Below are 72,089 nucleotides of genomic sequence, written 5' to 3' on the forward strand. Positions count from 1 at the left end.
TTTAACTGAACAGGGATGAACAACTGCTCTCCAATTTGCTGAATATCAGCCAGGCTCTGAGCTGATTTCACATCTTTCTGGACTATTGGAGTGGGAATGTCTGATTGTGGATTAGTAAAGAATTTCAGAGTGTTTCCTTCCAGTGTGGAATACCACCTTAAACTGGAAGGAAGGTTGATTTTCAGAAATAGAGAGGACCCCCATCACCAGTGTGTTGTCCTACTGCTATTACTGTCACATCTGGAATTTAGTTGTTCTGGAAGTGAATTTCTACTTGGTCAAATTTTTGTTCAACCCTGTGGCACGTGCCTTTTAAACTAACATGGTTGACACTCTGTTTTAGTTTTATTGGTCGGCTAGTCTGGGTCCAGAGGACCCTGTTTACGCAATCTATTAGGGGTGACAACCTTCTCAGGAGGTCATTCCCTAGTAAACAAGGGGTGCCCTCTGGAGTCACTACTATGACCGGGTGTTTCACCTTGTGTCACCCAATTTTAATGTCCAAATCTGCCGTCCCCTCGACGGGAATTTCCTTCCCGTCAAAGTTCTGAAGCTGTCTAGGAAGAGAGGTGAGAGGAATATGGTAATTCTCCCCCTTCCTGCATTTAGTTCGTCAAAGGCCCTTCTGGACAGAAGGGTAGCTTGGGATCCAGTGTCCACCAGTGCCAACATTGTACCCTGCCCCTGTACTTGTACCGGGCATAATATCTTCCCTCCTTCTCCTCAAGGGGGAACAGATAATGCAATTTTTGGACAACTGGTGGGCTAACTTTCTGGTTTTGGACATTGAGAGAGAAGAAATTTGGGCAGAATTCTGTGGAGAGTCATGGGAATCTGCAAGAAAAAGTTGGCAACTTGAAATGGTTTTGGGTTCCCCTGGTTCCGGTTCTGGCCCACCCCCACCCCTTTTTGGAGGCAGTCATCAGGATGGGTTTGGTTCTGGGATAGAATGATGGGCGGCGACAGCTCAATCCCCACATCTACCCAGTCTGGGTTGGAATCCCTTGGGACCCATTTTTCCTTGGGAGGAGTTCCCCCATCTCTGAAGGAGAAGATCCTTTCCCCAGGATCCTCTGAGGATCCCTCTCCCACAAATTGGAAGACCTGTACCTCCTCCACAAAATGGGTCTGTTTGGGTCCTTTGTTTCTCGTACCTCCTCTTTGCTCCTTGGGTGGCAGACTTTCAGGGGTAGGAGATTTTGTTTCCGGTTCCTGGGTTTGCAGGGGCTTTTTAGAAGTGGGGAAGGAAGCTTCCTCCAAGGCTTTACACCCCCCTTCCCCTTGTGCCTCCTCCCTGGGAACCAGTGGGTTATCGGGGTGCTGCCCCCGTCATTGTTCTGGAGCACTAGGTCCAGAGTTTGGGGCATTCTGTGCCGGCCTGCCCATCTGAAGGTTCTGTTGAGCCCTCAGCATGCGGCCCAAATCCTGTGCCATGTTCTGAACCTGGCGCTCTAACTGGGAAACCCGCTCAGGCTGATACGGGGTCCTGTTTTCTCCCCTGGGCTGATCCCGGGAAGGGTAGCTATCCCTTCTCTTGTAGTACCCCTGGTTGGGAAGATTGAGGTGCCCCTCCACCCTTGGCCTCCCCTCTCCCGGATTAGGTTGTCTGGGCTCAGGAAAGTGGGGAAAGAAGGATGGATGATTTTGGGGCTGGAAGGTGGGTGGATACCTGGGGAACAAGTTCTGCCCAGAATTTGGTGAATTTCTGCCCTCCTGGGGGAAGTGCGGAGGGAAGTTCCCTGGGTTGGGCGCTTGGTTGGATCCCCCCCTTGGGCCGGAGGAGTCCACACATAACCCAGGATTGGTCTGTTTCCCTTGTAGCGGGGACTTACATAGTCAGGGGAGCGAGGGACCCCATTTGTGGGATTACCTCCTTGACTCCCGGTCTGTGACTGGCCCGAGGGACTTCTGGGCTGTGAATTGTTTGGTCCAGGCAGGTTTTTAGGCCCCCCCATCTCCAAATCTAAAACGGGGGCAACCTTTACCTCTGCCACCTTGGCAGCAGCAGGGGTGCTGTTGGTTTTTGGGTTTTTGGGCTGATTCTTATTTTCCACCGGTTTCTGCACCTCATAGATGCCAGTGGCCTGCTCAATGACCCAGTCTAAATATCTTTTCTCGTGAAAAATCTCTCCCGAGCTGGGTCATTATGTATTTGGGTAAGGCATGGAAAAACGTATTAACAAATTCCTTACTGTCGGTGCGCACCCTTATGGTAGTTTACGCAAAAGCACGCTTTAACTCCTGCACAAATTCTTGTTGGGCCTGATCCTCCCCACATTGCAAATTGTAGGCTGCCTTGCGAGCCTCTTGAGGATTTCTATGAACAGAAAAATGTTTCAAGATGGCAGCCCTATAGGTGGACCATCTTGAATGATTTTGGTCCTCCAGCCCCGCAAAGAAACTGGAGTATTCTGGGGAGAATGTCCATTTGACGTACTGGATGCAGCTACTGCTATCCTTCAAATGGAAAGTCTCCATCATTTGCTCAAAGAGCTCCAAGTGTTCCCAAACAGAATACTTGGCGTTCTTGTGATAAGGGGTGATGACACTCCTTATTGCCTTGATCTGCTTAAAGGGGTCCTTAAGCAAGGCCCTTTTTGCCTTATTGGCCTTTTTGGTTCGGGTAACCCTGGTCCACTCATCCTCTAACTCAGAGGCACTGCTCCCAGAGGTGCCCGTCTGATCTTCCAGGTTTTCCCGGATTCTGCGAGCCTGGGAATGGCTGGCAGAATGTGGGGACCTGGTCTCCTGTGTCCTGGGCCGCTCAGAGGAGTCTTCAGATCCCTCCTTGCTGCCAGGATTTGATGGGTACCCCCCCCCGAGACCTAACTGGGCGGAGGTTTTCAGGCTGCCCTTAGTGGGCCTACTCTCCTGGGGTTCCCCACTAAATTGCACTGTGCTTAGGTGCCCATACCCGGATGCCCGCCAATCCATTCCTGGGAGGTACTGGCCCATGAACCCCATACTTTTGGCTGGATAGTAATCTGCCCTCCCTGTGGCCCTGTGCTCATGTGCGCCAGGGGACATGGGAGTGTCAGAGTCCAAGGACTGGGAGAGATGAAGGCCTCTGGTACTAGGGCTCCTGAGGTTATGCTCAGGTGTTTCCCTTTCCCAGCGAACTTCATCTCTGTCAGCCCCTCCTCCCTGTTGCAATGCAAGAGCCTGCGCTTTCAGTTCCTCATTGTAGGCCTTACTAGACTCTATCAGTCTCTCCTGCATGGCTACCTGTTGCTGGAGCCTATCATTGTGCTGACAGAGAGCCTCATTCTCTCTCTGTTCCTCCTGATTGGTCCTGGAATACTGGGCCAGTCTTTGCTGCAGGACGGTTATCTCCTGAGTCCCACCCCTACTGGCCTGTTCCTTTCTTGCCAGTGCATCTTCCACCCTCCTGATGTGCTTTAACAAGTTCTGATGCTCTTTTTGGAGGTCACCCAGTCCCTGGAGGGCCAAGTGATTTTCTTCCATTTTTTCTTTTAATTGGCAGACTTCCTGGCCTAAGGTGTCCCTTTCCTGACTAAGAGCCTGCATCTGTGCCGCCAGGTCGTCCCTCTGCCCTTGAAAGGCACCAGCTTTCTGGCGTTCTTGATCAAACTCTGCCTGGGTATCCAGGTCTTTCAAAATCAATTTATTGCTTTCCTCTTTCTCTCTGTCTAGTCGGATTTGCAGGGTGGCTACCTGCTCTGTGCATGCCCTGTTAAAGTCTAGTTGTTGCTCCAGCTTTTTCTGGCTCTGCAGTAGGGAGTCCAAACCTTCTTGGTACTCCTTCTGCAAGGCCAGAAATCTGGTATCCTGGTCAGCCTTTTCCTGTTGCAGGATATCCATATCCTCCTTTATTTTTAATAATATACTGCCTACTATCATTTTCTGACTCCTGGCTCCTCTGCAGCCTCTGCTCAGAAGAGACCAGGTCAGATTGGGCCTTCTCTAATGCCAGCAGTTGCCTACTCGCCAGATCTTGGCCTTCAGCACATTTGTCCTGCATGGCTCCCATATATAGATATAAATATGCCGCTACCCTGGCAATCTTGTTGTTCACTCAGGGCCACATGTAAGGGACCCTGATCTATCCATATATCTGACCCTGTTTCAGTGATCTGGGGTGTGATTGCCTGCAACCAGACCGCCTGGTCCTGATGAGCCCACAATCTGTTAATGACTCCAATCAAGCATTCCCACTAAGTCAGTGCCTTGTCTGGGATTTCTCAAGGGAAGCCCTTATTTATAGATTTTTATGACAAGTTATAATCTGGATGATTAACCCTTGTATAATGCCCCTCTCCTAGAATCCCCCTGACCCCACTGAGCCAAGAAGTAGGTTTGTTTTGCAAATTAAAAGATTTATTGAAAATGTAACAATATATATATCACACTTTTATAATAAATTAATATTTGATATCACACTTAAGAATATGATGTTGTTCAACAATGGATAATCTTACACTAGCACACTTATTTATTACTTTGGAGTTGGTATGGACAGAACAAGGTAGCTGGGAATGCTTTATGGTTTCCAGGAGATGCAAAGATGAATAAAAGGCAGTACAGAAATAAACTTGATATGATTTCAGCAAAAGATAATATGATTACTTTTTCTCTGACAATTCACTCCCCCCCTATGCAATGTAAGGAGATCGAAGTAACACACACAGTCTTCAGGAATACAATCACAGTACAGTACAATTCAGTTCCCGTTCCCCCCAGCAAGTTTAGAGAAACAGGGATGATTTTAAACACAGGCAAATGGCCTCATTACACGGATGGCGGAGAACCATGGCGCTATTAGCGGCATGGTTCATGCCGGTAAAATTACCGCCCCATTCCAAGGTTGGCGGGGCGGTAATTCCCCCTTCCACCATTGCCCTTCCCCATTCCCATTTTTGCCCCATAGGGCATAATGGGAATGGGGAAGGCGCTAAATACGGTACCGCAAATTGCGGTACCGTAATTAGCTCCCTGGGTCCCTTTGCGGGTTGGTTTTTAACGCCTGCAAAAAGCAGGCGTTAAATCCCCCAACCCGTAAATCCTTACCTCCATCCGTGTAATGAGGCCCAAAGTACTTTAAATGTGCTATGCAAAGAAGGGAAAAATATGCTAAAAATGATTTTAATTCCCTATAAGAGATTCAGGGTGGGTGATAGCTGCTTTAAATTAGTTCAGGATCACTTTAGCAATGCTCTATGAATGATTATCAGGTTGCAAACGAATTTCAGCAAAGGAAAGCAAGAAGCTGCTATTTTGACAAGTGAAGAAATTTGAGCCAAATCGCAAAACATTGCACTTTTTCTGAGTGCGTCGAGCAAGATTACGGAAAAAGTATAATGAATAGAAAGTTTCTTCTGGGTTCGTTGGAAAGCGTAGAATCTTAGCATTAAAATGAAAGTTAAATCTCGCTTCTAGCACAAACGGTCCAAGAGATACAGACGATTTCATGAAAGTAGATTTTCAGAAATTAAATAATGATTCAAAATGGCAAAATGACACTTTTACAGGTTGAAAATCGGAGAAGGGACACATGATTCCTATGATGCAGTTCTGGACAGGTTCAAATGTTTTGAATTAGATTATTTTAAGCTAAGAGATGGGTTCTGCACAGTTCTCGCTGGGTACTCACACTATGAATTTGAAATAGGCCGTCAGGGTCTGGTCAGGTTGGGACTGGACTCCAGGCGGTTGGTTCTGAAGTCACAGCTATCTGGGTCAGCTCTACTCTGCTGGTCTGGTCTGGATCTCTGGTTCTGGTCTCTCTGGTTCTGATCTGGTCTGTGGTTCTGCTGTCGGCACTTCTTTCTGGGTCTGCTATCGGTTCTGGCAAAAGTTCTTGGCAAAGAATTCAACAGCTCACCTGGCTGCAGAATAGTTTGGTTGGATTGCTGGATTCTGAAGGCCTGCTGAAAAAGGATTTAGCTTGTGGTCCAGGCCTCTCTGCTTTAAGTTCTGGAGTGAGGTTCTGGATTCTGGAGTTCTCCGTCAGAGTGCTGCGCAGGAATTCAGTTGAAGGTTGGAAAATGAATGTCCCTGTCTGGCTTCCAGTGGCTCTTTTTATGTCTTTTGGAAATGGGTGTGGATGATAACTTTCTGTGCCCACCCCACTCATGATTTGATAGGTCAAGGATTTGTCTTTGACCTGATTTGAGAAGGGAGCAGTGAGTCATCAGGTGTCATCTTGATGGCATACAGAAAGAACACTCCCCTTTGCTTTTACCTTAGAAAATCATTTTCATAACTAAACACATTTCCCAGATACGCAAGTGGTTGACATTACATATACACATCATATATCACATAAGGTAGTTTCAATTCCAACGCTGATGTTTCTAAGAGCTTTGATTAAGAAATGACAAAATTTTGCGCTTTTTGGTTGGTTTACCAATCTTGGATTTTTACCAAAAATAACACAGATGTACACCGCCTCTCTACACATATTCCAGTAAATGTTCATTTTTCTAGCGTGAACCCCGTGTCTGCAATCTCCATAGTTCATGGGGTTTTGCCTCAGAACATGGTACAGAGTTCTAACACCTTTTAAAATGTGCACAGAAAAATCACAAGAATAATGATATTAATTATATAATTTTGACAAGTCCGTACTATGAATTATCCATCTTTTTTAAAATTATGCTCTGGCCCAGAGGGTGTGGTTTCCCAAAGCACATGGTGGAATTTCTGGTTTGTCCACTTCCTCCAACTCAAGTTGCTCACAGAGGCACTGCCCCTCCCCGTTTCTCTCAAGAGGAAGCCATTTACGACGCCCCCTCATTTAACATTTGCCTGAGCCAAGGAAGGCTCATTGTTCAGTTTCCTGCAGTCCCCAGCTGCTCCTCCCCTAATCCAATCAGAGAGGTGTTATCTCCCTTTGGTGGGGGCAGCAGAATGCAGCCAGGCCTGGAAAGAGTGGCTGAGCAAGTTTCAACTCCTGTCGGGGGTAGTTGCCAGGCAGAATTCAATCTCTTTAAGCCAGGCTTCAGCTAAATGTCACTTTTGTTCCCAGTTTTTCTTCATCCAAATCAAACTTACAATTTTTACACATGCAGCTAGAATGCTGATTCTAAGTTCAAAACTATGGGCCTCATTAGGACCCTGGCGGAGAGGGTATTACGCCAGCGTAGTGCATGGCGTACCTCTCCGCCATACTACGAGTTCCCGTAGCGCCATGGAGGTTTTCTCCGCCTGGTTTTACCAGCCGGAGAAAACCATGGCGCTACGGGACCTCGTTGTTAATTACGCCACCGTATTTTACGGTGGCGTAATTAACTCCTTCCCCACTCCCATTATACCCTATGGGGCAAAAATGGGAATGGGGAAGGGCAGAATGGGGATTGGGGATTTACCGCTCCGCCGAGGTCGGAATGGGGCGGTAAATCCGCCAACCCCCATGGCGCTATCGGCGGCTTTCCGCCATGCTTCGCGGTGCATTTAGCACCGCGAAATCCGCCTGGGTCGTAATGAGGCCCTATGACATTTAACAGTTGCAAACTATGTGACACTCAACAGTTGGTCACTCATTTATTTTAAACATTTAGATTTTAGTGTCTTTCAGTCCAATTTCACTTCAGCTGCTGACATCCACGGCTCAGCCAGTTTCATTATGAACATTATATTGGGCTCTTTCTCTTTCCAGATTTTGTATGCACACAAGAATACATTCTGCCAAATGTCTGCTGGTGTTCAGTGAGATTTTTGAATATCTTGCAATGTTTAAAATAGGCATTTTTAGCTTGCATTTCAGAGAAACAAAGGTGATTTCAAAGCGCTTTTTGAGCCAACTGGCACTGCTGTTTTTCCTTTTGCACACATTTCACCCATGGCACTCCTGGCCCATCACGCTCGCACTGGTGGGTGGTAGGTCAGGCGACCATTTTGGTGTGCGCAAAAACTGCGCAGTTTTCCTGGATCCTGGTGCAAATGTGGGCTTTTCCGCCATCTTGGATTTCCTAAACCCACAGCACCAAATGTTGCAGCATAATAACTCGAACATGGGTCAAAACCCCTGACAACCCTTTCCTAATCCTATATCAGTTAAATCCTCACATGCCCATTATACGCTTAATATGCTATTAAGAGACCCGCGGTGCAGTTCCTGCTGTAATATTTCAAATGTAGCCTCATATACCCAAATACCGCTATTGTATGTCAGGTTAAGCCTCAAATGCTATGCCAAGTTATCATTTGCAAGGTCCAGCTTCCTAAACCTCACTGCTGGGACCCTGTTCAAATGCATCAGCGTGTTGGCTAAGGAAGGTTAGGCCCTATGAGGTCAAGCGATTTGCCCAGCATCACACAATGTGGCCAAGTGAAGAATCTATTCAGGCATCCTGGCTTCACACAGTGTCCAATTTACTCAGTAAGCCATATCTCTTCTCATTCTATCTTTACTTTTACACCAGCCTGCTAGGGTGACTCCATTGTTAACACATTCCAAATCTCCTTAAAAACATAAAATGAATTGTTATTGAAATGAATTAGGTAAAATGAGTATGATGTATTCTTTTCTTTTCTGTATATTGGACATGGTTCTGCTTTTGTTACATGTGCAGCCGTGATATGTGCAGGCAAACATAGGAACCCCATCATAGGCCCGTACCAGTGTCTCCTTATGCCAGTACAGTCTCGTGCGGCCCGTTCCTGCAATCCTACATCAGTAAACCCTCACCTGCCCATTATATTCATAATAGTACGATGTATTCTCTTCTTTTCTGTATAGTGCTTGCTAACTTAATGTTTGTATTTTGTAGTGCTGTGAATAATAGATCTCAGTATTGACCAACATAAAGCTTGAGCTTTCCATACTGGGATTCAAACCTTTCAGTAGCTGCGAGATTAGCAAAGTTACTTGGGCAAGCACTTCACTGGCTGGGCTATCTTCAAGTCTGTCTACATTTTGCATCAAAAGAGGGACATTTTGAAATGTACTAAAGTTGAAGAAGACACGTTATTTTCAAGGGTGGCAATAAAATGACACAAATAAGGTACACAGACACACACACTAGATAGGTAAATACAGCTCCCTAAAAATAATATTTCTGAATATGCCATGACAAGTGTTACTCTGGAAAGTGTTTATTGACCTTATGCCAATGGACAAAGCTTGCTGTCCTTTAAAGGTAAATTATATTGCACAAGCGCCAAATTGGTTTACTTCAGTACAGCTGTGTTATTATCACTGAATAAGAAAGCACACTTTGACATCAACGTATGTGAGCCAGAAGGCCAGAGGTTGCAAAGGAAGGGTCATGGACGCTAAGTGGACTCCAAGGGCTAGCGGCTGTTACGACCTGCTACCACTAATCGATGACCATGAAATCAGCACAGGCAGGTTGGCTCCTTTTTTTCATATCCTCAGCCTGCATTCATGTTCTAGGTGTAATGCCACTGAAGTTAGCCCCTGTCCTGTGTTCTTTCTTTGCACTCTGAGACTTGAAATTCTGCTTTATCGATTGAAAAACAGGAATGCAAAGGAAAAAGAACTGGGTAAGCACCTTCAGATTGGACTGGATCATGCTAGCAAGTATGTCTACTGTAAAAACACTTAACATATAAAGAATACACACATCCCTGGCAAAGCCCTCCGGTTAGTGTGACTGCATTAAAGTGTAACACACATGGAAGTTCACTATTTCCAACCAAGAGCTTAGTAGATGGCTCAGTTTGGCATTTTAATCCTGCAATCAGAAAACAGCAGAGATGATAGCTGGGCCACGGTGCACTCATCATCTTCCTTCATCAGGGAGTCAATGATCTCACACACTAACGACAAAATCAACATAACAATGCTTGTGTTCCGAAGAATGGAAACATATTTCTGTGATTTTCAGAAGGAAACAGGGAGAACCAAATATGCCCAATGACTTTCATTCATTAGTGATATTTTCCGAGATAAAAAGGAGATAGATAGTAAAAATCATTGTAAAACAGCAATGGGCACAGCTAACCTAATGAAATTGACCTCATGCTTATTTTCCTTGTTTTGGGTGTGCTTTTTCCATGGGTGTGGGAATAGCATGAGGGCAATCCAAATACTGTTGAGCCATTGCAGGATTTTTGTCATGGATCATTCAGCAACAACAAGCTCCCTCCATGTGCCGCTCATCTCTGGGATGATGAATTTATGATACAAGAAAGGTGGTGAGTACAGCAGGTACAGCGGGTGAATTATCTCAGGAGTTCCACTGCACTATGAATAACTGTATGGTGTCTTAAAAATGGGATTACTTAAATGAATTAGAATGTGAAGTGGAGGGGTGCAGAAGGTTTGCAAAAGTCTGGAGTTTATTTGTTTCATACTGTACTGTCATAGGTATCTACATCAACCTTTGGCACTGTAGTCAGGACCCATTGACATTTTTCATCAAGGTGAACCGAAATTGCCAGGGACGCTGCAGTTGGTTAACATCATCACATTAGTTCGATGCCTCTGCCCCACAGTATCCCAAGCCAAAATTCTTAAATTAAATAAATCAAAAATCTGCCCACGTACCATGCATTTCAATAAAGATACACTAAAGATTAAATAGTCAAAGATAAACTATTAGAATATTCAGATGTGCAACACATGGGGAGATGAAGAGAGGTACCTTAGATGTCAATGCATGCAAAAATATGCAGAGCTCTTCACACAAAGGAAGCCTTAGCAAACTAAGTCACATCACATAGCATTGTGTAAAGCAAGAGAGCTGTCATGACCCCAAAGCAATCACACATTCTAACAAAAGAAATGTTAAAAAGGCAGGCAAATAGCAGTACACATATCAATGAAGAAGTGTGCATGTTTATCCTGAAGTAATTAAAATGCATGACTATTTATAGAGACAACATTTAAAAATGGGGTCGAATGTCAAGTTGCTCAGGACTTGGACACTTTGCTCTGTGCGTGCACTACCTGAAATTAACACACTTATTTGCACAGGTTATGGCAGATATCTTCGGCAGCCAAGACACGAGGATACCACCATGTTGTCTAGGTACGTGTGTTCAATAGGCAAACAAAAGCAACAGAATAAAATAAAAAAGGTCAATTCAAAAGGGCAAAGGAACTCCCATGACTGTTCCCTTTTCAGGGGCAGGGTGCGTGCCACTTCCCAACCAGTGCCATAACTGTGAAGCCTGTGCAAACAAACATAGGCTTTAACGCTTCCAGGAACACCATCTCACCAGCTCAGCCAAAACCTTGTTCATGAACAGTGTCATATCTTCTCAGCACCACATCTCTTTAGGTTTATCACTATAGAATAAAAAGCAAGGATTCACTCACTCAGGTAAAGGCTCTTGCAGTGAGGCAAAGGCTACACCATGTGTCAGACATTATTTCAAATATCAGTGATAAATGTTGTAATATACACAAAAGCCATAAGCCAAAATTACAATGATTGACTTTGCCAGTACATGTTTTCTCAAGGGTATCTGCCCTCGAACTTTAAAGTACCTGTTTTAGTAGGTTTCTGTCGAGGAGAGAGGATGGCAGTATAAAAAAGGTCAAATTAGATAAAACAGGTAGAAAAAAGTGACTATAAAATATATGCAATGACCATTGAACATATGTACAATTATGCTTTTATGATTGACTTTGCATGTTTTGGGTGTGTTCCTCATGACCTCACCATTATTTGAGGCATCTCTTACACATATTACAATTTTAACCACTCTTGCTCGGAAAATGCATCCTTTTGCACCCTTTAAAAAATATATCTTGGAGCAAGCAACGTGTCAGGCACTTTTTGCTCTCCTGATTTTGCATTCAGTCACTCTAGGCTGGAGGGCAGGTAAGAGTCAGATTGCATTTTTCAAGTGTTCTTTCTTGTCCTGGCCAGCCATTCCTTAAAGATCATCAGATGAGAAATATATGTTTTTGTGCAACAGAGAAGCTATGAATATTTACTACAATTAAAACATATTTATTGGGTAAAGAAAGCACTTTCAAATAATAGAACACACAGCTAGTGTGATATTAGTACACATTTTGAAAACGACAAGCTTTATAACTGTCATGAAATTCATAACACTCTTTTTCGTTGAAAAAAATGTGTCCGTGAACAGGCTTAGTACTTTGCCTTGATCTAAAAATGAAAACATATGATAGCACTTGTACCACTCACTGCACCTGGAACAGGTTCATTTTTAATCCCGAGAACTTTTCACATGTGTTCATGGCTTCAAGAAATATAGAGGTACTCGTAAAAATGTAAAGGCACTGTGCTTAGTAGGTATCGGACAGGTGTATTTGCTGATCGGTGTCTGGATATGTCAATAAAGGTCAAAGTGCATTTGTAATTCCTGCAGAAATAATGGGTAAATAGGAGTGTTGTGGCATCTTGCCATGTGACTGTCAGGAGCTCTCAGGTTTCCCAGTTCCATGCGTGAGAGAGCCAGACAGTCCAACTTCTGTCTTGGAATTCTGGGATTTGTAGTACTAAATTTAAAAGGGCAAATGCAAAACTACAAGTGCCCCATTTTCAATAATAAATAAAAGGAATATATGGCTTTCTCACGCATGGAATTGGGAAACTTGAGAGCTCTGTGACTGTGTCCGACAAACAATGTCTATCAAGTACTAGAACGTGTTGCTGTGCACCTGTGCCAGTCTCCTGGCTGGTGAAGAAGCAATGCACATGGGGAATGATTCACTGAAGTGTTTATCATGCTGTAATCCAATTGAAAAACATATTATAACATGAATAGTTAGGCATTGTCCACTTATTCCTGGAATGTTAATAACCAATAGTCAAAGGGTATCATTATACCTAATGGGCCCGATTCATGGAATATTTGCCCGTTTCAAAGTGAATTTGCACCGCTGAAAAGTGACTTTGCACTGCCGACACAAACCTTGATTCATGGAACTGTGCAAAGTGTATTTTTGCAGTGCAAAGTCCGGGCAGAGTCAGTGCATAGTCATTTTTGCAGTTCAAAATGACTTTGCACGGACTTTGCATGGCAAAAATACACTTTGCACAGTTCCATGAATTAGGGTTTGTGGCGGCAGTGCAAAGTCACTTTTCAGCAGCGCAAATTCACTTTGAACTGGGCAGATATTCCATGAATCGGGCCCTGTGTGTTTATTCACCAAATACACCTGTTTGTTTATTCACAGAGTTCCTATTTATTTTATTGTTAATTTATAACATGCTTAATACCAGCAAATGGTTTCTAAGTACGGGATCAGGATTCGAACCTGCATTGCCCTGAGCTATCCTTCCTCCCTATGTCATAATATGTCATTCACAAAGGGATTTTTACAAGTTACCAAAAGTGCCAACAACATACTTATTGGGGCACGTGCATATGTTTCACCCTGTTTGTGGGCTTCCTGAAGGCCTAAAACCTTATTTTTAATCTTCAAAGTTGTGCACAGATTTGATTAATGAGCCATACAATGATTTCACATGCATAATCTATATGTCCCTCTGTAATTTCACATAAATATATTTATCAATAAAATCATCATCATAGAAATTCACACGTGGATCATCATCTGATTTTTATTGCACTGAATGTAGGTGTTATATTCGCATATTTGTTCACATTGAATCGCTGCCCTTTTGTATCTATGGACCTATCATACTCCTCATGTTAGGATAGCAAGTAGAGACATGTGTTGATACTGTATATTAGACCCCAATGTCTATTGGCTGCTTGTACAGTTCAGTCTGACAGACTCTGTATTCAGTCCCCATATCCACGATTTGGTGGTTGCTTTGTTTTGGTTTATTTGGAGATTTATTCCATTCTAATCTTCTTTACAGTCTCTTGATTCGTGGCTCGCTTGGTAGGTATGCTGTTTGGCTTGTTAGAAGATTTAATTGTTTCTATTCCTCGATACAATGTGTCGACACATACTTTGTCAGAGTTTACTGGATAATTATCCTGGCCTCTTATCTTTCAAGATGGCAGCGTTCCGTGTTTGTTGTAAATCGGGCCCATGATATTTTAATCCCAGAGAACCGCCTAGCAGCGCAGATACTTTGCATTGTATCCCCACAGAGTCATCATTTGAACTAGAGTAGCAGCATTTTTCCTGGAAGCCCATTCATGTTTAAAGTGTTGGCCTATTACAGAATGTGACCATCTAGTGACCATTTAGATTGCAAGGCCTCTTTTTTATCGGTGATCTAGAACCTTCCCAGCAGGCACCCTATTTCAGGAAACGTTTAGCAGCAGACCCTTGTGAGGCAATGTAATACCAGGCCAAAATTAATGACAGCCGCCAGCACCTTCCACTTTAACACAGTCATTATCTTTATTTTGAAGAAATCTGCTCAACCAGAAGCGCGTGTTTGCACGCGCTCTGATTTACATAGGTTGTATCTGAACCTGCGCGCTCGTAGCGCAGGCACGTGCTCACAGAAGCCATGCAATGTGAATCCTGCGAATTTACAAACGAGCATCAGTGACACACAAATGCCTCTGATGGTCGTAGTTGCGTTTTTGAGAATCACCATGATGTCTACAAGCATGCAAGGAACATATTTCAGAACACATCCCACTTCTTAATGAGATGCACATTTAAGAGCGCCCCTCGTGGGTATCTTTCAGCGGCTACCTCTTGTCAGAGCACAGGTGTTTTGAAAATAGCAATACTGTCCAGGGGCGGAGCAGATATGCTGTGCGGTTAAGAAAACAACAAAAAACGTCTTGGCAAGTGTGCAGTGAAAGTTCACCACAGATATACCGACATTGTATCTATATTTACTGAAACAAAATGATTTATAATGCATGTTAAACTGAAATACCAGTTTAAAAGCCTGTAAATTATTTTATTATTGGTCTAGTTGTGACATCGCAACTTACTTGTAATAAGTGCATTACAAGTTGGGCGGTGAGGGTTAAATGCAGCGGTATTACTGTATACCACTGCATTACTGCACCGCCCAACTATGGTGGAAAGTTGGAGGATTCACCTTCAGCCATGAGCTGGAGGTAAACTTGCACACTTTCTACCAAATTTCAGTGTGATTACTGCAGCCGAATTACCGCCATGGTAATTCCATCAAAAATGGGGATTTACACTGCCACCACCATTTGTAATCCAGCAGTAATACCACCGGCCCAAGTGGTGGTAATGGTAATACTGTTTGGTGGTATCTGAGTGTATTTACAGCCTAGATACCGAAAAACTCATAATGAGGCTCAATGGCTGATGCTTGAGACAGTACAGAGCAGAATTCCAGCTGCCACTGCAGCACTTAATTAAAGATGTGACAAGCTTTTCAAATTAATTTCTTGTGAAATAGCTTTCTGTGACAATTTACAGGCATTAACTAATAAGAAACTGTGACAATTTACAGGCATTAACTAATAAGAAACTGTTTAGGGTAGTCTGCTTATTTTGTTTGCTGCTTGAGACTAGCAAAGAGAGGAAGAATCTGCATGTTACTACTTATTTTAAAGCAGCAAAGGAATACCTTTTTAGGTACATTTTATTAAACTGCTCAAAGAATTTTTGTGCAACATATCAGAAACTGCATATTCATTCATTTTTCATCAAAACAAATTGTACATTGATTTATTTGTATCAGCAACTAGGCAATCCCTCTTGCATTAAGCATAAGGCCAGGTATTAATGGGGATGCCAGTATATGGGCATGTATTATAAGGAATAAAACATCCCCTACTGTACTTAAAAAGAATATTACAAGTCACCTCTGAGTTCTGCAACCTTATGTAGGAACTTAGCCTTAAACCTCATTCCTCTATTTGGTCACGGAACTCCTCTGTGACTTATTGTGTGCGGTATGGGGTCCTTTATACCATATACGATGCAAAAACAATGGATCACCTTCCATAGGGGGTGCACTTAGGGGTGTACACGTATGGGTGCTAGGTTAGCAGAGGAGCTTAGATGCATAGGGAACGAGGTGCATTGAAGAAAAGAAGAACCAGTCTTGAGGGCAGCACACAGCTATAGGGACAATGTTGTCGGGGTGAGCTCCCGGGGCCTGCAGAGCCATCCGCGGACCTCCGGGGCTTGGGAGGCCCCAACTCCTCCCGCGTCCCAAAAGGAGTATGAGACACACACAAGGAGCAAGGCAACTACTGCTGTTTATTACAGTAATGGCAGGGATACGCTCATTCCGTATGCATCCGGAGTGTCTCTCGTCGTTAGCGGGGCTCGCAGGCCCTTTTTACAGCAGTATGACGCGCTACTTGCGTCACCTGGGAAAATCATCACAAAACCTATCGCCACTTTGGGTTGGTTCCCCGAGTGGTAGGGTTAGTATAGATCCCCTATGGGAAGAAATGTTAGTGGATGAGTGTGGGTCAGGTGGTACACTTGGGTTGTCCCTAACAGTTGTTACATTGGAATTGTTACAAGGGGACCTTTGGTGATTGGCTAAGGCTAATAGCATCAGTGATGAGCCCCCCTGTATTCTGATTGGTTCTCCCGTGAGCCCTCAAGCCTGGGACCATCGTCGTTCCCAGCTCGCGGTGCACCTGACATTAGCAACAATGTGCAACTATGTGTTTGTGCGGACAATGGACAGGTCTGCTTACGGGCTGGTGAGCAGGTCTTTCCCATCGCTGTAGGTGTCCAACTTGCCGCTTTGTTGTTGCAGATTGTGTCCCAGATGTGGGACCCTGGCAGTTCTCTGTCTCGTAGGCTTGGCACCTTGTCAGTTCGGCTTAGTCATGTGTGGGGAGACCGCAGCTGGAGTAAAATTATGAGCATTCGATTTTGTATTTTGTCTCGGAGGGCTTGGCACCTGTAGGTATAACCTTGGTGCTGGGCGCGTGTCATGCAGGTTGCAACATCGTGGCCTTGGCTGCGGGCTCTCGTTGGGGCTCGTTCTGCATGGTCAGCACTTGTATTTCGTTCTGAGAGGATTTTCGTTTGCGAGGCTCCTGCCTGGGGATTCTTGCTTGTGGCCTACTTGGGCCTAGTTCGTGGGTGGCGGTACATAATCCATACCGTGGGTGTCGCAGGGAGTCAGAGTGTCATACGCAGCATTAGATATACATGGTGGCATCTTCATAGTGATAGGTAGCGAGAAAGCATCAGCAAGCATATATACGAGCTCTTCAGGCGTCTTGCGTTTCTGAGGTGCTGTGGAAGGCCTATGTGAAAAATAACAATGATGCATGTCCGTGGATATGTCAGTCCGCTACGTCATAGCACTGAGTATATTCTTCATGTTGGTTGGTGTGTGAGTGACCAGTGTGCATGGTGGCACGTGTGTTCTTGTCTGTTGGCTATGTCGTCATGGCATCTCTAATGATGTCAATACTTGTGGCTTTTGTTCTAGTCGGGCTGATCCATGTTGCAGGCGTCGGCTTGACCTGGGCGTGCTAGTGGGAATACTCTTCGTATATGCATGTTTTTGAAGCAGGATACTTTGTTATCTGGTAAATAAGCGAACTCCTCTTGTGGAGGGTTCCTGGGCCGTGATCCCCTAGGCCATGGTCTGGATGAGATCGGGGGGAGGGTGTTATCCTATTCTCCCACTTCAGTCCCCCCTCTGGTCGACTTGTCGACCACAAAATCATCATTCTCCTTATCTCCTTTTACTCTCCATACTTTTGTTATGCCAGCCAGGTGTCCATAGTGGTTGACATGATCTTCAAATGACCAGTACATAAAAACGCATCCACCGCCGGGTTTACAATATACCCATCTTCCAACATAGCTCCTCGGGTTCCTCGGGTTCTCCACCTTCACAGATGGCGGGTCTAGGTGATTTTCAAGTATTTGTTTGCGCAACCTTTCTCTTTCTTCTATCATCATGTCTGTGTGCTTGTCATCTTCGGCTGGTAGCAGGGTGTGCATGCCAACCATTTCCATTATCTCATCCATTGTGCGTTCTTTTCTTGCCTTCCAAACCCTTATTCCAATGAACATGCCCATTCCTCCTAATAAACAGCCAACTATCAATTTTAGTCCATTTGACAGCCATGAGGGCATCCATGACCATAAAAAGGAGAACCAGCTGTCATCTTTCTTTACTCCTTTACTTTCTTCAACCATTTTCAAGTGCATCAGGGCAAGTTGTGATACTGCTTCAGTAAGTGTTCCATTGTCTGCGTCATTAGCAGGGGAAATGTGCAACATGACTCTCCAATTTTTGCACAAGCTCCTCCTTCCATTGCTGTGAGGAGGTCCAGCACATATCTGTTTTGTAGGGCTACCATACGTACCACCCTCAGTTCTTCTTTTATTGCATTAAATCCATTGACGGTGGAATTAATTGTCATCATTAGCTCCCAAATGGTTATCTGGAGCCACTTTGCATTTGCATATGCCTGCAGTCCTGGGTGTATTATTGATGAGAAGAACATTGCTGCTCTGCTAAATAGTCTGTGTTCTGGTGGAATGGCAGTGAGAGCTGTTTCCGATCTTCCCCACAGGTAGTTTCCGGTCAGTGGTTCTCCTTGTCTTCTCACTCTTGACAAAATGTTTGTGTCGTTCTCGTCACCTTCTTTAAACGTCACAGATCTTTTCCTCCTTTTGTCTCCTTCGTCCATCTTGGGGAAGTTGGCCATCTTGACATGTTTCTGAGGCACAACCAGAGATGGTACGTTGATGCGTACCATAGTACATATGCCATTCCATGATGGAGGTAATGTGTGGTATGCTCTATAGCCGCAGGCCCAATAGTGGTCCATTAGAACTGCTGTGCCGGCACCCCCCTCTGGTATCAATATTGTACTTTTACAGTTGTTCTTATTCCCAACATCAACATCACCATTGTGTTGATAGCACAGTGTGGGTGCAGTTAGCGGTAGTATAGTTATTGGATCTTCATCTTTCTCCAGCCATGTTAACAGTGGTACACTTTTTACCCACTCCATCCAACACTTGTGGTTTGTTTCGTTTATTGAGTTCGCATTTTCGTTTGTTATCATATTGCTCCCTACCACTCCATCTGTCCATCCTTCATTTGTGTATATCTTCCCATATATTACAATGAGAGCTCTTTCCCAGCAACCTTGTTCACCAGCAATTTCACTTGCATACCAATCACACGGCAGGTACTGTAACGTTACTTTCTTCGTCTCTCCTTTTTCAGGGCCATCCATTACATATCTGAACCCTTGAGTGTGTAGGCGGTAGCTGTTGTACATGTTAAGTGTTTTGATGAAGTTATTTTCATATGGGTATGAGTCTCTTGTCTTCCATTGCAATGATACCACTGTCCCTTTAAATCGTCCTTTTGTTTGGAACAGTGCCATATATATCAGGCATTCAACTGTCCTTGCCGGTACTTCTGTAGCTACAAACGTCCTTGACGCGCTCATCGTGTATGGGATCAACGAGCACACATAGCAGTTGTCCTTAGTTGTCTGCTTACCAATTTTGGACATGTGCTGATACCACAAGTTGTTTGTGATGTGTACTGAATCTGTGAGATATGTGTCAATTCCATTATTATCCCCATATGTGCTACGTTTAACTCTATTCCCATTACCTCTTGTGTTACTTGTACCACCTGACATTGTATCTGTTGCAGCTGTGGAAGGGGGTAGATTAGTTTTAGGTGCAGCCATAATTTGAGAAGCATAGTATATCTACCAGACAGAGGCAGCAAGTAGACCAGTGATGACCAACACTCCTCAATTTGTATTACAATCGCTAACATCACCGGCATTTTGCGCTTACCTTTTCTTCAGTCCTGCAGCTAATTCTTTGTGATGTTAAAGGTGCCCGCCTGAAAATTTCTAAAAAATATGCGTTAAGGTGTTAGTTATCAAGCTCTCCCTATTAGGTAGTCGTTTAATGCCCAAGCGAAAAGCTGTTCCCACGCTAATCTCAGTGTCCTATCTCTCAGAGCTGGTAAGTGCACGTGGAGATGTGGGAATGATTGTTCTATGGCCAAAATGAACGTGTTGTCATATACACGTATCCTTCTCCTCTTTAGATATTTTGGTCTTTTTATAGCGTATACAAATTGGTGTGACAAAGCTTCAGGGGTGTTATCGTCTGTGGGTAGCATTTACCCCTAGGCAAAATGCAATGTTATTTTCTTCACTTTTCCTTATACAGAAACAGTTGTGCGCAGTACCTGCATGTGCGAAACAAAAAAGAGAGAGAGAACATGCACGTGTCTACAAGTGTGGTGCAACATAATAATTTGTTAGGCAATGTCCTTTATTTGGGTAGTGGCAGGGGTGGGCTGGCAGGGGCAGCGTTTTGTTTGACCTGGGATCTCGTGACCATGGGTGGGCTGTGGGCAAATATCCAATGTTGTTATAGTCTGTGGTTGGGGAGGGGTCAGGGGCAGTGTCGCAATTATCTTTCATTGCAGCTGCTGCTGTGTTGTCCTTTGTTGTGGTTGGTGCGGTGTTGGCCCTGTCGTCAACGCAATGGTGGGTCTGATCTTTGTAGGGCTTGATGTCATGTAAGTGGTTCCACACTTTCTTTTCACAGAGCTTTACAGCTCGAGGAGCTACTTCTTCCACCTGGTGGGGCCCAGTAAACCTGGGGCTGTTCCACCTGCGGTTGAAGTTGCAGAGGAGAACATTGTCTCCTTCTGCAATAGTCCAGTAAGCTTGTTGTCCTTGCTCCTCATTTGTTTCTTCTTGTCCAGTGCTTTTCGACCCGCCCCATGTGCGCTCGAGCTGTGGAGACATAAATATAAAGGCGACACTAGTAATCAAGGAAGACACATATTGATACATTTCATCATCAAAAACATTTGCTGTCATAGTCGGTCAAGGCCCTTGATGGTAGCATTAGTGGAAGGCACATCTGACGTCCAGTCACCACCTCGTGGGGTATCACGTGGTGATCTGACCCTGGCCTATTCCTTAACTCAAATAGAGCAAAGGGGAGGCAGTACTACCAGCTTTTCTTAGTTGTCTGTTGTATTTTTGCAATCTCTTCTTTCAGGAGGCCGTTCAGGCATTCACAAATACCGTTACCCTACGGGTGATATGCGCATGCAAACTTGTGTTTGATGCCAAGTAGTGCAGTTATGTGTTCGAACATTTCGTTTGCAAAGTGCGGGCCATTGTCTGACCGCGGCACTTCGCAAACTCCCCACTTCAGGAAAATTTCCCTCACTAGAAATCTTGCTGCTCTGAAGGCGTCTGCATGAGAGTAGGGCCCAACCTCTATTCACCTTGAAAATGGGCATACTACTACAATCATGTATCTGTGTCCTTGACATACATTGATCATGTCAACTTAGTCAATGTGCAGGAAGGGTCCTTTGGCCGGGGTATAGTACCTTTTATCACTTGCAGCGTGTGACCGGCTGTGAACTGTTGACATGTTAGGCATTTGCTGATGAAGTTTCAACATGGGAATTTAACCCGGGACAGAACCAGGCCTCCTTTATTCGTGCTGCAATCACTTCCTTCCTGTGTGTGCTGGATGGTGTAGCTGAGCCAGAGCTGTTTTCAATAGGGCTAGGGGCATCACTACCTTGCCTGTATTATTCTGATGCCATAATGCATCTGTAGGGGACACTGTGCACCTTTTTTTGACCCATAGCTCCTTTTCTGCCATGGGTGCTGCTGCCTGTAATTCCATTATCTGTGTTTCAGGGATGTGAGTGTATCCCTCCTTCATTAGCATCTGTTTTGCTCCCGCCCTCCCTTTATGTTTTTGTTTTCTGGGAGGGTCCGCATCTTACCAAAGTATGCAGCATGCTTGGCATGTGCGTCTGCTGTTTCATTTCCTTTTGAGATAGGGTCATCCCCGTTAGTGTGCGCTTGACACTTCACCAAGGCTATTTCCCTAGGGTCATTAATTACTTCAATCAGTTCATTAAGTAGTAGGGCATGTTGTACTGTGGTACCATCAGTTCTTCTGAACCTTTGTTGCCATTTTATTAATCCTGAGTGTACCGTTGATGTGACATATGCACTGTCTGAATATATTGTTACTCTTTTATTACAGCTCTCTTTTAGTGCCAGGATCAGGGGCACTAGTCCTGCCGCTTGGGCCGAGAAATGTTGCGGTAGCTGTACACATTTTACTGGTACATACATCCAATCCTCTGTCAGCCTAACCACTGCTGCTCCTGTCCTTCTTACCCCATCACTCTGGACAATTGTTGAGGACCCATCAATGTACATTTTCTCTCCCCCCTCTAGGGCATTTTCCTCAACCTTTCTTGTGCTGGAGTAAATTTCGATGGCCTGTGTGCAATCATGAGCGTAGTCCCCATCTTCAACCACCTTCGCTATAAATCTCGCTCGGTTTACATTGCTGCACCTTACAATTGTTAATTCTGGTGTGGATAAAAGTATTTTGTAGCTCTCTGTGTGGTCAATGTTGATTTGGGCTTGTTTAATATTGCAAAGAGGGCGTGTTCCACAAATAGTGTGGTGGGGCACCCCATTGTTATGGATGATGATTTTTCCACCGCAAAGGCTGCGGCAGCCAAACTCTGTTCGCAAGGGAAGTGACCTAACATTACAGGATCCAGGTGTCCGCTGTAAAATTCTACAGGCTTGTGTCCCATGCTTGTCTTTTGTGTCATTACTGCTGAGTCGCAATGTGAGAAGATAAAAAAATTGATGGTCGTAGTTTGGAGTGGCTAGTACTGGTGCTGTTGAGATGGCGTGTTTTAATTTGTCAAATGCTTCTTTCATTTCTCTTGTCCACTCCAACCTTTTGTCCCCCTTCTGTGCCTCCATGAGGGCCTCGAGCAGGGGCCCTATCTATGAGCTGTAGTCAAAAACCCATGCCCTGCAGTAGTTGCGTAGGCCCAGAAACTGCTGCAGTTCTCTCACTGTCTGTGGTTGTGGTGTGTTTGTTATTGCTTGTGCCCTTTGTGGTGCAATGCTCCTTCCATTCTGTGAGATGAGCTGACCAATGTAGAGTACCTGTTCTTGGCAGTATTGTAGCTTTTCCTTGTCTACCTTGTACCCCTTTTCTCAGCCAACACTGTGAGCATCTTAATTGAGTCCTTCCTACAATTTTCTTCTGTGGTGCTGCAAATGATGATGTCATCTACGTATTGCAGCACCGTGCTCTCCATCTCGATGTTTCCCAAATCCATTTGTATCACTCTGTTGAATATGGATGGTGACTCACAGTACCCTTGGGGCAACCTTGTGTGTTTCCATTTTGTGTTGCGGTATGTGAAACTTGTCAGATCCTGTGAGTCTGGGCACAGAGGTATCAAGAAAAAAACATTTTTTAGGTCAATCACGGTAAACCGTGATGCCTCTGCTAGGATCCCACATAGTATGGTAGCCGGGTTAGCTGCTATGGGGTACCCTGCCTCTACAATGTGGTTCAAGTGCCTTAGGTCCTGGATAAAACGCCAAGACCCTCCTTTCGCTTTGCGTACAGGGTACACAGCAGTGTTGCAAGGTGATTCTGATGGTACTAGTATACCATTGCTTATTAGGGTGGTTATTGTTTCATTTATGCCCTCATCTGCCTCTTTTGATCGTGGGTATTGTTTCACTCTTGGTAGCATTGCTCCTTTTTCAATTTTATTTTTACGCCACCAATGCTCTTGATGCAGCCAACGTCATATGGACTGGTGGTCCACAGTGATGGTGGTACAGCTGCCATGTCTTCCTCGTAAAATGGCACTGGTGTAGGGGCAGGTGCCTCGAGTGCCATTGCCATTTTCTGTGCCACCTGCTTGTATGTTGCCTTCAACCAAATGTTAATGCTCATCCCAAACACCATCTCTCCCTCTCCATTGTCGTCTGAGACGAGCTCCTCATCAGACACCTGTGTACGCCTGAATCCCTCTGCCAGTGCTATTACAACTCTCCAAGCTCTCCCCTCCGTGTCTTGGGCATGTACTGCAATGTAGTCAGCAGTTGCCATAATGCTCTCGATGCTCACTGAAATCATTTTTCCCTCAATTTCATTCGCTGGTGTCTCTGGTCTGAATAGTTATGCTGCTGGCCTCCTCCAAATTTTCCCCTCAATTCCAGGCAACCATCCAAACAATTGCCATGTCTGTCCCGTATTGGAAGATCTCTGCATCTACAGGCCCGGCCCGGGCCACTGTTTGTCCACAGTAAGCCTGCAGTATTTGTCGTGCTGTGAGCATGTTAATTCCTGGTGCAGCACAAATTATGCCCTTCTCTGTGAAGGAGATGGTCATATTCAACCTGCTCATTATGTCCCTCCCAAGTATGTTTACTGGTGACTGCTTCGAGTACAGAAGTGGGAGAGACATGTCGTGATCTCCTATAGATAAAGAGATGTTATCAGTGAAGGGAACCAACCCACGAGCCCCAGAGAATCCTTGAGTGTGCATGGCTTCGCCTGACAGCTTAAATTTACCCTCCCTTATGCAGGACCTAGTGGCCCCAGTGTCAACTAGGAAGGAAACATTTTTGTAACCTATCGCTACCTGTATGCATGGTTCCTCCGGAGTATTAGGTGTTACCGATAGGATGGGACACATCAAAGACATCTGTGGGCTGTACTATTGTGGATATAGTGACTGACCGCTTCCCGTGTAAGGGTTGTGACCCAATATTGTCACATTCCCCAGCTGTGTCTGCTGTAGTGGTTCAGCAGTTGTTGATACTGCATTGTCCTGTATTTGTGTAAGCTGCTGTACCGGTTGTACTTGATGTTGTTGCGTTGTTATTGCTTGTTGCAGTGGTGATGTGTATGTTTGTACCTGCTGCTGTGGTTGTTGCAGTGGCGCTTGTTGTTGTGGTAGGCATTGTTGTGTTCCTTGTTGTTGTTGGTAAGCTTGTTGTTCCCCCATAGGCCGTGCTGCCCTTGTTCCCCCCAGGCTGTTGGTGTGGGCCTCATCCTGCAAGTGCGTGACATGTCTCCCACCATCCCGCAAACCCAACATATTGGTGGTTCCCTAGAAACTCCCTGTGTTGTCCTGGTACCCTTGCTGTCCATTTGGGTAGTAGCACCGGAACCCTCCCCCTTGCTGTTGTGCAGGTTGGCCATAGCCCCTACCTCTTATCATGCCGCCCCTCCCCCTGTAGTTGTTATAGTATCCATTTCCCATTGGCATATATACTCCTCCTGCGTGTGCCGTGTATGGTGGGGGCGGGGGCATCTGCTGTGTTATGATTTGGGCTGGCTGCTGTAATTGTGCTACCTGTTGTTATGTTGTGTCTTGTGCAACCGTTACTTGTGTGGGGGTTGGTGTTACTACCGCAGGCGTTGTTATTAGTGCTCCTTCCATTGCATATTTAGATAGATTTTTCTGCACCAATTTTGCCTCCTCTGCCTTTCTATCTTCCTCCTTTTGTTTCATCTTTTCCTGCAACATCCTACAGTGGTGTACTAGAGTTAGTTGTATTTCCGGCCAGGCCTTATCTTCCATCACCACTATTTTCTTCAGCTGTCTTTGTACTTGCTCCAGGAGCCCTTGTACTAATATATGGTAGAAAATTGCTAGTGTTTTATCCCACGGCTCCCGAGTTTCTAGGCACCACTTCCCCTGAATCTCCTGGATGTAATCAACAGGATCTTCATTCTCACGCATCTTACGTGATGTTATAGCTCCTATGTCTGATGTGTCCGGGTACTGGACCCTTAGAGCCTGCCACAGCGCAAGTCTGCAGTTGGCAAATGGTGCTCCATCACGTGATGTGTCAGTTATAGTGACCCCTGGGAAGCCCGCCCTTTTCCAAATGTCATCTGCAGCATCCCCCAATATTGATATTAGGAGTCCCTTCTGGTCCCCTACTGCTAGTCTTTGCCCTGCAGTGTGTTTTTCCATCTCATATATCCACTTCCCTGCTCCTCCACTTAGTGATGGGAGTCTTCATTTAATATTCTCTTTATCGGCATGCTTCCAGAGGACGTATTGTGGTCTGGCCCCTCCCCTTTCCAGAAGTGGCATTAAATTGTACGCCCTCAATTCCCCCTGTGCCCTTGGGGTAATGTCTGTGTACTCATCCTCTTCCTCTGTGTCGGTAATTCTTCAATCATATCAATATTACTGTTAATTGCTCTAACGTCCTCTTCATTCTTCCTCCCTCTCCTGTTACCTTCTTCTCTCACTGTGGGCGTTCTTATTCGTTCTTCCTGTCTACGTCCTGGGAGGTCCCTTAGTCTGTCGACATACTGGGGTGTGCGCAGGGGTTGGTGTCAGTGGGCGTGGTGCTAAAGGTTGTGTTGTTAGAGTGCGTGGCGTTTGTACCGGTGTCGGTGTTAGTTGTGACGTTCTCCTTGCTACCTCTTTTACCTTCTCTTCAACTTTTGTATCTTCTTCCCTCCTTTCGCACAACCAGGGTGACTCGTGGTTGGTGCGTGCAATGTACAGTTTCTCTAAACTTTCCCCATTGCCATCTCCTCCACTTTTCCCTAAACATTCTTCCTCCTCGCTGCAAAATCCATCAGGAAAAGACAATCCCCACTCTGTTCTTTTTCCTCCCACTGTTACCGTCCTTAGATCTATTAAGTCTGCTTCCTTGTACTCACCTCCTTTAACAGTTGCCCCCTGTGATGATGTTGTAGCCACCTCCGAGTCCTGGCATGTATATGTCCTTACACCGTGCTCCACCCTCCTATCTCCACTTTCCTCATCCTTTTTTCCTATTATTTCACCACCCATTTCCGCTCTCTTCCTTTTTAGTTCTTCCAACACCTCCGCACTTACCTTCGCTAGTATTCTCTCTTCCTTCCTTTCCCATTTGGCCCATTCCCTTTTTAATATGCTCTCTATTACTTTACCTTCTTCATATTTCCGGGCGCTTTCAGATAGAATTTTCTTTTTCCACAGTTCCATTTCTCTTTCTTTCTCTTCTTCCCTCTGTTTCAGTTCTCGTTGCTCCGCTCGTGACACCCTCTCTGCTATTGCCTTCATCCGCTCTGCTTCCTTCTTCCTTTCTTCCATTCGTTCCTTCATCCTCTCCTGCTCGTCCCTATTCTCCTTTCTCTCCTTCTTCATTCCTCGTATTTCTTGCTCGAACTGTCTGATCAGTGCACTTCGTGCGTCTCTTAATTCAGCGAAACTTTCCTCCAACATTTCTTCCTCTACCTGTGACAGTTGACCTTCTCTTGTCTTACTCACCTCGGTCCCTGTCTGTGCGATACCCATTTCGTCCTTTGCCACCCTCCTCACTTCGTCCTCTTCTTCACCTGTTAGTGTCCCTCGGAGCTTTTGGAGCACCTGCGCTGCTACCCATTCGTCTGGTCCTATGGTTGCAATGTGTTCCCCACTTTCCTTCCCTCCCTTCGTGCCTGCCTGTGTGGAGTTTAAGTTCATCGTGCTCGTCACCTCCTCCCCCCTCTGGTAGCTATCTGTAGGGGCATATGGTGGAGGGCTGTATGCGGGGTTGGAGTACCCCTCAGCGGCTGTCAGTTGTTGTCTGGCGCCTTCTCTTAATTCAACCCCCCTTCTTCCTTCTTCACTACCTTCGCCAGAGGCATATCTTCTGTCCCTTCTTTTTTCACCTTCTCTTCTGATACTGTACCCAATCCTTCTTTCTCCTTCTTGCTCTCTTCTGCGCATAGTGCTTTGCTGTTCACAGTGCCCGTGCCCCCTCCATTCTCCTTCTCCTCTTTGCCTCCCTTCGTTTCTTTGCTCCCTTTCTCCTCTGCTGCCCCTTCCATAGTAAACATCCCCATTGCCCCAGGCCTGGCTCCCTGAAACATCTTCCATAAGTTAAACATCTCTATATGGTGAGCTAATTTCTTTCCCTTGTACGTGTTGTGTATGTATGTCAATAGCGAATGTTTGGTGTATGAATCAAAGCTGCCATTAGGCGGCCATGGTGTTAGTATTTTGTTGTCTGTTCCTTGTGTCCAGTCGATACTGTACTTGATAATTTTCTCCTTGTATGGTGATAGTGACGTGCAAATGTGTTGGAGGGGTGTAGTTAAAGCGTTTCCCCTCACCCCAGACCCCTACCCATAATATGTGGCCATGTTACAGTTTTTGTTTTCTCAATATCAACCTTCTTTACCTGGCCCCGTAAACTGGGGACTTTCGACCGTCCGCTGAAAAGTAATACAATTGCAAAATATACAGTTCTTTTCCTTTATTATTTGTCCCCCTTGATGTCACCAGTATGGCCCCCTAAGGCCGTGGCGCATGAAGCCCCTTGTGGCTGCGTGCCCTGTGTGGTGTGCTTTTACAGCTGCCCCACCTTTCCTTCTTCTTCAAACCTCTCCCTCCCCTTTTCCAACCCCCTAGCTGGGTGTGACTGGTGTTTTCCATGCGTGGCCACCTCTCCCCTTTTCGCCCCTCCGTTCTCGAGAGCTGCCGGCATTCTCCGCGCGCGGCCCTCTCCCCTTTTCACCCCTCCCTTATCCAGAGTTGCCGGCGTTCTCCGTGCGCGGCCCTCTCACCTCTTCTATCCCGCCCTTTCCCTTTACCTATCCCCCAGCCACTCCTTGATCAACCCGAGATGGGCGCGGTGTCCCATACAAGCCCTGCGGGTGACATCACCACCTTCTGCAACTATTACCGGTAGGAAACCTTTATAAGATGAAAAAAGAGTGCGCAATATGTTTTAACCCTTTTGTCCCCCGTAAACCCCACAGCTATCCTCTCGCTTCAACCAGAGCAAGGTAACTCACAATAAACTCTTATAATCGGACTGCGCATGCTGCGTCCCCTCGTGTGTGATACACCCCTCACCAGGGGATCTTAACCAGCCAATTATCTTCCGCACTTGGAACCAAACTAGCTACCTCCTGCGGGGAAACTTCATCTACCTAACGAGGTTCAACACTAAATTAGTAGGGATCCTCATCTACTCATTGATCGATAATGCCAATTCATAGGAAAGCCACACCCCTTCCCTACAGGTGCCCGCAATCTGAACAAATCAGTGCCTTCTGACAACCACACGTGGTGCCTTTCTGCTCCACCCAATTCGCTCCGTGACGTGGTAGAAGACAGCCCTCGTGCCTGTCCAGCCACCGCTCACTCGTCTATCGTCACTTATTTATCAAATCTTTTGCAGCACACTGTAAACACCACCCTCCTCCCTTTTCACAATTCCTCCCCCCTCCCGCACATTATTACATTCCTTGTTGGGTGTGTCATACTCACCAAGTCCTCTTGAGGCGGGGCCGCCCGACTGTGTGCACCCCTCCAAAGCAGCACATTTTTTCAATTTACAATTCGATTATAGTCAAAACTTCAATATTGCCATATGACCTCATTTGGGCACATATCTGTTCAATCCATCATTGACACCCTATTATGTTCAGCACATTCGCCACATACCTGGGGTTTCACTTTTGTTTATTTACATTCTGATGTTGCATGCGATCACGTGGTGCGCGTGGCAACGCCCGCACAGTGTGCGCATGATGTCACGGGAGCCGCACCCGCGATTGCGGCAGTTAGCTTAATAACAAACACTTTAACAGAACTCGCGCTATCAAGCGAGACAGACCTTTTGTTCTGCGCGATCCCATTGATGGGGATTTAACTCCGACATTTGATCCAGCAGGTAACTTCTTCTAAATATTACTTTATAACCCTATCCTGGCCTTAATACCAGCACAACATCATTTTCATTTCTATTTTTGATCCATATTTTTCATAGAATCAAGCATTTTGAATCTTTTGCTCAAACAAGATCGGAAACCTTCTGTCACGTCTGTTATTCATAATATACAACAATAGGGTAAGTCCCTCTCATGATACTCTCATATACATTTCTAGCTAATACTTTCCATTTTTAAGTGGCACATCTTGTGTATTGAAACTGATCCTAAGCCATTTTTGATCAAACCCAGGTATCTTCCAAACTTCTGAAACCATTGCCAGGACCCACGCTATGCTCACACAACACCAATTTACTGATGCTACATTTATCTTAATTTCTCACGGGTGACTCATCATGTGCACTATTATTGGTCTCAACTACAACTATATAGGAGACTTCATCTATCTTAATATGAGATGTTCCCACACTCACTTTCACCCACCTTCTTTCAAGACATCCTGCCTTTCTTTGGTATATCAGGTACTATAGACTTCTCCAATATTGTAAAATAATCATCAGACTATGGTGCTCATTCTACATATGTTTTTTCCTCAATGTTTTTTTCGCAATGATTTTGTAAAATCATTTGACCTGCATCACCATAACTACTGAATTATGGTACGGATCTTTTCTTTTTATTTCGTGATGAAATGTGATGCTTATATTCACAATGTTTCTTTCCTTCTGTGATGTTTTGCATTTTGTTTCACAATTTCACCATTTTTTGTTATTGTATTATGCATTTCTGTTCTTTGTTATCTTCATTAACTGCACAGCCTTAACAATGACCCTTTGGGTCGAAACATGTGTCGGCAGATTCTATTCAATACTAGTTGATTCCAAACTATGTTTCTGAATATTATAAAGACTTCATTTTTCACACTTCAAGACATGATGTGATGGACATTATTCTTCCATAGGATATTTGGATTGACGAGACCTACACTATCCAGGATTTGCACGCTGTAGTTGCCTTCATTTTTGTCAACCATCTTCAATATTTTTATGCAGCTTTTTTAGAACTTTATCTGGCTTTTTATTTTTTTGTTTCCCATTACTTGTTTGTATGTTTGTTGGTGGAACATTTTTAATTGTTACATGCATTTGTAGATACGGAGGGGTTTTGCATTCCTAAGCTCTTGTTTACAGCAGGCTTGTTTTAAATGTGAATTGAAGAGTGTGTATCATATTTTTTTTTCTTTGGTGGATTTTGAGAACAAGTTCTACATTCTGGGTGTAATGCATTCTTTTATAGTGAAACATGAATTGACAGTTTCAACTAAAATAAGGTGAGCAAAATGCATTTGTACTTTGGCATATGGCCTCAAAATAATGTTGATTTTTTTATGTTTGGTAAGAGAATATTTTGTACCTAGTTTATTGGCATATTCCTTTATTTTGGCCTGTCGTTTTAAGTGCAGGTATCACTTCTCATTCGGTACACTAATCAAATAATGATGTGTGTTGATTATTTGAATAACTGTGATTTTTGTTAGCATGTATATTTCACTGCATTGGTGTTTGAATGGGCTTGATAATATTACATTTTCTTGGTCCAGTGTTGATGTGTGGATATACTTTATGCGTTAAATATTGGAACCTTTTCCATATAACTTTGTTGAATAACTGGAATGTGTTAAGGGAGATTACAGCGGAATCTGAGCAGTACCTTCAATCAAAGTATGATCAAATGTCTACAGTGGAGACACAAGTGCATTTGACATTATCTCTGGATATTGAGTTTTGCTTGTAAGAACAGGATATAGAATGGCATTATTGACATTCACAGTCCTTATGCTTTCTTCGTAATTGACATTTGTTGAATATGTATAGAAGAAAACATCTCTTGTAGTTTTTAAACACCATTAATAATACAAGAATTGTGTGTACTCCATTTTCACCATGATTATTTACAATGATCATATACTGTCATACAGGGGGTATATTGATCCCATTACTTTCTTATGGTAATACAATTTGTGTTGCTTTAGTTTTTCTCATAGCATCTCTATATTCACTTCAGCTACAGCAAGGTTATTAATGCATTTTGGGCAATAAATCCTTGTGTATAGAAATTCCTCTTATTCTTCGACCAACAAGCTCACATGTTGGCCAAGATTAATTCTTAAGCACAGAAACATCATTTTAAACTTGGAGCCCCGAAATGTAATTGAATAACGTTCAGGGTTATTCAGTGTCTTCCACGAAAAATGTCCAATATTGAAGTTTGATTGATGTAAGCACTGTTGGCGTGTTATAACCCATTCATGATTCCACTGTTGCTCGATCAGGGGCAGTTACTAGTAAGTTTAATGAGATTCCTGCTGCCATCATGGTGACCGAGATGTGATTTTTCCAAGTGTCGAAATTATTCAATGCAACAGATTTATTATACAGGGCCAAAATGTATAGTAAGGTTACTTTAGTATCATTCATGTCACATTTTTTGTATAGATTCAACATTTTCCATGTGCCTATCACACTCAAAGAGAGTAGGCCAAGTTCATGGCGAACTATGCACATTGGCTGGCTTGCCGGAAGAGGCAGTAATTTCTTCTAAAATGTGCTTTCTAGTTTGGTCCAAAATTTTGAGTCTTGATATGCTCTAGTCTCGGCCCATATGGAGCTGCTTTCTGCATATAAACAGGCCAATTCATAGAATCCAGCGCACAAGTAGCGCACGCGGCTGGCGCACAGCGTGCGCCTGCGATAGTCTGCGCCAGGCACGTGCGCTAAAACAGATTTCCGCGCACAGCGTATTCATGGATTTCAAGCTCCCAAAACAGCCGTGGCGCAGAGAATCGCAGCGAGCCTGCAGCAGCGCCAGTAACGCCCCCAAGAACGCCCTCGCGCACGGAAAAGCCATCAAAAGCGCTAAATCATCGCTAAGGGCTGCGCTAACCCCGGACCACTTCACAGGGCAGGCAAACAAGGAAAGCAAAGCGGGCAATCTCCAAATCAGGAGTACGCGGGAAGTACTACACGCGACTAGGCAGGGAACGTGAATCACAGGGGTACGCGGGAATCATCACACGCGAACAGCCAGGGTGCGTGTATTACAGGGGTAGCGGGAAGTTCAACACGCGATGGGCCAGGGAACGTGTATTACAGGGGGACGCGTGAAGTAGAACACGCGATAGGCCAGGGAACGTGCATCACAGGGGTACGCGGGAATTATCACACGCGAACAGCCAGGGTGCGTGTATTACAGGGGTAGCGGGAAGTTCAACACGCGATGGGCCAGGGAACGTGTATTACAGGAGGACGCGTGAAGTAGAACACGCGATAGGCCAGGGAACGTGTATTACAGGGGTCCGCGGGAATCATCACACGCGAACAGGCAGGGTGCGTGTATTACAGGGGTAGCGGGAAGTTCAACACGCGATTGGCCAGGGTACGTGTATCACAGGGGTGCGTGGGAATTATCACATGCGAATAGGCTGGGTGGGCCCCCACAGGTGTACCCTGTTAACCCTCCCCGGCCCCTGCAGGCAGCCCACAAAACAGTGGACTACCCTGCACACCTGATCATGTCCCCCTGCACCCCCATCCACCAGGGGCACCCTCCACCAGGCCCCCACCCATGTCTCCCACCACCCCCACCCCCCAGCAGTGCAGGGGCACCTGCCATCAGGCCCCCATCCATGTCTCCCACCACCCCCAACCCCCATCCACCAGGGGCACCCTCCACCAGGCCCCCACCACCCCCACCCACCAGCACTGTGGGGCACGTGGCCAGCAGGCAGTCAGGCAGCAGCCGATGGCAGGTGGGAGCGTGCTCAGGGTTCTTGGGGACTTAAATTTGGCCTCCTGGCCAGGAGCGTGGTCTTTCGTGTTAGAACGCGTGGACAGCCTGATAGGGAGTGAATGTGCACCTGAAAACCCCCCACTCATCGCGCGAAAACCCGTCACCAGCATATGTGCGTCAATAGTTACCTGCACGTGCAGTGTCAAAGCGTGTGATTGGTGAAAAGTGAGGGACACGCAGGAGTGTCGAAGCGCGTGATTGGTGAAAAAGGATCCACATGCAGGATTGACAAAGCGTGTGATTGGTGAAAAGTGAGCTACACGCTGGAGTGTCGAAGCGCGTGATTGGTGAAAAAGGATCCACATGCAGGAGTGACAAAGCGTGTGATTGGTGAAAAGATACCTACACGCAGGAGTGCCAAAGCGTGTGATTGGTGAAAATGGGCCAAGCACGTACACGCCGTAAGTGACGATGTACGTGTGGGCCTGTATAAAAGGTAGTGTTGAACACTATTTCCTTGTACGTGCTTTTCGTGGAGAGCGAGTGGGTGAATTCGGTACTTCTTGTCGTTTCACACGCGATTTACTTCACGGCGTTTCCAGTTCGTACTCCCTGTTACCTCTGACAGCTCTTTTCTCTTTTTCCTCTTGTACTGGTTTTCCTGGGCCTGTTCCCTCAAACAGTGTCCCCTTCTACAGTTGTCCTGTCTCCTCAGACAGCGTACACCTCTTCTTTTGGCGGGGGTGTTGCCAACCAAAAGTGCTATTTTTTCACGCTCTTTTACCTGGCAGACGGTGAGTCACGCACGTATCTAACATCTGTGCTTGCCCCGTGTGTAGCCTACCCCTTCAGAGGTCAATCTAGGCCGCGTGTGACACGCATACGTTCATTGTGTTACTGGATGCCACAGCGTAGTGCAGGGTTTTCCATCAGCACACGTGGTCTAGGAGGGGTATTGTGCACGTTCCTTAACTTTTCTGGGGTGCCTGTGCGTTGCGTGACCCGTCATCTTTCCCCAGGGGTGTCATATAGCCTTGCCACTGCACTAGGGTACGAATACCATCTGGTACCCAACCCCTTTGACACCCAATTGCCCAGGACAATTGTGCACACCCACTCCCATACGCACAATACCATCAGTGCCATGGTTGGGAGGCGTGCAAGCCGTAAGGGTGGCAAAGGTGGCCGAGCCACACGTGGTGGCCGTGGAGGATCCAACAGGGGACGTGGTTGTGACTTGCAGGGCGCCCCTGTTCCCCCCAGTCTGGAGGAACAGTCAGGGACACCCATGCCCCCCCCCCCCCCTCCCCGTTGAGAGTCATGTGGCTGATACCAACCCTGATCAGCCCATGTCGGACCAGGCCATTGTGGCACCAGACCTGTCCGAGGGTGATTCCATCGCTGACATCCAGGTCAGCAGGTCCACTGTACGTGCACCGGTGCACATTGGTGTCATCAGGGCACGCGCATCTATGCCAGATAGGTCATCTGCTGGCCCCCGTAGCCAGGGTGTGGCTCAATCCACCCCACCTCTCATACACCCTGCCAAGACTGTGTCGGTCCTAGTTCATGCACCTCAGATCAGGCCTGACCCCATCCCACTACCCCCAATGCCTGCACCTACTCCCATGCTGAGTGGGCAATCACACACACCCAGTACAGAGTCCACCACGGCTCCTGCCCCTAGTGTCCACAGCGGCGTAGGACACTCTGGATCCCCACCCCCTTCCAAGCGCAAGAGGAAGAGTGCACGTCCGGCACAGGCTGATGCCCCAGACACGGCTGCACAGTCCGGCCCATCAAGGAAGCCAAGCTTCACAGACGCCGAACTTAATGCACTTGTTCAGTATGTGTCAGATCATGATAGGGAAATGGTCATCGTTGCAGGGTCCAAGACCACACATGCCAGACGCCAGGCACACTGGCAGACCATTGCTGACAGAATAAGTGCCCTTGGAGTAGTGAGGCGCACAGCTAGTGATTGCCAGAAGCGCTGGAATGACCTTAAGCGCAGGGCAAAGGATAAGCTGGCCTCAAGTCATGCCGCAACCTTGGTGACTGGAGGTGGGTCCCCAGCACAGGAAATAGAACTCACACCACACGAGTCCGTAGCTGGATCCTACGTCACCGAGGGACAACTCCAAGGTGTGGGAGACCTCCCTGATTACGAGGCATCATCCGGTGAGTGCACATGCATGTGTGTATCATCCCTGTGCATGTTGTGTGTGTGAAGCATTCATGTTGGGTGCCTGTCAAGGGGGTGTGTGGCAGAGTTGATAGTGGCACCCATGTGCCTCATCCAGTATGTTCAGTGCAACACCATCTGGCCACAGCACTATCCCTACTGGCAACAGTGCACATATGGGCCAACACCATGGAAGTTGCCCTTGATTAGTAATTTTGTCACTACATTGTTGCTCATACTCCCCTGTCTATTCATCTGATGTCTTACATACCATTCCTCTCCTTTCCCCCAGCCATTCAAGTTTCATCTTCACATGCCTGACATGCAATGATACCACATGCTAATGCGTCCTCTGTATATAAATGCCTACCAACATGCAGTCATAATGTGGATGTAGCCTTGAGATCCACCTCCTTCCTGGGTCCTTTGGTACCGTCTGGTTTCGAGCCCCATTCCCTCACACTCCATGCTGCTCTTCATGGTCTATCTTCCATGACTTCTACAGTTCAGACCATCGTGCCCTACGCACGACACCTGCTTGCCAAAAGTCAAATGAGGGCAGCCTGCCCTCCAATGCGACCCACCCTATTGCTGACCAGTGCATCTGAGCCTACTCTAAGCTAACTCTCACTGACATCTGCTCATACATGCCTTTGCCTGTCCCATAGACCCTTCACATGGTCCCTGTCCTCTCTCCTTGCTCCTCTTCCACCATCATAGGTGGGACCCGTTGGGGTGTACTCCTGGCCTCCTTCCAATCCTCAGATACCACTAATGATGTGCATGGTAATGGGAGCGTCTCAGTCCAAGGCCCTTAGGCCAACCTCAATCTCCTTGAGAAATGCTACCCACATCTCATCAACTTCCTTACCTCTCCTGCTGTCCCCCCTCCTCTCTCCTCATCAATCCTGCACTGCCTCCCTGCACCCTCCCATGAACCTTCTCCGCCTCCCACTCCAACTCCTACACATGCGGCACCTCTGATCTCTAGCACTCCCCGTAAGTCCTACAAGGCTGTCAACCTCCTCCACAATTACACTCCTTTCACTGCGGCTGCATCAGGCATTCCTCCGATAACTGTCACTTACATGAGGTTATGCACCTTGACATCCTTGGTCTCATGGAAACATGTCAGACGGCCAGCTCTGTCTGCATCCTTGACCCTCTCCTTGGCCCGCCACCACTGTGCAGGGGGGGTGTGCCCTTGGCTTCCCTGAGGGTATTCCTGCCACTGTCACACCTACTTAGACCTACTCCACTCTGGAATGGCTTGTGTGAGGTTACTGTCCACCACACCTTGACATTCCAAACAGTGCGTACTGTGTCTGGGAAAACTGGTCAAATGTACTACTTCCTTTCTGAGTGTCCTCACCTCTCCTCCTCACTCATGTCCCCAGACACAGAATTCCTCATCCTTGGTGCGGTACGCATCCACCTGCATGCCTGTTGACGCCCCCACCTGACCTTTCTGTGACCTCAGCAACTCCCTCTCACCCTCTAGACTCCCGTCTGTCCCTACTCATTCTGCAGGGCACACTCTTGATGCTCTGATCTCATCTGACTTTCCCCTCTCCGTCCATCTCTGCACTCCTCTCTCCTGGAGTGATCACATTCTCCTCTCCTCCCAGCTCACCCTCAACACCCCACAGGCAAAGCCACCCTCACCACTGTCACACACCTTCTTTGTATTCCGACCCATGAAGTGTGTGTCAGTCGAGGCTCATGCTGCCAAAATGTCCCCCCCATCCAGCTCCCCCTTAGGCTCACTCCCATCCTGACAGGGCCCACTCCATGCTCCACTCCATGTCAGGTACACTGGATGTCTTAGCCACGGTCATGACCACCTGTCTGAAGCCCCATGCCAATGCAGAGTCCTGGCATGACTCGGATCTTGGGAACCCAAACCACAGGTGCCGGGTGGCAGAGAGGGAATGTCCTGCATCATGGCCATCCTCTGGCAAACTGGCCTGCCACATGCTCCAAAGGCAATAGCGCCTCACCCTTCTCACCAAGATGAGATCCCCAATCCAAGGGCACATATCTGCGGCATGTGACAACTCTGCAGGACACATAGAAATCTGAAAGGACCTTGCCGAGCCAGAGGCAGTGTGTACCTCCCCTGTCCCCTCCGAGCCCACAGCACAGCATGATTGTCTCTGTACCCCTATAGGCCACCCCCCCCAGCACTTGTCTGCGCCTAACACCATCTGCCCTTGACGTCAAGTCCTACTTACCTTGTACAGCACTTCCAGCCGCCACTCCCCCTTGCACTTCATTGTGCCACCCACCCCTGCACTTGCGTGACATGAATGACACCAGCACCAGTAGTATTGTTGACTGGCATCCCCTTCTGCCCCACCACCCCTCAGTGCTCCGCTGCACCTACAAACATTACTTGACCGGTGCTTCACGAATGCAAAATTATTCCGTTACAGGTGTTGGGGAGGTGGAATCACAATGTTTACTGCATTATGTTGATCTAGACAAGGCACTGTGCATCGTTGCCAATTTGGACTAGCAGATCCATGTACAACATGTATACTAATTGATGTGACGATGCAATGTCAGGACCAGAGTGGTTGAAATCCAAAAAAGTAGCCCTCCTCTCCCTCCTCACTTGGTGGCTATGTCACATGCCATGTGTGTGATGGCATGTGCCTTTGACATGGCAATCACCGCCCAATGTGTGATGGCAGTGCTAGGCATCAAGGTGAGCAGGCGTTGCTCTCCAATCAGTACATAGTATGCCCTGAGCCTCCCCTACAGACCCAGTGATGGTGAATGCATAGGAGGACTCCCAGTCATGTAGGACATGTGTCGTAGGACTACTGCCTATGTTGTTCATCAGCCCTTGTTGCATGCCATGGTGCTAATGCCTGTTTCCATTTTTCTCTTTCATGTCTTTGCAGGGGACGAAGCACTTGTTGATGCTGGGGATGTGGTGGTGGAGCCGTCCCAGGAGGGCAACCCGGGCCGACCTACCACAAGTGAGGGACGTGGTGTGTTTGTGGGTGAAAACCCACAAGTGCTGCAGGCCGTGCTGTCGAGGGGTGTCTCTGGGGGTTCCTCCCCCGAGCAGTATTCAGGTGTAGACTCGGAGGATGACACCTATGTGCAGTCGCAGGTGAGTGTTCTTGGGAGAGAATCTCCTCTGTCCGACCCACCTGCAGCCAGGCCATTGGCCTCAATGGGGATGTCAGTGTCGGCAGATCAGCCTCCGGTGGTTACGGATGCAGGGCCACACCACCCAATCTCTGATCCTGTTCCTGGGGCTGCAGATCAGAGAGGGAATGCAGTCCTGCAGCCTGAGGCCTTGCCGGCACAGCAAGGCGCAGTCCGCCTTGCCCCAGGCAGGTGTGGTGCCCGTCAACGTGGTGGCCGTATGCCACCTGGCAATACCGTATGGGAGCAATCCATCTACGGTATGGCCACCCAACAGGCAGCATCATCCGAGATGATTGCACAGGCCATGGATAGGGTGGCCACTTCCATTGTCCCCCCAGAAAGGCTGATGGAGCGACTGGAGCAGGCTACAGAGTCCATCTGCCAGGCACACAGGGAGGATATGTTGGCGTCCAACATGGACAGGCGGGCGGCACTGGCGACTCTGGGGGAATCACTTTCCATGGAGTCCCAGCGCCACAGGGAAGCCCTGAGGGAAGAACTCCGTCACCTCAGGTCGACCCTGTTAGAGCTTGAGGCTTCATCCCATAGAAGGACAGAGGAGCAGCTGGAGCGTCTGACACGGACGCTCTCGGCCGAGATGCAGGCAACTCGTGCGGAGGTCAGGTCATCCCGGGAGTTACTGCATGGGGACCTCCGCATGATTATAACCCAGAACCAGAACTACCAGACCCGCCTGCTTGCAGCCATGGAGGAGCAAACTCGTGCTTTGCGTGGGCTGCCTCCCATTGTCACACCATCTTCTGAGGCAGCTCCCCCACCTCCAGAGTCAGCTGCAGGGTCTGGGCAGAGCCATAGCGACTCATCTCCCACAACAGAGTAGCCGTGTGGGCCACGAGCCTATGGGGTGTTTTCCTTTCCCATGATCCACACAGGTGGATTGTGGCGTGCATCCTGTCCTCGGACCTCATAGGTGGCCCCCCCCCCCCGCCGGCCCTTTCATGGCCATTTTTTCTCTTTTTCATTTTTATTTTGCAAGAGTGTTGCCTTGTGTGGGTACCTGGGCATACACTGTATTGTGGCTGGGCACATGCAGGCTTGTCCTGAGTTTGGTTTCGATGCTTGGGTAGCAGACATCCACACCCCTCCTGCTTCCGTTTCCATGGGCTTGCAAAGGGTGTGCCCAAGTGACAGCAAATTACACGGTGACATTGGACTCCCATGAGCTGTTGGCCAGTCCATAGTCAATACTGTGTAGACATTCATAGTGTTCATTGTTGTTGCACCTAACTATGCATGATGGTATGATATGTGCCTCTACTTACATATGTTGCTCATGTTTTGCAGGTATTTCACACAGATCTTCACAAGGGCATACTCTCTGGAGTCACACTACATGTCGGTAGATGTGCACTGACACTTTTGCATGGCGCCATCACTGTACACCTGGACGGTGAGGACATACCAGCAGATTCAGGTAATGAGACTACCATTGATTACATGCAATGTGTCTTGTTTGGGTGGGCTTCAGGGTGGGTTGGTGTGTAATTTGATAGAAATTACTCTTACACAGGTGTGTAGTAGTGGCCCCAGGGCGGTTAGCTGCTCAAGTGCGGCTATGTTCCATTTTGGGCACTGCTATTTGTGACACTGGTGTCATGTTGTGATGGCCAGTTTGTTTGCTGTCACATACCATGACATGGTGTCCTCAGTGGCGGGACTGTGAAGGGAGTGGGTGACATGGCAATGTTGTCATGTAGTGAATCGCCTGTGGCAATGCATTTTAGATTGATGGAGTTGTGTCTTTGCATTGTGATGCATAGCTGGTGTATGTGTAGCTAGGGGTGCACACATATTGACACTTCCATGTTAACAATCTCAGGCTGATGTGTATCTGACAGTTCATTGTCAAGTAATTTTCAGACATTGTCAGGTAGAGTCATCATTGATTGTCAGATGGTATGTGCCAGAGCAGTGTGCACTAGCCAGCACTGTGATTCCTAGGTGAAGAAGTTGGCCACCAGTTGCGTACGGGCTGCCTCCCCCCGTGCCCTTTCCCCTCCCATGCGCAGCGGGCGTGCATGTGGTTGTGGATGTGGGGGCACCACCATGTCCACGGGCAGGCCCCGGCGTGTTGCAACGTTGTGCAGGACACATGCTGCCACTATGATCCTGCACACTATTCGGGGAGCATATAACAGCTGCCCGCCAGAACGGTCAAGGGAGCGAAAGCGTGACTTCAGCACTCCGAATGTGCGCTCCACTATGCCCCGTGTAGCAATGTGGGCTGTGTTGTACCTTACCTGGGGTGGCGTGGTGGGGTTCCGGATTGGGGTCATCATGTGGGGGCTGATAGGGTAGGCACTGTCCCCTGCGGAGGTGGTGATGGGTATCATTAGTGGTGTTGTGTCATGACCCAGTATCTGACATGCATGCATGTGGAGTGGCATTCATGCTCACCAAGCAGCCATGTATCTCCATGCTGGCCAGCCTCTAGGTCCCGGCATAGGGTAGACATTCTGTAGATGAAGCTGTCGTGGGTGGACCCTGGATAGTTGGCATATACTGATGTGATGATTCCCTTGCCATTGCATACAACTTGGACGTTGATGGAATGCCAGTGCTTGCGGTTTCTATAGATGTGCTCTGTTGCCCTGGGAGGACGTAGAGCCACATGTGTGCAGTCAATAGCACCAAGCACTTTGGGGATTTGAGCCACACCATAGAATTCCTGGATGCACGTCCGCCTTTCTGCATGAGTCCTGGGGAGATATATGTGCCTGCGGACTGAGGGCCGTGCAGTGATGATGTTCAAGACCTGGTGTAGGCAGCGTGACTGCGTGGCCTGTGACACACCACCCACTATGGCACTTGTCCGCTGAAAGGATCCAGTGGCCAAGAAGTGCAGTACATTCAGGACCTTCTGCAGGGGGCTGAGTGCTTGGGAGCACAGGGTGGGTGATGTGAGGTCATCCTCCCACTCACTGACCAGGTCCAGTATGATGTGTGCTGGAAACCTGTACCTCCCATACACCTGGTCATCAGGCATCCCGAATAGGCTGGTTCTGGGTGTGAATATTCTGGCCCTGACTCTCCTCCTCATCCTCCTTTGGTAGCCCACTGCCACTGCTGCTAGGAACGGTATGTTCATCCTGGCATCTGGCTTGTTTATTGAAAAGTGCGCAAATTAATGCCTTGCGCGTGTAGTAGGCAGCGTGTGAGCCTCGCACCCCTGGAATCGAGTTCCCACTCCAATCGCGTGTATATATTCCCACGCTGCAGGCATACAGGTGCGCTGACGTACTTGCCTGTGTAAGGGGCCGCGCGGCCCTGAAATACACGTACATAGGCCAATGGCGTGAACGCGCACTTTTGGCCAATTACACGCGATTACACTCAGACGTGCAGGATTTCCACGTGTGCTCCGTCTTCACGTGCTGAGTGGGGAACGCCCGTGCGGATCACGTCAGACGCGCTCACGCGATGAGGGACTCTGGTCCAATAGAATCGCGTATGCGTGCTGACGCACTTACGCGCTAAGGGCCTTTCCTCGGATTTCACGCTGACGTGCAGGAATTTCACGTGCCAAATCACTCCGTATCAAGCTGGCCACCCGAAAACACACGGAACACCACGCTCCTGCCCCGAAGGCCGAGTTACTGCCCCCCAAGTGCCCTGAGCAGCCTCCCACGTGCTATCTGCTGCTGCCTGCCTGCCTGCCTGCCTGCTGCCACCGTGCCCTGCCATTTGGTGCCTGCACATCAGCCATCTGCAGGGGTCCAGTTGCTGTGTCCACCCCTGCTGGAACTGAAGACTCCCAACTGGGATTACATCGCTCCACAGCCCAGCCCCAGGACCCAGTTGCCCACCCACACCTGCCTCTGGGGTTGCCATGTCGGGCACTTCTACATCTGGCACCAGTGGCAACCCCAGGCCAGAGGGGCAGAGGGGCACCAGCTTCACTGCCACCGAAGTTGGTGTCCTGGTGGAGCATGTCCTGGGGCAGTATGATGCCCTCTTTGGATCGTCCCGCGCCAGCAAGGAAGGACGGGAGAGGATCTGGGCCGACTGTGTGGTTGCCATCAACGCGGAGGGGGTGGCAACCCGCAACGTCTTGAAGATCAAGAAGCGCTGGGAGGACTTGAGGTCCAGGACCCTTGTGAAGGCCCGGCGCCTCGTGGAGGGGGGCCGGGGCCACATGAGTACCATCCAGAAGAGGGTCCTGGAACGCGTACGCCCAGCGCTCCACGCCCAGATCCTTGAGAGGGAGACCCGTCTGGAGTTGAGCGGTAAGTGTCCAAGCATCACTGTGTGAGACAGGGCATGTTGCGGTGTGCTGGTTCTATGATACTTGCCTGTATGTGTGCCATGTGCCATATATGCATGTATGTGTGCTGGGACATCATGGTACTGCCTGTGCGACCAGTGATGTGTGACCCACATGGTTGTTGCATGTGTAGAAATGCGGCATGGGGAGCACTATGCAGATTTGGGACATGAGAGCATGGCAGTCTCTGTACCTGGACATGGATGGGGGTGAGGATGGGTGCTGATGCCAGGTACATATATGGTAGCCATGTCTGTGTGCCTGACCTGCATGTCTGTGACTTGTGCATGCCATGGATGCATGACTCATGTGTGTGACAATGCACAGATTCAGTGACGCACCCACCTTACCCTTGTTTTGCCTGTGTTTGGTGTGATTGTGGCCAGATGGATGTGACTGAGGTGTAGTGTGTGCATGTGATATGCATGAGCCATGATGCATGTGAGTTACATTTCATTGAATGTTTCAATAGTCATTTGGACATGCATGGAAATGTGCATGGCATGCACCATGCCTGTTACTGTGTGTGTTTCGCCTGCACTGACCCATGTGTTGTGGAGGGACATGATGGAAGTGTACTTTGACAGGGGTGCTCATCTGCTATTGCTTCCTGTCTAGGGGACCATTGTACAGTAGCCTGATGCTTGTGTTCTTTGTCTCCCTCTACGCAGCGGCTAGTGAAGAAGAGGGCGGAGACGGCGCTGTGGAGCAAGGCGGCGGGGATGCCCCCACGGCTGCAGCGGAAGGGGTGGGTGAGCCCCCACAGGGGCCTGCTACGGCGGGAGACGGTGAGGAGCCATCCAGGTTGGTGGTTTGCACAGAGGAGGAGGAGGCCGACACTGGTGCACACATGGGCCCTGGTGGGAGCATCCCTGCTGGTGCAAGTGGTGCAGTCCAGGGCCAGGGGCAGGAGGCAGCACAGGTCACCGTGGAGGGGCCTGTGCATGTCGCTGTCCCTGACCCTGTGAGTGCACCACCATGCACCAGCAGGGATGCCCCGTCCCAGGCCCGTCCGCAGGTAGAGGGGATGTCCATGTCAACTGACTCCCCTCCACCTGCGGCCGTGGGAACCCCTGGCCGCGTGGAGCAGGTCCTGATTGGGGTCGCGATGCGCACGGCTGTGATTCGTGATGCCGTGCGTGCTTCCCGGGAGGAGCACGCACGTCATCACGAAGTGCACCGTGCCGACGTGGCCCAATTGGGATCGGCCATGTTCGGGGGGTTCCTGCATGTGTTGGCCAATCTGACGGCCCTCTCCTCCTCTGTGCAGGCTATCCACCAGTCGTTCTCCTTGCCGTCTTCCGGCCCAGATGCCACCATGGCCCCCTGTGGACCTGCCCCAACCAATGCAGCCAGCTCGGTGGGGATCCCATCCCTGCCGCAGTTGGGAGTCGGAGGTCCAGCAGGGGTGGACGACACAGCAAGTGGACCCCAGCAGATGGAAGATGTGCCGGCATCATCGGGCAGGGCACGTGCACGACGGCGTCGGTGGTTACCATCAGCCTGGATGCCGTCGTGCTGGCAGAGGCAGTGGCGTCGCAGGCAGCAGCGGGCTCGACGTGGGAGGCATCATGGCTCAGGGCCATCAAGATCGGAGGGGCAGGCATCGGCCGGAGGGCAGGGCAACCCTGGCATGGCGGTGTGTTCCGTGTGGGAGGAGTTTGGCCAGCGGATAGATGCGGAGCGGCAGCGGGCGGAAGAGGAGCGGCTCGCCATGGCCAGGGCGGAGATCTCCATGCATCAGGCATTGAGGCGGGCTGCGTGCCTCGAGGAGGCTCGCAGGGAATTTGGAGAGCACATGGGGTTGTCCCTGCGAGACCTCGGGGCCAGGACTGAGTCCCGCCTCCAGGACATAGACATGGAGTTCGAGGATGCCCTGGCCAACATCACCAAGTGAGCCGCAGGACTAGCCCGCTGCCTCTGTATATAGTTTTTTAGTTAGTTAGTGCTAGGTTTCCTTTATTTGAAATTTTTTTTTGGACCGCTTGGACAATGGCCACTTCTTTGTACATATTTTTTTAGATAGTTAGTATTAGGTTTAATTTGTGGTGTTGGGCTCATGGACCCTTGAACAATCCTGTAAATATAGTTATTTTTTTTGTGAGATAATTTATTTTTACTTTCATATTGGTCACACCATGTCGTAATGGTTTATGTTTCATTTCATTCTACTTGTGTTTACTTTGGACAAAATCGATTCTTTTTTCTATCCTTTGTTTTTTGGTTTCTCATTTTTGTTCCCGGACATGGACCTTTTATTTGCTTTCCCAGATAGTTGTCAGAGTTTACTTTATTTTTATTTTTTAATACATTTTTATATTATCTTACACTTGTGTCATTTTTTCTTTGATTTCTTACATGCCATGATATGGGTTTTGACATTGACTTGCACCCATTGTGTATGTGTGTGTGGCGGACATGTGTTCTTTTGCTTAGTTGCCTTTGGGGTTGTGTCATGTGATTGCATTCACTATGTGGGTGCATGCAATCCTTGCCTGGGTGTTTGTGCTGGGTATGCTGGTCATTACTGCCATTATTGTGTATCGTCAGGACCAGGGGCCAGGGGGACATGGGTGGGGGCCTGGTGGAGGGTGCCCCAGGTGGATGGGGGGTTGGGGGTGGTGGGAGACATGGGTTGCCCATGGGTGGGGGCCTGCTGGCAGGTTGGCCACAGTGCTGGGGGTGGGGGTGGTGGGAGACATGGGTTGCCCATGGGTGGGGGCCTGCTGGCAGGTTGGCCACAGTGCTGGGGGTGGGGGTGGTGGGAGACATGGGTTGGCCATGGGTGGGGGCCTGCTGGCAGGTTGCCCACAGTGCTGGGGGTGGGGGTGGTGGGAGACATGGGTTGCCCATGGGTGGGGGCCTGCTGGCAGGTTGGCCACAGTGCTGGGGGTGGGGGTGGTGGGAGACATGGGTTGGCCATGGGTGGGGGCCTGCTGGCAGGTTGCCCACAGTGCTGGGGGTGGTGGGAGACATGGGTTGCCCATGGGTGGGGGCCTGCTGGCAGGTTGGCCACAGTGCTGGGGGTGGGGGTGGTGGGAGACATGGGTTGGCCATGGGTGGGGGCCTGCTGGCAGGTTGCCCACAGTGCTGGGGGTGGTGGGAGACATGGGTTGCCCATGGGTGGGGGCCTGCTGGCAGGTTGGCCACAGTGCTGGGGGTGGGGGTGGTGGGAGACATGGGTTGCCCATGGGTGGGGGCCTGCTGGCAGGTTGGCCACAGTGCTGGGGGTGGTGGGAGACATGGGTTGCCCATGGGTGGGGGCCTGCTGGCAGGTTGCCCACAGTGCTGGGGGTGGTGGGAGACATGGGTTGCCCATGGGTGGGGGCCTGCTGGCAGGTTGGCCACAGTGCTGGGGGTGGGGGTGGTGGGAGACATGGGTTGCCCATGGGTGGGGGCCTGCTGGCAGGTTGGCCACAGTGCTGGGGGTGGTGGGAGACATGGGTTGCCCATGGGTGGGGGCCTGCTGGCAGGTTGCCCACAGTGCTGGGGGTGGGGGTGGTGGGAGACATGAGCAGGTGTGCAGGGTAGTTCCCTGTGGTGTGTGCTGCCTGCAGTGGCCGTGGAGGGTGTACAGGTAATGCCTGGGAGCACACAGCCAAATCGCGTGTGCAACTTCCCGCGCACCCCTCGAATCCACGTTCCCTGCCATATCGCGTGTGGGACTTCCCGCGCGCCCCTGAAATCCACGTACCCGGCCATTTCGCGTGTGCAACTTCCCGCGCACCCCTCGATTCCACGTTCCCTGCCATATCGCGTGTGGGACTTCCCGCGCGCCCCTGGAATCCACGTACCCGGCCATTTCGCGTGTGCAACTTCCCGCGCACCCCTCGATTCCACGTTCCCTGCCATATCGCGTGTGGGACTTCCCGCGCGCCCCTGAAATCCACGTACCCGGCCATATCGCGTGTGCAACTTCCCGCGCGCCCCTGAAATCCACGTACCCGGCCATTTCGCGTGTGCAACTTCCCGCGCACCCCTCGAATCCACGTTCCCTGCCATATCGCGTGTGCAACTTCCCGCGCACCCCTCGATTCCACGTTCCCTGCCATATCGCGTGTGGGACTTCCCGCGCGCCCCTGAAATCCACGTACCCGGCCATTTCGCGTGTGCAACTTCCCGCGCACCCCTCGAATCCACGTTCCCTGCCATATCGCGTGTGGGACTTCCCGCGCGCCCCTGAAATCCACGTACCCGGCCATTTCGCGTGTGCAACTTCCCGCGCACCCCTCGATTCCACGTTCCCTGCCATATCGCGTGTGGGACTTCCCGCGCGCCCCTGAAATCCACGTACCCGGCCATTTCGCGTGTGCAACTTCCCGCGCACCCCTCGATTCCACGTTCCCTGCCATATCGCGTGTGGGACTTCCCGCGCGCCCCTGAAATCCACGTACCCGGCCATTTCGCGTGTGCAACTTCCCGCGCACCCCTCGAATCCACGTTCCCTGCCATATCGCGTGTGGGACTTCCCGCGCGCCCCTGAAATCCACGTACCCGGCCATTTCGCGTGTGCAACTTCCCGCGCACCCCTCTAATCCACGTTCCCTGCCATATCGCGTGTGGGACTTCCCGCGCGCCCCTGAAATCCACGTACCCGGCCATTTCGCGTGTGCAACTTCCCGCGCACCCCTCGAATCCACGTTCCCTGCCATATCGCGTGTGGGACTTCCCGCGCGCCCCTGAAATCCACGTACCCGGCCATTTCGCGTGTGCAACTTCCCGCGCACCCCTCTAATCCACGTTCCCTGCCATATCGCGTGTGGGACTTCCCGCGCGCCCCTGAAATCCACGTACCCGGCCATTTCGCGTGTGCAACTTCCCGCGCACCCCTCGATTCCACGTTCCCTGCCATATCGCGTGTGGGACTTCCCGCGCGCCCCTGAAATCCACGTACCCGGCCATTTCGCGTGTGCAACTTCCCGCGCACCCCTCGATTCCACGTTCCCTGCCATATCGCGTGTGGGACTTACCGCGCGCCCCTGAAATCCACGTACCCGGCCATTTCGCGTGTGCAACTTCCCGCGCACCCCTCGATTCCACGTTCCCTGCCATATCGCGTGTGGGACTTCCCGCACACCCCGGTATGCACGCACACGTTTATTTTTTCTCTCTGCGCGTGTCTGTGTTTGTGGGTACCCCTTTGTACGTCATTTGTCCAGGAGGGCAACAGTATTGTACATTGGTTATGTCTGTATATAGGTGCTATTTGTTGGCGCGCCTTTTAGCGCACATTTCTTGCAGGCGCAGACACGCTACCGCCTGCTTTCTTGTGGCGGTCGTGTTTGTGCCTGTTTGTGCCTGTGCGCTGCTTTGAGCGTGCGCTTTTTTGCCCTATTCTATTCCATGAATACGTGTTGTATGCGAGCGTGTGGGCGTTCCGCGCACTTGCCTCCTGAACTTTCCCCGTGCCGCCCACATTCTTCCCCATTCCGAGTGTTGTGCCCCATTTTATTCCCCATTCCGAGTGTCCCGCCCTGTGTTCCGCCTACTTTAGAGCTGTGCGCTGCGCTCGGAGTGATGGCGCAGTGGCCGTGGCGCACGACGTTGGTTGACCTGTGCGCCGGCCTGCGCCGCGCGCTTTTTCGGCGCACGTCCTCTGCTTTTCTTGAACACGGACTTCCATGAATCGACGTGCGCTGGTTTCCCTGCGCTTTGCGCTGATTTTCGGCGCAGCGCACGTATTGGCCCCTCTGCGCCGGGATTTTCGGCGCACATTTATTCCATGAATCGGCCTGTAAATCTTATAACTGGGTCTAAAGCGAGCTTTCAATATTTTCAAAGAATTGTTCTAGCTTGAGCAGCTGCAGTTTGGATTTTCCTCTCTAGTTCGAGCTTAAATGGCAGATCGGATGGATGATTATTGGTATTTAGACCCAAATATCGATACTTATTTATTGCTTCTATTCACAAGCTATGCATGTGCCACATATATATATTATATTTTTTTTGTTGTTTTTTTTGGTTTTTTTTTGCTGTTTCATACCGGAAATTAAGATTTTCGTCTTCGACAGGTGTACAGTCAGTAGGCTTTGGTGAGCATAGACTTCCAATGCTGATAATAGATTTTGTCGACCTTTCAGTGTTTTAGAGAATAGAACTAGGTCATCGGGGTAAAAAAGCCACGGTAGCAGACACGGGCCAATCTTCGGTGGGTCTGACTGTGCTGATTTTAGAGAGTGCCCCACATCAGCAATACACAAATTAAATGAAGAAGAAGACAAAATGCAGTCTTGTTTGAGACCACGGTATGTGACAATAGGCTCAGACAGGTTTCCGTCTATGAACAAACTGACCTGTATCGAGGTGTTTGTGTGAAATTGAGCAAGCCATGCTCGCATATAAGCAGGGCAATTCACTTTCTTACGTTTTTCATAAAGAAGTTCTCTTGACACCAAATCAAAAGCTGCGTTAAAATCGATGAAGGACATGTAAAGTTTGATAACCATAGCTCTTAATCAACCAAATTGAAAGCAGGCTTATTGCTGTTCCCAACCCTGGTACAAAGCCTATTTGATGGGTATCAATGACATTTGCTTCTTTTACCCATAGGGAGAAGTCCTTCAATAGTAATCTTGCAAATATCTTCCATGGGATGTCTAAGAGGGCAATCGGGTGATAGTTTTTCAGTTGTCCGCAATTGCCCTTTTTGAAAATAGAGACTATGATGGACTTCTTCCATGTGGCGGGAATTTGTCTTTTTTTAATGACCCTGGAGAAGATGGTATAGAGAATTGTTTCCCATTCTTCTGGGTAAGATTTTAGCAAATAATTAACAAGGCCATCAGGTCGAGGTGCATGAGAGGTGCTTAGGTTGTTAATTTGGCAAAGTATGTCTGATTTGTCAAAACACATGTTATGAGACGATGCCCAATGTCTAGGGTCAATAGAATGTTCAACCAACTGTGTTGCATACAGTTTTTGAAAGTATTGGATCCAGGTTTCTTTGGGAACAGAATTGATCTGGTACGCATATTGTGTGTTTTGGTATGCAAAATTTATAAGTTTCCAGATATCAGCACTATTCTTAGATGCTATAGTTGATAACTGTCACAATCATTCACATTTCCCATAGTACTATACCTGACTCCAACATGGCGGCTCTCGCTGACATGCCTGACTACAAAATGGCGTCTCTCACGGACCGTTGCAGTGTGTGCAGCAGTCTAGTCATCGCGCCCCAGAATGCTTTGCAACGTTTCCGGAACAAGACGCCGACGGCTTATCAACCTGCAGATCCCGGACAAGGACGCGTTGCTACTCTCCAAGGAGCTGGCGAACGCTACGTGAGTCCGTGTTAGGGAATCCCTTACTCTCTTTGCTCTGGCTTGCCTTTTTGCTGATTTCAATCTGTTGCGACTTTGTTCTTTGGATCCTAACTGAACTTTGTTTTTGTTGACGTGTGTTGTTTTAGGACGTCTCGGTGCCTCTCAGTTTCAGTGTTTTACTGAGGTTGTTTAAGCAACTCGCTTTGGAGGACTTTGTTTTCTGCATCCGCCTTCGACCGGTGCGGGCTCCTAGGGTTTCTTTTGGTAGGCATTCGTTTAGTTTGGAGCATTGAATGTTTATGGTTTCTCTTCATTGTGGATTCATAGTTTACGTTTGTCATTATACAGATCCAACACCCTTTGCTCTTACTCCTTCTGGACATCTGTTATCTCTCAATATAGAGAGGGTCTCTGGGTAAGATTGTCTTCTTCTCTTCTCCTTGAGTCTAGGTTGTTCCCAGTTACACCTCTTTGTATGTTTACCATCTCTGTTCTGTGCTCTGCCTTGTCCAGTGTACCCAGTCCTTTAGCTCATCCTTGGTCTTCGGTTATCCTCATTTCAAAATCGAGTAACCATCAGATCCTTTGGTAAGATTCCCGCTTTCAGAGTTGTCTTTCCCATTACAAGGCAAACTCAAAAGACTAATCACTCTGTTTCCCTATCTCTCTTTAGCCAGCCTGGCACTTCTGCTCTGGACCCAATCCTCTAAAGACACAACCAGTCATCACCAAACTCCCGGGATAGCGTAATCTACATCCACGGGACTTCTCAAGGAGTCTACGTTCACTAGCAGCTCCGCAGGGTTTTATTCCCCTAGAGGGTTTCCCTGGGAACCCTCCTGTGCCCTGGCCTTTGTGCCAGTTCACTGGGTGTTTCTCGGGGGAGATTCCAATTATCATCTGAAGACAGAAGCAGACATCAATCCTCTCCTGGGTATTCTTTTTCTACATCATCCTCAACAATCCTTTCGTCTACCCCCAGGTGAGAATACTTTGTTTCTATGTTTTCCTTACACGGGGCATCTTAGAGTGTAAAACAGTGAAATATTGTATTCAGTCATAACAGTTAGCAACGCCAAAAAAAAAAAGAAGAGAAGTTTCTGTTTCAACTCTCAGTTGCCCCTGGAAGGGAATACATTTTGACTATAGGCTAGGATGGATCAACAGCAGCAACAGATTCAACAATTGATTGCTGCGGTTCAGTCCCTGACCAATGAAGTTCAGCAATTGAAACAGGAGAACACCTCTTTGAGACAGCAGCAACAGCATGCTTCTCAACAGATTTCACAACAAGCTGCTGTGTCTCGTATTCCCCATTGTTCCGAGGTACCTCCCAGACCTCTTCCGGGTGGGCAGTTTGATGGGAACCCACATAAGGTGAAGGAATTTCTTGATGCATGTGCTGTGCAATTCGCATTCAAAGCCAATTTTTTCCATACGGATCGGGATCGGGTTGGCTACATGATATCCCAGATGGTAGGACCCGCATTAGCCTGGGCTACTCCTTTGGTTACTAATAACAACCCAATATTAGACTCCCACACAGCCTTCTGCAACAGCATTCATACTATGTTTGGGCGACAGGAGATTAAGGTTGCTTCACAAGAATACCTCTTGGATCTCAAACAGGGCAATCTAGACATACTGGCATATATCACAAAATTTAAACAAATGGGCAGCAAGACCACATGGTCGGATGATGCGCAGGTCACGATATTCAGGAGGGGTTTATCAGAAGATCTCAAGGATGAGGTCTCTAGAGTTCCAAGTCCAACCACTCTCACAGAGTTCATCGCCCTAGTGATGCAGATAGACTACAGGATGAAGGAGAGGATGGCTGAAAGGAGGAAGGGTAGGTTAACAAGGACATCTTTTGGTCCTTCAACCTCTAAATCCCCGCCAACTGATGAACCTATGCAACTGGGTTCTGCATCTCGAGGACCCTTGAGTCCCGAGGAGAGAAATCGCAGACGGAATCTGGGACTGTGCATGTATTGTGGCGCCAATACCCACTCGGTCCAGGAATGTCCAATTGCTCCGGTCCGGCGTTCGGGAAACGCCAGCGCCCGGTCGTAAGAGGAACCACGATCCGGGAACCAAAGTCTGATCAAGGTTCCTCACATACTACATATTCTTTTTATTACACCAACCTTTCAACCACCAACATGTTGGTATTAAAGGTATCTTTCACCATAGGGAGTCTACTTTTACAAGATGTTCCGGCTCTAATTGATAGTGGGCAGCTGGAAATTTCGTGGACGACAACTGGGCTGCTTCTCTAAAGATTCCACGTTCCCCCAAAGAGGAACCGATTCCTGTCGAAAGCGTGGATGGTAGCCCTCTGATCTCAGGTCCCATCAAAGATCAGACCGAAGCAATCCTAATGTCCATTTCTACCCATCAGGAGATCCTGACTCTAGATATAATCCAAGCAGCCCATCATCCGGTGATCTTAGGGCTACCTTGGCTCAGGAAACATAATCCGTATATCAACTGGACCGCTGGGTCATTCTTTCTTGGTTCAGAGTTTTGTTTCACACACTGCATAGGAAGCCAACAGAGGGTGGCCACAGAACCATCTCCTTCCCCAAGTAACACCAAAGGGGTACAGTCTCTCAATCAGATCGCAGGTCTCCCTGAAGTTTACGAGAAATTTCAGGACTTATTCTCATCCTCTGAGTTTAACCAGTTGCCTCCCCACAGGAGGGACGACTGTGCCATCGATTTGATACCAGATCAACCGCTCCCTTTTGGACGCATGTATATTCTGTCCAACGTGGAAAAAGAGGTTCTGCGTGAATATCTTCGCTCCAATTTGATGAACGGGTTGATAACAGAATCTACATCCCCAGCTGCCGCCTCTTTGTTTTTTGTAGCCAAAAAGAATTCTAAGGAACTACGTCCCTGTATTGACTTCCGCGGCTTGAACAAAATTACTGTGCCCGACAAATACCCCATGCTGCTTATCCCTGACATTCTGGAAGCAGTAAAAGGGGCTACTATATATACTAAGTTGTACTTAAAGGAGCATACCACCTGATACGGATACGGCCCGGGGACGAATGGAAGACAGCGTTTAGAACGCCGTTTGGGCATTATCAGTATAGAGTCATGCCATTTGGGCTATCTAACGCCCCAGCTATATTTCAACGTTTTATGGACCATCTCTTTTCCGACCTTCTCTTACACAGTATGGTGGTTTACTCAGATGACATTTTGGTATTTTCTTCCTCCATACAAGAACACATACAACATGTTCAAGAAGTGCTTCGATGCCTGCAACAAAATCATTTGTTCTGTAACCCCAAAAAGTGTACTTTTCATCAATCTAAAGTAACTTACTTGGGATACGTTCTATCCGTCAAAGGGATAGCAATGGACCCAGAGAAGGTCTCGGCGGTACGAGACTGGCCTACACCTACATCTGGAAAGGAAATTCAACGCTTTATAGGTTTCGCGAATTTCTATCGGAGATTCATACCTGAGTTCTCAAGACTTACCCAGCCACTTACTAATCTTCTTAAGAAAGGAGTCATATTTGTCTGGTCTTCAGCTACTGATCAAGCATTTGGCAAACTTAAAAAGCTATTTACTTCAGCACCCATTCTTCTAACTCCTAATCAGAACCGAAGATTCATCATGGAGACTGATGCCTCCCAACACGCTCTAGGAGCCGTTCTACTACAGCCTGACGACCTTCATCAGGAGAGGCCAGTAGCATTTCTTTCCAAAACTCTTTTGCCCTCAGAGATCAACTACACGGTCCTGGAGAAGGAACTTCTCGCCATCAAGCGTGCCTTTGAGGAATGGCGGCATTTACTTTTGGGAGCCAAATTCCCGGTTGAAATACGGACAGACCATCATAATCTTCGAATACTTCAATATGCTCAGACTTGTAACAGCCGTCAGGCAAGATGGGCTCACTTTTTCTCTCCTTTCAAGATCACGTTTTCATTTATTCCTGGAAGGGAGAATCTAAGAGCAGATGCCCTGTCTCGCAAGGACCATCCTATCGACAATCCTTTCAGATCAGAACCCATATTTCCACCACTAACCATGGGAGTAGTGTCAGCTCCAGATTTTCTGTCTCGCCTCAGAGCCCATTCTGATCCCATTGCAAAGAAATCGCTTTCATTATCTAACCGATCTGTTCTGGTAGAAGAGGATGGATGTTATTTCATGGGACAGAAGGCGTACATTCCGACTCGTCCTCTTCAAAAGGAGGTTTTGGATATGTGCCATAAATCCAAGATCGCAGGACATCGAGGTTTCGCCTCCACTTTGGATCTTGTTTCACGTTTCTTTTGGTGGCCTGCTATTCAAAGAGACACCAAGGAATACGTGAGTTCATGCCCCACATGCTTACAAAATAAGATACCAAGACAAGTCCCATTGGGAGTACTGGTTAGAATGCCCTTGCCTTCTCGTCCATGGCAAATAATATCCACAGATTTCATCGTGGACCTGCCACAATCTCAGTGCTATTCTACTATTATGGTCACAATTGACACCTTGACTAAGTTGGCACATTTTGTCCCTTTGGTTGGGATACCCTTTGCTTCTCAAATGGCACGTATTTTCATCAAACATATTTTTTCCCTTCATGGCTTACCGGAAACAATCATTTCGGACAGAGGTCCACAATACACCTCCCAATATTGGAAACTAGTTTGCCGATTTCTGGGGGTATCCAGGGCTCTTAGTTCTGGTTACCACCCCCAATCGAATGGTCAAACTGAAAGGCTAAATCAAACATTAGAAGGTTATCTCCGGAGTTACATCTCTGCGGCTCAGGACGATTGGAAGGATCTCCTGCCTCTAGCTGAGTTTGCTTATAATAACTCTTACCATTCGGCAATTCATACTTCTCCTTTTCAGTGTACTTATGGGTCCAGTCCCACATCTTTTCCCACTATGAAGAGGTCTGACACTAAGTTTCCAGACCTAAATAAACTAACGGAACAAATCCGTCAAGGACATCGCTCTGCGGTTATCTCTCTACGCCATTCCCAGGACAGGAGAAAACACTTCGCTGATCGCCATCGTACACCTGCACCTATCATCAAACCCGGAGATTGGGTGTGGCTTTCTTCCAGATTTCTACCTAGACATCTTGTTCCGTCTAAACTCTCTCCTCGGTATTTTGGTCTCTTCCGGGTAATTTCTGCCATAGGTCCCGCGGCTTTCAGACTCTGTTTACCTAACTCATGGACAAGAATACACCCAGTTTTTCATGTGTCACAACTGAAGCCCGATAATCGAAGTACATTCCATCCCACAGTTTTGGACTGTCCTGCACCCATCGTATCTGATTCAGGGCCAGAATTTGAAGTCAAAGAAATCTGCGACTCCCGATTCCATCGGGGTCGTCTTCAGTACTTGGTTGACTGGAAGGGGTACACTCCTGTTGACCGTACCTGGGAACCAGTATCTGCCATCCATGCACCTCGGTTGATTAAAAGATTTCATATGAGACATCCTGGCAAACCGGGAGGTGCCAATCCTAAGGGGGGGCATACTGTCACGATCATTCACATTTCCCATAGTGCTATACCTGACTCCAACATGGCGGCTCTCGCTGACATGCCTGACTACAAAATGGCGGCTCTCACGGACCGTTGCAGTGTGTGCAGCAGTCTATTCATCGCGCCCCAGAATGCTTTGCAACGTTTCCGGAACAAGACGCCGACGGCTTATGAACCTGCAGATCCCGGACAAGGACGCGTTGCTACTCTCCAAGGAGCTGGCGAACGCTACGTGAGTCCGTGTTAGGGAATTCCTTACTCTCTCTGCTCAGGCTTGCCTTTTTGCTGGTTTCAATCTGTTGCGACTTTGTTCTTTGGATCCTAACTGAACTTTGTTTTTGTTGACGTGTGTTGTTTTAGGACGTCTCGGTGCCTCTCAGTTTCAGTGTTTTACTGAGGTTGTTTAAGCAACTCGCTTTGGAGGACTTTGTTTTCTGGATCCGCCTTCGACCGGTGCGGGTTCCTAGGGTTTCTTTTGGTAGGCATTTGTTTAGTTTGGAGCATTAAATGTTTATGGTTTCTCTTCATTGTGGATTCATAGTTTACGTTTGTCATTATACAGACCCAACACCCTTTGCTCTTACTCCTTCTGGACATCTGTTATCTCTCAATATAGAGAGGGTCTCCGGGTAAGATTGTATTCTTCTCTTCTCCTTGAGTGTAGGTTGTTCCCAGTTAGACCTCTTTGTATGTTTACCATCTCTGTTCTGTGCTCTGCCTTGTCCAGTGTACCCAGTCCTTTAGCTCATCCTTGGTCTTCGGTTATCCTCATTTCAAAACCGAGTAACCATCAGATCCTTTGGTAAGATTCCCGCTTTCAGAGTTGTCTTTCCCATTACAAGGCAAACGCAAAAGACTAATCACTCTCTTTCCCTATCTCTCTTTAGCCAGCCTGGCACTTCTGCTCTGGACCCAATCCTCTAAAGACACAACCAGTCATCACCAAACTCCCGGGATAGCGTAATCTACATCCACAGGACTTCTCAAGGAGTCTACGTTCACTAGCAGCTCCGCAGGGTTTTATTCCCCTAGAGGGTTTCCCTGGGAACCCTCCTGTGTCCTGGCCTTTGTGCCGGTTCACTGGGTGTTTCTCGGGGGAGATTCCAATTATCATCTGAAGACAGAAGCAGACATCAATTCTCTCCTGGGTATTCTTTTTCTACATCATCCTCAACAATCCTTGCGTCTACCCCCAGGTGAGAGTACTTTGTTTCTATGTTTTCCTTACATTTTAGAGTGTAAAACAGTGAAGTATTGTATTCAGTCATAACAATAACATCAGTTCAGATTCTTTTTGATACATCATGGCACTATGTGCTTTGAGCCCATTTTTGTACTTCATCTTGTACACTCGTATAGACTCTCACCTGACAAGTTATGGTAGATGAGCTGCTTGTCTGGTGAACTTCCATAATTCTGCTTTTTTAGTGACTAATTCCTGATCAAAAACATGTTTGTGTCTATATATTGGCTTCTGATTAGATGACAAATGTATTTTAAACATAGACATGGCAGCAACATACTGACCATCTAGCAGCATAATGTCAATATTGAGGTCGCATGGGTCAGCTTGAAGGGACTGCTCAAATGCGAACAATTGCTCGGCTGACCAGCGGAACCTGTTACGGCCACACGTGAGCTCAAGTAGAGGCAAATATCGATCTGGTAAAGATGAAGGAATTATCCAAGATCCTTTCATTTCCAGCAGTTAATGATCGCTATACAATTGAGATATAACCTGGAAATCTTCAATAATGTCAAACATGCTACATAACAAAAACATAATCTATAATGGCATTCTGATTTGCCCTCCTCTACGTGGGATTTGGCGGGGTATCCCCCTTGAGTATACCATTTAAGATAATGAAAGATTGATCTCTCATCAAAAGTAGCCACTTTTGACTAATTTCATCCATTTCAAAGGGTTGACTCATAAGACAATGGGCCTCATTCCGAGTATGGCGGTAAGGGATAACGGCCACCGGTAACGAGACCGGTGGCGGTATTCCCTTACCGCCATCCGCCATACTCCGAGTTCCCTCTGCGCCCTCGCCCTTAACGCCTGCTTTGAGCAGGTGTTAAAGTCGAGGGCGCAAAGGGGCCTCCAAGCCAATAACGGTGACCGTAATGAACGGTCACCGTTATTTGCATCTTCCCCATTCCCGTTGAGCCCTATGCGGGCTCATTTGGGAATGGGGAAGAGCCTTGGTGAATGGGGAATTACCGCCCCGCCAACCTTGGAATGGGGCGGTGATTCCGCCATCCACCAAGGCGCTGCCGGTCCGGGTACGGCGTCAACCAAGGCGTTAATAGCACCATTGGTTAGCGCCGTACTCGGAATGAGGCCCAATGACTATTTAGATCCCCTGCAAGGATCGCAAATGTAATAGATGGGTCCAAAGCAATACATTTGAACATTTGCTCGAAAAGTTGGAGGAAGTCGAAATCAGCAATGTCATCATGATTCCAGTACACATTCAAAATTGCAAGATTGCCAACTGGGGATTTGATCTTTCTCAATTGTGTATAAATATTCGGCGTAGCCCAAGGTTCAAATATAAAATTCAGGCCAGTTTTGGCTGCTACTAAGAGACCCGCCGAAGGACGGCCTCGATGTGAGATTTTGGCAGGCAGCAAAGATAATGTATAGACATGCCATGTCAGAGGCGAGGTAAACCAGGTCTCTTTAAGTAGAATAATGTCAAAAACACTTAGGGGATTATGTTTCAATTGTAGTAAATTCTTATGCCCCATCAGGTTCCAGCTAGGTAACTTGCAAACATTTGCGCTAGAACTGATGGGTTGTTATGCATGATTCTTCCCCTTGTTCGTGTGGGGATGACCCTCCCGCCATGGTTTGCAAGCTCCGGTTTCTAATACTGAGGAGTCTTCCTGCACATGTTCAAAAGCTCCCCGAGTACAGGTAATTCTCAATATCTGATTTAGGGCAGACACTATAGGATGATGTATTCTCACAGGGGTTTGAACAGCTATCAGTGTATCATTACGTAGATCATCTTGCTTTAATATAAATCCCATGTAGTAGAGCTCTGCTTTGGCTTACCATAAAGTTTTCAAGATTATGCCAGACTTAACCCATAATCTAGCTTGCGTTAGATCTTCGTGATATGGGAACTCTACCAAGATATGTCTGATGTGCTTAGAGATTGTGTATCACCAAATATGGAGAGAATGCTGCTTCTGTTTAAAGTATAAGTTTGAAATCGTCCACCTCTGCACTGAAGGAGCAGAGAATGGAAACCTTTGTGAGAGTCTAAACCGTGATCCTGTTTGGGGATGATGCCTTTAGCAAGGCAGGACAGATGAAGATATGTATCAATGGGTCTTGCACTAATACCATTATATACAACATCATGCTCTTTAGTGTAGTGAAGTAAAGCTCTCAACCCTTCTTTCTTTTTTTGTGTGTTATCAGAGGTAATGGATTGTGTGACCTTGGTTCGTCGTTGTTCTAAGGTTAAAAAAGGAGAATGTATGATCACAGATTTCATTAGTGCTTTGGGATTTGAAATTATAGCTGCTTTAGGTTGGTGAATTATGGCAAGTTGAGTGTTACACCTAGATTCATTAAAGGAATTCTTAATTTCGAGGATGGCAGCTTCTCGTATTAGGTCATGTAATGGCTCATATGTCATTACAGAGCTTGTAGGCAACTCAAATGGCGTAATTGATTTGGTCATATTAATCGTTCTTTTTACTTTGGCCATTTCAGTAAGTTTGTTCCTAATTTGAGAGCTAGATGTCTGTGTTTGTGTAGGTGGGAGAGATGTAGATTGTACGAACCTTCAGCAGTTTTCCTGAGTAGATTTCGGTGGCAATTTTTGATTTTTTAATTTTCTACTCATGCAATTGATGGATGACAAGGCCTTAGTTTTAGAAAATATGGTGAAGGGGGAGCCAAAGACGTTCATGTTGGTGATTTTGGGCCAGAAGCTGTCAGAGAGACAGACACAGGGCCAGCCCCCTTCTCGCTAAAAGCATCATGGCGCCCATTAAAAAATGTCCTTCTTGGTTCCATTTCTTGTCGTTTTGCGCCCATTTTGGCAAGTAATCAGAGACGTTAAATGGATTCACTGAATCAACTAACTCTGAGGTCAATGATATTGAATCAACTATGATGAATAAATGATCTAGTACACTGTAGGGTTGCTTGAGTCAAGGGTATGCACGTGAAGGTGACCACATTATAAGTGCTTTATTAGGTTTGGAATTAAACGAAGGAGCAGATGTAGTTTGTTTGATAATGATTGCTTCCTTTGTGGTATCATCCACCAAACCATTTTCTTTTAGTTTGCAAGCCACGTCAGACACACAACGGCCAGTTAGATTTAACAACAATTCTGTGTTTTTATTTATTTTAGCGTCCAACGTCTCGAAGAGTCTCGTTAACTACTTTAAAGCCATATTCATGGCTCCCAAGGTAACTTCAATCACAGGAGGCGACGTCTGCCTGGGGAAAGACACTCTATGAGGTGTAGGATTGGCAAAGGAGACAAAAGAGAGGAAGCAGAGGAAGAATTGTAAAACATGATCAGTGATTGAGATAGGGCAGGTGACCAAAGCGGCATTTGAGGAGTACAATCTATATCTTTCTGGCCAATCGCCTGAGTCACAGCAGGCATATATATCAATTTGGGGCACATGTTTTAAGCCATCTATCTGCTGTTGGACATTCAGCTGAGTTCCAGCAGGCCTATCAACTAGTGACATATGGCTCAGGCCGGGCAATATCAGCTTAGACCTACAGTGATTCAAAGTTGCAAATACATCAGAGCAATTCTCTGCAGCTGATCCCGTAGAGTCCTGACCAGTGAGGTTAGAGGGTAGACTCTGTATAGAGCAACTAACATTTGAGTTAAGGGCATAAATAGGTGTATGTTGTTTTGTTGTTTTTATCGAAATTGTTTAAAGATGTTGGAAATAAGTACAGGCAGCTGCTCCTCTCTAACAGAATTATCATGACACTTATGATGATTATTTCATCGGCCGGGATGCCAACGGGACAATCTGCATGAGGCAAGTTTAGGGGAAGGTTTGCTGTAGACAGAAGAGAAGCCAGGCTAGACTGTACTATTGCTGAGTCCGCAAGTCTGCAAAGTCAATTACAATTGCATCAGAAATATCAGCAACAACCTCCGCCACAGCATCCGCCTCCACATGAGACTGAGTCTTGTCTCTGATGGTAGTTGAATGATTGAGAATTCTGGGCGATTAATTGAAGAACAGACATTTTAATGCGGTCCTGCTTCGGGTCTTTAGAGGCAGAACTTTGGGCATTAGATAGATTAGATAGAGTTGAGTGATTAGTCGGCATAGCAGATTTTAGAGTATATGCATAATTCATAGTGACAACGTAGAAATTAAGTAATGAACTAAACCAAACAGATTCTAAAAGGCTTTGACTCACCGCCACCCAGCCACCCTGTCAAACTGCTTAACTGCACTGAGCAAAAGCACTCTGGAAAATGTGCACGCGCAAATGCGTCAGGCCAGCTGCTTATGTGGATGACAGGTGGGGGGTGGAGCCAAAGTTAGTTTGATGTTTAAAAATCAACTGGAGAGTCCACAAATGATCGAAATAGGTCCACAAAGGTCCACAAAGGTAAATGTTGATGCTAAAATGGAAAAGGAAAATACATGTCAGGCAGCAGTCTAATATTAAAAGTTTAGCTGGTAATAATTTCTTCTCCACATACCAGCCAACGTTCAAGGTCCTCCCAGCAGCTAACAGCATTTAGCAAAAGCACTCTGGCAAATGTTCACGTGAAAATGTGCGTGGCCAGCTGCTTATGTGGATGGCAGGAAGTGGGTGGAGGAGCCACAGTTAGTTTGATGTTTAGAAATCAAATGGAGCATTCACAAAAGATCAAAATGGGTCCACAAAGCTCTGTAAAGGTAAATGTTGATGCAGCCAATGTTTGAGGTCCTTCCAGCAGCTAACTGCACTCTGCAAAAGAGCTCTGGCAAATGCGTGCCTGAGTGAGTGGTACTTCATTATGTTGTACGGCCATGTGACAAGGTATGCAAACCTCAGACAGTATTTGCACCTCAGCTTCTCTGTCTGTGAATAGTAGCTTGTCAGTTACTTCTCGCAATGGCCGTATGTGGTTTATGCATCATTTTGTGTGCCATTCTATTCCCTCTTAATATTTGCCTGTTAGAATGATTGTGTCTTTTCTGGTGATCACTGTTTCCATATGCAGGGGAAACACTGCTCCTGGTGCTCTCTTATGGGACTGCTGGTCTAAATAAAAATTATGCAGGAATGCGGAATATGATGTTTTGCACCCCGGGAAACCATCCTATAAGGACTGTGACTGCATACGTACACATTTGTTTGTGCACGGGTAATGGTCGAATAGCACTGGTGCAGCATAGCGCTTGAACTACTGTCACTACTCTAGTATAGTACATGCCTGTGTATCCTTTTCTCTGTACATTCAATTATCATACTCATTTTACACACGATATCTCTTCCCAGTAGGTTTACAGGTATCTCTGTAGTGTATAACAATGGTGCTAGCATTTCCTGTGTCCCTATGATGATGGGTAAATCATCTGTGAATGGAACCTTGGTAATAGCCTCAGAGAATCCCTGCATGTCCATACTTATGTTGGTCAAAGGAAACCTCCTTTCCCTTATACAGGACTCGGTGGCTCCAGTATTGAACATTAAGGTGAAAATCCTGTCTCTGTATTGGACCTGTATTGGACCTACATTTTGTGGTTGTGCAGACCCTGGAGCATACATGGGCCCAGATGCTGCAATACCTGAGGCATATGCAGCATACATCGGTACCTTGTATGGTGGGACATAGGGAGAGTACTGGTTTGGGGGGGAACCTGGATGGGACTGTGTGTGAGACCAATTTCAACAATCTTGTGCCACGTGTCTCATTTTCCCACATGACCAACACAACCCTCCAATTCATGGTCTTACTCCTCCAAATCCTCCTCCTCGTCCTCTCTGGGGGTAACCTCTAGCTCCCTGGGCCCCTCCCATATTCCCTTATGTCATTCCCAGAGTCTCCTGTCCACCCTTGCGGTGGTTCTGTCTCCTGTCAGCCATCTGTGACACTTGTAACTACTGCACCTTCCATGCTCACCTTTCATAACTTCTTCTGCACTAACTTTGTTTCTGCTCGCTGCGCTTGTTCTTCTTTCTCACAAACTTCCATTTACAATAATGCACTTGCACGTGTATCGCGCCCAATCCTGTCGCTTCGATACCCGCTATTGTATCCAAGTTTGTCTGTACCTCTGTTGGAAGACCTCTGCACAAATAGTAAAATATTGGTATACTTTTTTTTATGTTTAATAATTTTTATTGAGATTTAAACAATAATACAATAGATCATAAAGCAGGTCTCCATGATGATTTGGAGATACAAAGGAGAAATAAATTGAGCTGAACCATGTAATAGGTCAAGCAAGAAAGACTAGCAAGTATAAACTGTAATATAAATGCATTCACCATAATAGACAATAAACAGTAATGAAATATCATACGATCTGCATAGCGAATTTCAAAGGTTGATAAGCATAGACGAACAGGGGAATACATAAAGGGTACAGACAAAGCCACATAGGGTGAGAAATGGATGGGAAAGGGATAATTAAGACCAATATATATTTAGCATGCAGCATTGACAAATTAAAGTATAGCATCTGTTGAAACATCAATAAGGGTCTGTAAAGGATATATTCACGTACCATGTGAGGAGGCCTTAAAACAGTTTAAATAGCGAATATAAAAATACCATTTTGCATTATATTTGGGAATAGAGTCTTGATATTTGGCCATAGATAGTTCTAGTCTTTGAATGTGAGAGATGTTGTTCCACCATCCTCTGGCGGAAAGGGAGCGTGAATTCTTCCAGTTTGCAATGATGGCAATAATAATAAACAAATCATAGAGTTTGGCAGAGGCAAGCAAATCACAAGAAGTAATAGTTAAGCTACCCAAAACAATGTTCAAAAAGGAGAGCGGGATGTCAACCTTGAAAATACATCTTAGGAGTCTCCATACATCATGCCAGAATGCGAGCACAAACGGACACTTGACAAATATTTGTTCATAACGAGCAGGCGAGTGATCACAAGACCAACATTTGTCATCACAGACATTTTTAGTTTTTGAAAGCTTCAAAGGAGTGATGAACGCTCTATGAATAAAAATGAAGAAGTGTTGCATTATGTTAGCAGATACAGAGATGCTGCTTATCTTGGAAAATATCAAGGACTCTGTGTGATCATCAAGGGTACACCCAAAATCAACTTCCCACACCAAATGCACCAGTTGAGCTACAGGTTTTGAGGCCAAGGCCTCATATATTTTAGAGGCCCTGAGATCGGTGACTATGGTGAGCGGCAGCAGTCTAAAGGCATCAGGTGAAAGAATATTGTTTGAGAAAAGGTGGCGAGCGTCCAAGCAAGCATTAATGAATTTATTGAAAAAGTTAAAATCCGAATTAGGTATGGAAAATGCATGTTTTAATTGTTGGAAGGAAGGAATGGAAGAACCATTTATAATTTGTTGACTCAGGGCCCTATTATTGATGACAATATATTTATTATACCACAAAAGAGGAGAAAGATTTTTGTTGGGAGTTTTAATACGATGAAAAAGAAAGGCCTTTAGGGCAGAAATAGAGGCTTTAATGGGGTCGGATTGAGCAATAGAGGTATGATTGAATAAATATATGAGGTCCCCTAATTCAAAACGATAAACCAAACATTGTTCTATAATAAACCAACAGGGCTTAGCCGAAATGTAAGTGGGGGTAAACCATCACCGTACTTGTTTGATGAGAAATGCAAAGTGATATAATTTAAAGTCAGGAAACCTAACACCCCCCATATTATAAGGTGCCTTCAGTTTAGCAACAGCAATTTTCTTGCATCTACCCAACCCCCACAGAAAATTAAGCAGTACATTATTGATGGATTTAAATTAGGACAGAGGGAGTAGGACAGGAAGGAGCTGCAAACAATATAGAATGATAGGGCGAAGCATCATCTTGATTGTTTCAAGCCGACCCCACCACGCGAGATAAAGAGGGGACCATTTTGCAGACAGGTCTTTAAGTTTGTTCAACAGTGCTTGTGTATTGAGTCTGATAGTGTCATGTATTGTGAAGGCAAAATGGATTCCAAGATATTTTATAGATTCACTACACCATTTGAGGCCAAACACATCTACCTCTTGCTTAAGACATAAGGAATCGAGGGGTGATATTTCTGATTTGTCGTTGTTGAGTTTGTAGCCAGAAACAAGGCTAAATAAGTGAAGAGTGTTAAGTAAGTGGGGAAGGTGGATCTTGGGATTTTTAATGAATATGAGGATATCGTCAGCATATGCTGCAGTTTTGATATAAAATGTCCCGGGCGGAATACCTGGAATATTTATATCCGATCTAATGAGTTCCAACTGGGGTTCTAACGAAAGTATATATAAGATAGGGGAGAATGGGCAGCCCCGTCGTGTACCTCTAAGCAGTGGGAAGAAGAAAGAGAATTGACTATTAATGTTGATCGACGATTTAGGGAAAGAGTATAAAAGTTTAACCAAGGATATACATTTTTCCCCACAACTGTGCCAACAGAGTTAAAGAAACATATAGTCCCAGTTGACATGGTTGAATGCTTTTTCTGCATCTAGTGCAATAGCTGCATATCCCTGTATATCCTTTATATCTTTAGAAACAATGTGAAGAACGTTAAGTAATAATCTAGCATTAGATGAGATGTTGCGACCTTTGACATAACCAACTTGATCTGTTTTAATCAAAGCAGGTAGAGAGGATTCTATTCTATTGGTCAGAAGTTTAGCAAAGATCTTGCTTTCAACCTTAAAGAGGGATTTTGGGCGATAGATACAAGGTAGTGAGGTATCTTTTTTGAGTTTGGGGAATAGAATGAGTAAAGCTTCTGAAAAAGAGCCACATGAGGATTTCTGAGAGATAAAGTAAGAAAATAAAGATTGGAGTTTAGGTGCAAGGGAATTGGCAAGGGTGTTATAAAATTCAGTGGAGATTCCATCAGGAACGGGGGCTTTACCTCTACCCAAACCTTATATGGCGAGTGTAATCTCAGAGAGTGTAATGTCGTTATCCAGGTGGGAGAGATCAGTTGGGGGATAAGAATATCTATTAATATTAATGAGAAAAGATTTGATGTTCTCCGACGGCACATCATTATCAGGGGTATGTAGATTTTCATAGACATTTTTGAAACACTCCAGTATATCTTTTGTGTGATAGTGTATAGAGCCAGCTGTGTCTTTTATATGTGATGTATAAAACTTTTCTTTCTTAGTCTTAAGATAAGAGGCAAGTGATTTGCTAGCCTTATTAGATGTTGGGTAAATATTCGTTTTGTATTTAAGAATGGTGCCGGCAGCTATTTCTGTAAGTTCTTTATTTATTAGGAAGAATATAGCCATAACCTGATGGAGATTTATCGTAGTAGGGTTCTGATAAAAGTATTGTTCAGCAGAAGTCAGCTGAGTGTATAGATCATCCAGGTATTTTTTCCGCAATCTTTTTTTCCTTCCTGAGTAATCCATAATATGGCCTCTGAGTGCTGCATTAAATGAATCCCAATTATTTACTGTAGTTGTATCACTATTAAGGTTTTCTTGATTGAATTATTGCATGAATGATTGGACAGAATCAATGAATTGATGATCTTGTAAAAGCTGATTGTTGAATTTCCAACGGGATGAGGGTTTACTTATATCTTCTAATTCAAAGGCGGTACTAACAGGGCCATGGTCGGAAATAATATTAGAAATTGTAGAATCACCAAGAGTCCCTGTAAGAGATTTGGAGGTAAAGATATAGTCAAGACGAGAGAGTGTGTTATGCGGAGAAGAATGAAATGTAAAATCCAATTGTGTGGGATGGGATAGTGTCCAGGAGTCAATTAGGCCTGTCTCAGCCAGGCACCTAAGGAAGGATGTGTGAGATTTAGTCATTTTGAATATACAATTGGATTTGCGATCTAGAAATGGGTCAAGGACCTGATTAACATCACCACATACGATAAGATTTAGGAAGTTATTCTTGAGAATCATTTCTTTGATAGTAGTCCAAAAACCGGGATCGGGCAGGGTAGGTCCATATATATTCAGGATGGATAGATGCATGGAATCAACCAAGAGTTTAACCCAAACCCAGCGCCCCTTAATATCCGCATCCTGATTTATAATTTTAAAGGATAGTTTTTACTGAGTAATATGGCGACTCCATTTCTCTTGGCTGCAGCAGGACGAGCAATAACTTCTTTGACCCATACAGACTTAAGCTTCATGGCCTCTTTGGTCATTAGATGGGTCTCTTGTAAGCAACCAACAGATGGTTTTAGTTTGTTTAGATGAGATAGAATCTTACATCTTTTAATGGGATTGTTGCAACCCTTGATATTCCAAGTCACACATTTAAATAACATATTCCGAATTTGCTAGTAATAAACATGTGATAAAGCACCATAATGAGCAGATATCAGAAAATAATCTCGTTGTGAGATGTTTCATTAACATATCATGTATCAATACTTTCTGAAAACAGTAACAATCCCAAAGGTCAGGACACAAAAGGAGTACACATGTGGAATCAGGGAGAGGAGAAGGGGGTCTGATCAAAAAGAGTGTGGTTTGAGGTAGAAAGAATGGCAAACATTTTATGCATATGGAGCAAGAACCTCAGCATGATAAAAAGAAAAGGAGATCAGACCAGGGATGGGAGAAAAAATGGTGAGAAAAGTAGTTGAGGCAGGTGACCGCTGCTGTGGGCCATCATAAAAAGAAAAAGACAGCTCACAGTGGAAGAGGGATGCTGAGACAGTGCCCATCCCACGTAGTAAATGATAAAATGTAGTAATGGCATCAAGTGAAGGTTACATAGGCTGGCAACAAAATGTCAAAGACATCTTAAGATCCAGTAGCAGTTGCAGGATTCAAAGAAGGCGCGGTATCCATAGTATCAGTTTTGATAGTACGTATGAAGGATTTTAATTCAGATGGGTCGTCAAACATGGCAGTGCGACCTTCATATGTGACCTTGAAGGAGCACAGATGATACAAACCATATCGGACGTTGAGCTGTTTCAGAGCTGGACGAAATGAGAGAAATTCTTTTCTACACAAGGCAGTACTGTAGTGTCCTGGGAGGAGGATGCTGGCAGAAATGTTTGTAAGAAAGCAACAAGGTTTTTCCCTTCACAGCCCTCGGGCAGCCCAGAAATTCGAAGGCTATAGCATCTGCTCCTATTTTCTAAGTCTTCATTATGTCTCTGAAGGTCTTTAACGGACCTCTCAAGCATTGTCACTCGGGCAGATATGTATTCTATTATATCTACTCTTCTTTCCACCTCCTCCACTCCTCCATTTTCGAAGCCCAGCCATCTGTCATCCAACTGCTGCAGTTTTAGGTTCATAGTCTCCATAAAAGGCTTGAGCGCTCTTATCTCGAGTAATATGGCTTCTATGGCAGGATCAGAAATGGTAAGCAGAGGGGGTGAGTCACTTTTGGGTCTTTTGAGATTTGTGGAGGAGGTATTGAAGTCTTTTAAGACCTAAGCATTTTTCAGAGTGTTTTTGCTGGTGGCCATTTTGTGAAAGGTTGTAGTGAGGTGGCACAAGTTCTGATGTGCTGAAAGTTGAGGACCAAAAAAATATATATAAGAAAGCACACCACAGGCCACTTGTTTTCGTAATCCAGCAGAAGTGGAGCAGTTTATTATAATTATCCTTTCTTCTGTGCAAGTAATCTGAAAGGCTAGGATGTGGGAGGGCTCAAGACCATAACGCAATAATGATTAAATTAGCTTAGGCACAAGCAAAAGTCAGCATCTGCATGAAAACACCAAAATTGCGATATATCTGCCCAGCAAAGGAACTCAAATGAAGAGCACAGCTTATATGACAGCTATCAGTTAACTTGAGAAACTTAGCCTTTGAAGCTTGTTTCAAATGGATAGAATTGAGAAGTCCACTCGCGGCCAAAACATATGAAAAGGAAAATAAATAAATAAATGTGAATGTCACACAAAAAAATAAAGAAATAAAAATAAAAAAGCCACAAATGGGCAGTATTGTAAGCAAGTAATGAAGTTTTCCAAGGAGAAAAAAACTGCAACTCATGTGCCTGAAGTCGATTTATTCTCTATTCCTTTCTTTTCTTTTACCAATGTTAATAAGTATTTTCTTATTCTTAACTTCTTTTCTTTCTCTTTACTGAATTTCTTATCTTTCTCCTTACTTGAATTGTGCAGCGACGCCAAAGGTGGCGCTGATAGAGGGAGGAGCTGTTTGGGCCCAACGCTGGCACATCGCGGTGGGTGTGACCCCGCTCATCTCCTCAGAGAGAGCGGACACAGGAAGGAGCAGCAGGTGAAGGAGAGCCGCCGGACCATGGAGCAGGAACAGAGAAGTGCGGCAGCGACAGAGCTTCACCAGGGTTAACTCAGGTAAGTCGGGGGGGTTAAATATAATAAATGTTGCGGGATAAATTGATGGAAGCAGTCACTTGATGCCGATAAATAAGGCGGCAGGAGGGAGCGGCTAAATCAGGCAGCCATCCTGCTTGGCATTCGGCTACGCCCCAAAAAATATTGGTATACTTTTATCCCAGGCTTCCCCTATCTCTTCTCACCACATCGCCTAAATTATTATAATTATATAATTATAATTGTTTTTATGACATGCTTAATATCAACAAGGTTTCTTGGTATGTTGCCAATGAGCTATATTAACCGTTACTGAATGGATGGATAAGGCTGGGTCTTCATCGGCTCTCATTGTGCGTGCCATGATAGATTCTATATCAGGTTTCTCTTGGAATGCTCTTCTCAAAGAATCCCAAACATGGGCTTTGATATTATTAAATGCAGCCCCATCATGTATGCTACTCTCTAGTCAGACCCCAGGGTATCCTGCTCTTTTCCAGATTGTGTGTGTTTGTTTTCCTAATATAGTGGCAAGTAGGCCCTTCATGTCTCCTACTGCTAAGGTGACTGCTGCAGTCTGTTTCTCTAATGCATAAACCCATTTCCCTTCTCCTGCTGTGAGTGTGGGCAGTGTCTTTATCAGAGTATTTGTTTCCATGTGCAGCCAGGGCACATAAGGTGATCTCCGTTTTCCTTTCTGTATTAAGGGAGATGGTGTCCCCCTTTCCCCTTTTTCAGTGTCTTTGCCCTTTTCTTCCCTCCTGCTACTGCCTTTGGTCTAAGCCTTTTCCCTGAATGGAGTTCTATGCCTCTGTTCTTCCTCTTTTTCCCAATCTTCTTTGCTCTCCTCCTGTTCTACTTCACTTTCTGATGCTTCTGACTCATACTCAAAGCCCTGTTGGTTCTGTTTACCATATAGCATATGTTCTTCATTTCCCCTTCCCGCTTGCATCCCCTCTTCAGTCTCTACCTGCACAGGCGTTGGAGCCTGTGTTGAACTGGTGTTGAACTGGTGTCTTCCTCTAATAAGGCACAGAAGTTGTAATTGCGCAGGGGTTGAAGCCTGGGTTGCACTGGTGATGTCTCTGGGAAGGGGTGGGGCTGCAACTACAACAGGTGTTTCTTTCCCTTGGTCGTTTCTATTCTCTGACTCCACTTCTACTTCATCATATAGCTTCCATAGTTCTAGTTTACTTTTCCTCTTCCATTTATACGTTGACAACAAATGCATATTGTGAGGAATTCGACCATTCGCATGGTGGGTGTGCGCTCAACTGGGCATTTTTGAAATTGTATATGAAATTGAAAGATGGTAGATCAACCTCTGAAAAATGTGTGGGGCTAACCTGCACACATTTTCCTATGCTCACCGCATGACATTCACATAGACCTGTGTACTCTGGGTGGACACAGCCTACAGGCACAGTCCTCCCTGTCAAATTTAGTTGGAATGTGGCACCCAGGATTACATCAAGGCATCTCAAAAGAGGGAGGGAAAAGCCTTCCCTCTGCCATGGCCAGCCTAATTAAATAAAAAAGGCTCCATGGATCGGCCCTATCCTTTGTTGGCCCTGCAAGAATGGTGGCAGCAATGAAACATAATTAGCATACCAATAGAGTATGCTTCAAACAGGCAAAAAAGGGGCCTAGGTGCAGAGGCTAACAAAAGACAGGAAAAAAACCCCAGTGATATGCACTGTGTCGACCTGAAGCCAGCTCCTGCCTCTCAGTATCAAGGACAGTGAAGAGTCTTGTCTAGTATATGTGTTTACGGTAGGCAACCCCTGCAGGGGGACCCACTTCAAAGGGTAGGAGTATGTGATATGATGGAGACAGAAAGTCTGTTCTTGCCACAACTTCAAGGGCAACCTGCCTTTAATCAGGAATCACAGAGAGCTCAATTAACCAGAGAGGCTTTGATCCACAACAGACAAGTAGATGGGTGGGACTTAATAATGCATGTTTTCACCCCTTTACCTTTCCTGTTGCAAAGCACTCTGGTTATGACCTCACGCATAAAAGAAGATTGTTGGTGGGGACCTAGGTTTGGTTCATTAAGGTAGGCTTAGCCTACACCAAATACTGGGGCCCATTTGGCTTTAAAAAGATAGTTGAGCATGTCTATTGGCAGATCATCTGAAGACTTTGAAAGGAGTAACAAGAAGAACTCATTTAGACCCTGGCTGAAGGTACAGTCTGCCTTACAGCTTCCGCCAGTGAAGGAAGGCCAGGATTTCCAAGAATGAAGCAAAATCCCTCCCCTAAAAGTCTCCCAGGGAACAGAGGGAGATACTGAATCCAGCTGAACCTCCAAGCAGCTCCAGAACTAGTACACAGCCAGCACACAGCATGCCCTGCTAGGCTCTGCAGCAAGCTTCCTGGGTAGGAAGTGTCAGGGTGTATCCGAACCAAACCTTGGAAAAAGCTGTTGCCTGCAACATTCTCCTCGACTTTGGGCCCTCCACCTTAAAGGGTCACACAAGGGTGACACAAGCATAGTGAAGAAATTAGGAGGAGTTCACAGACAAGCATCAACTGGACATTTTCAAGGCAGTTGAGCCCCTTGTGCTGCAACCGACTGCACTGCTGACTGTCATCACGCTGCACTCGCTTACGCCCTCTGTAACGCCTCGACCAGTGTTTTCAGACACACCAACCAGCACTGAGACAATGATTCCTGACCCTGAACCTCTGTGTAAGCCAGCCTGCACCCATCCATCCAACCTCGCTCGCCGAACTGCCTGTCGCCTGATACCTGCATCTGTCTCCCATCTTCAACTCTGTTACAGAAGCTGTAAAGTGCTCTGAAACTGAATCGACACTATTGATCACCAAGAACTTCTACAACCACAAGGTACATTGTGGTTCTGTCCCCCTGGTGCTTCTCCCAAAACAACCTAATTACATTTTACGACCCATTGCTCCCTTTGCGCTGAAACCAAGTAATCTTGAACTATTGCGATTAATTATTTTAACGACTACCCTCCTACCAGTATCCAGTGCACATCCCTTTTCCTTCTTGAAACTGTCTGTCCTCTGCATTCCTTCACCGGGTGTGTTGTATTTTGTAGTGTGCTAGAACTGTCTGTTGAATAATAATAAGTAGGTATGT

Source organism: Ambystoma mexicanum, chromosome 8 (genome assembly GCF_040938575.1).
Source record: "Ambystoma mexicanum isolate Mex_15411 chromosome 8, UKY_AmexF1_1, whole genome shotgun sequence".
In the NCBI taxonomy this organism is placed as follows: domain Eukaryota; kingdom Metazoa; phylum Chordata; class Amphibia; order Caudata; family Ambystomatidae; genus Ambystoma; species Ambystoma mexicanum.